We start from the raw sequence: 72,089 nt of genomic DNA on the forward strand, positions 1-72,089 counted from the left end.
TAAACTTCTATTTCTAAGCAAGGATTTGAACATAGTATAAACCTGAAAATTGGTGAGGATGCTTGAGAAATATCCCCAAACCAGATTTCATCACCAAAACTCGTTCCAATTGCTCAAATGGTTGAAATAATTGAATTTCTGTTAGATATCATTGAATTCCTTAGGAAATTGCATACATTTAGGCGTTTTCCGCATAATTCATGAAATTTTACTATTCGTTATTTATATAAATATTGCATTGCTAAGAATTTTACAAGCATATTCGGATCCAGGGAGCTCAAATTTATCATGTAGAGTTGTTTTGAAAACTAACAATAATGACATTGATAAGTGATCAATTTCACCCCGAAATGAGATTCCCTGACTTTTTATTTTAGAGATATTTGTTAACACTAAAATGACATTTGTTAGAAATTTCGGTATATGAGTCGATGAGGTACACCTTCGTACTTGTTTTCCTGCATTTAATTGTTTGGCATTGTGAACATTTTAGAAAACAGACTAGAAAAACCGTGAAAAATTTGATAGAACTGAGCCGTGTAACACACCAAAATTTTCAGAATACCATAAATAAATCATCAGAGATAATTTCAACCTAAAGCAACATTGGCCTTCTAGTGGTTCCGTAATAGGTTCCGAGATTCCCGTATAAGCACCAAATTCTAGAAATTTGGTAATGCTGAGCTGTGCAATACATCAAAATTTTTTTGAATTCCATACAGAATTCATCAGAGATCCCTTCAAGTATCAAACGCAACATCGGCCACCTGGTGGTTCCGCAACAGGTTCCGGGATTCCCGGATAAGTAGTCAATTAGTTAACTTGATGGAACCATATCATGAAACTCATCAATCTTTTCAGAAATTCGAACAGAACCCATCAGAGATGTATTCAGTAATTTAAAATAATAGTGGACAACCCGGATATTCTGTAGCAGGTTCCATGTTTCCTGAATAAGTGGCCAATTCATTAATTTGATAGAACTGAGCCGTGTGGCACATAAGCAGTTACAGGCTTCCACGAAAAATTCATCAGAGATATCTTCAGTAACATTGGCAACTTAGCAGTTCCATAACAGGTTCCGGGATTCCCGGAAATGTGGCTAATTCAAACGTTTGATAGAACAGCATAAATACTCAGAATTTTATACAAAATCGATAAAATAAATTTTCAGTTATGTAAAGTTCTGAGAGTTCCGAAAAAATGGCCAATTCCAATAGTTGATGGAACTGAGCCTCGTGGCACAACATTTCTTTTAATTTTTCTTGAGCACCCATTATAAATGTCTGCAGTTATCTCAAATAAAATTGTAAACCAAGTGGCATCGTAACCATTTCCAGGAGTCGTGAATGAATAATCAACTCAAATATTTGATGGGACTGAGTGTGGCTCATCAATATTTGTAATTTCATAGACCATTTATCAAGGATGTCTTCAGTTATCTAAAATAACATTGGTCACTCAGTGGTGTATAAAGTCAAAATTTTGTAGAGAATTAATCAGAGATGTCCACAGTTAGCTATGGTAACATTAGTCACTTAGTGTTTTAGAGAGTATTGGATAAATGACCACTTTTGATGGAACCTAACCGTACGGCTCATAAAACCTTCAAGAATTTTATATAATAAGAAAGATGTGCTGAGTAATCACGAGTAAATTTTGGCTACCTTGTGGTTCCGTAACAGGTTCTAGAAGTTACGGACTAGTGGTCAATTTAAATAAATTCAACACATCAACACTCATTGAATTTCATAAATAATTTATCGCAGACATTTCGAAATGCAAAGCATAAATTGATGGTGTACTAATCTGCTCAGATAACCGCAGAACAATATCTATTTTGCTGTAAAATTCTTCGATGTATTACAATTTTAGAGATTACTCTCCGTTTTATGGTTAAAAAGAAAACTACAACAGCTGTTTTACATGGTGTCACACACTGGGGCAGATTGCTGTTTTCGACGGCCAATACCTCTAGTACTCTAGATATGCACCCTAAAGGTTTGGTGTCTTTGACAAAGTATTTTGGAAGAACTTGTACTGCATTTTGACACATTCAGATTTGATCTAGATAACTGATCTAGATCAGTTTTATCTTTTGATAGGAGCGTCCTAGCAAAAAACTTTCTTCTGCAAAGTTGTTCATTGAGGCATTTTTTGACATTTCTTCCTAAGACACTTACACTCTATCACTGATTACGATATATTTAGTAAAAATAGTCAAAAAATCGATTTTGAGCATTTTTTATACAGAAAAAATGTTAAAAAATATTTTGTCATCAAGTATGAGAAGCTTAACTATAACAAAGTAAATATACATCATTTACTAGCAAAATTTTCAGATTTATTTAAATTTTTGGTAAAAACAGTCTAAAATAGTGTTTTACAAATTCCAGGATAACTCCTAAAGCGGCAGATGGCGGCAGCTAATTTTTTGTACACGACTAGTCAAGAACATAAGTTTCATTGTTCCGAAGAAAGAAAAGTGGGCCACGTGGGGCTTTTTTGTTATGGTGGTTTGAAAATTTCATGAAAATATGTTGAAAAATGTTTATTTTTGATGAACTTTTCATGAATTTATATTTTTTTAAATGTATTTCTAAACCATTATGCATGTTGACGAAGTGCTGTGAAAAAGTCATCACCAAACTGGTATCGTATAATATGGCTTTCATTAAACACAATACTATTACTCTAATAAAAATCAAAGGATATATAGATAGGTTGATATACATATGGGCTAAATTATCTTGAATTCCGTTTAAAAGTTTATCGGAACACTAGTTTAGAGATGACTTCTTCAAAACACTTCGTCAAAATGGTAGAATAATTCGCAAGCCTGCGGTAGAACTCTGCCGCTACCGTAAGAAAGAAAGTTCACAAAATATCCGCAATATGATAGTCTTTATGGCTTGGCTTATAATAGAATTTTTCAGATGATTTCACTTATTTATTATCCGCTTATTTCTCCATAAAATTATGTAAGATTTTATGGTTATGATGGCTTTGTTCTGTCAAAAGTATAAAAATTGATCGCATTTTTATTTGCGTTTATTTCACGTGCTTTCAAATCGACAACAACTTTTCAAAAGGGCGTAACTGCTTTGGAAACTTTTCATCAAAACTGGCGATCGCATTTGATGGGAGCAGTCAAGTATTGCTAGTTTTCCGAATTTCTGCAAACAGTTCATGGAACACCAGGTAACCAATATTCCTTCAGACAAGTTAGCTGATGTATTTTCTGATCAGTCATGTTCATTTTGATATTGACCTTAGCACATACACCAAATGTTGTATGAGACAACGGCAGATATTTATGATAGCACCTCAAAATAAATCCAACGACTATTTGTATTGACATTTTTGGTCAATGATACCCAAGATAACTGTAGATACTTCTGATAAATTCTAAATTGAATTTTAACAATTTTGATAATCCGCACTGCCCAGCTCTATGAAGTATTTGGATTGATCACTTTTTCGGGAACTCCGCAACCTGTTATGGAACAATTAGGTGGCCAATGTTTAAATAACTGCACATTTTTCAGATAAATTAAAATAGTTTTAGCACTTATCCGGGAATCCTGTAGCCTGTTTCGAATGTACTAGGCCAATGTTTCTTTAAAAAACTGAGGATATATCTGATGAATTCTGTATGGAATTCTGAAAAATTTGATGTATCGCAAGATATGGTTCCTTCAAAAATTTGAGTCAGTCACTTATTCCATACACTCTTAAAAATAATGAAAATTACTCTGGACGTAATTCTGGTTATGACTGAATGACACATGATGTAATTGATGAAACGACACAAAAACGCGTCTATGAAGATTAATTGAACAAAAAATGTAATTTTACATGTTAAAGGACACGAAAACGGTGGAACTGTGATCGTCATTTCCCGAATCAGACACTAACGTATATGAAATTCGATACAAATTTACGTCATTCGGTCCGCTTCTTTTATGTGCATCTCAAAAGACGTAAATCACATTATTTTTTGGTACTGTGTACAATTATTGGAATGGCTGGCGTTAAAATATAGTCTCACCAATCGAGCTGAAATTTCGCACAGTTATTATAGGAGAATCTAAATTTTATCCCACACTAGTGTACAGGTCTGCCACCTTTTCTGCCAGCAACGTCTATTCGTGGATTCGTGGATGATACGAAGTAAACAAATTGACTGGATCTTTTGAAAATCATACCGCAGCTGTTAAGACTGCACTACTAAAAATAATTAATTTTACATGTGATGTAAGCTTAGATTTGCATAAATATTTGATGACGCAAACACAAATTGCATCCATTATTACATCTTATTTGATGCTTTCGCGTTCATATATTAAAAGTAAAATCCTCATGTAATTTTATGTGTGAAACGTCGTAAAATGTTGACGTTCAACAGTTATGTGTTCTTAAGCTTGTAAACTTACACGCTTATTCGTTTATTTACCTATGCCGATTTCAATCATCCATTTGTTGTCACTGTTTTTAGTTTCGCGCTTACGTTCGATCGCAAAATTCTTACAAAATACGCTAAAAGTGTACAGCTTATGCTTTTGAATTCGAATGATAGTATAATAAAGTCTCAGGAAGTGAAAAATATTCGATTGGATGCATTGAAAATCAGGCCGGCCGGCCGGCCGAGTGTTGCACATTTCTGTTCCAAACGGTAGGTGACTTGGAAGAAGTTCTAGTGAGCCGCAGAAAGTGGATGAATATGCGCAATGTAATTAGTGATGGAAAAAATCTAGGATATCAAATACTGGTCGATATACTCACAGTCCTATAGCTTAAGAGTAAAATTGAACTTTATTAGCTGAAGTGGTGCTGGAGTGGAACACAGAGATCTATAAGAAAATGTTAGTTCAGGTGACATACATTATAAGCAAGAATATTGTGAAGTGCGTGGCTGGCAGGACCGAAAATTTAGACCAACGACAATCAATAGAAAATAGATAGAGGTTATGTTGCATTTGTTATGTGTTATGTGCATTTGTTAATACTGATGAGCAGATTGAAAGCTTAAACTAATCGTCATGATGTAAATAAGTGAAATCGTTCTAAACTGAGGATTGAAATATCTGAATGCCCTTGCTCCAGATTCACTGGAATAAAAAAAGTCGGCCATGTAAGTACACTATTGTGTATCTACTCTAAACATGATGTGAAATGAAGCACTGGGCAAAAAAAACATATAAACCATTAAACGTCGTGACGTAAAAATAATTCGTTGAGAGCTTATATTTACGTCACGGCGTCTTTTTTTGGGTTTTTGTAATCATGTAATTTTAAGAACGAACTTAATTTCATGTTTATTTTCTCGCTTCTTTCATAGTTCTACGTGGTCAATGCTATCATATTTCTCCTCGAAATCGATGAAAAGGTGATGCGTTGGGAACTGGTATTCAAGATCTGTTTCGTTGTCGATCGATCGTCAACGATAACTTCCCACGAACTGGTTTACTACAGGTGACAGACGACAGAAGATAATTTGGGATACCACTTTATAGGCTGCATTTAGGATGCTGATCGCTCGGAAGTTCTCACAATCTAACAATCTTCTTGTAGAAGGGGAACATTATCCCTTCCTTCAACTCCTCTGGTAGCTGTTTTCGAGATTGTGCCTATCAGTCGGTGCAGACAAATGACCAACCCCTCCGGATCCATATTTATAAGTTCAGCTGCCATACCATCCTTACCAGCGCTTAATTGTCCTTGAATTGGTGAATGGCACCCTCACTCTTCCTCAATGTTGGGGCTGGTTGGTTTCCACCGTCCGCAGTACCTACTGATGAAGGCATTTCCTCCGTTGTCTCGACCTCCTGTGCTCTCAGCGTTATTCAGATGTTCGTCGAAGTGCTGCTTCCACCTTTCGATCTCCTCACGTTCGTCTGTCAAGATGCTCCCATCCTTATCCCTGCACATTTTGGCTCGCGGCACGAATCCATTGCTAGCCATTCCGTCTTCTCTGGGCGTCGTTTTTCCTCCCAAAGAGCGGGTCTGCTGTTGCCGTTTCGGTTTATAGCGTTCTACGTTCTGCCGGGTCCCTTACTGCAGTGTGGTTGCACGCGCTGATTTCTTCTTCTCCAGAATCTGCCTGCATTCCTCGTCAAACCAATAGTTCCATCGAATTCGTCCCACCTACTGCAGCCCTCAAGAGGGGCTTCATTCAGCTCTTCCGATTATGTAGCATCGAGGTGCCAAAACAACATTGGCTGCGTAAAATTTGCATAAGAGGCTGATTTCAACTAGATTGCAGTTTGATTCGTACTTCTGCCACTACATAGCGGAAGTGTGCTGTGGAATTAAGTATTTTGTGTTGTTCCGAATATTTATTAGATTTGAAAGTTGGAAATTATCATACATAATTTTGCCGCTACACGACGGAATACAATACAAAATAATACTTTTTAATTGTTTTACTTCAAAAAATATAGCAAAAAAATTCCGCCTCATAAACTCTATAAGGTCATATGAACAAACTTCTTAAACAATACGGTTCTGCACAGCAAAAAATTCTCAAATTTACATGGCACGTATTTTTTATGATAATCATGTAAAAGGAGTTGCAACTGAACATTCAACGATAATTAATGTAAACTGTCTCATTGTATTCGAAAATGCTTGCAATCTTGAGTGAAACTGAAACATTTCATGATCTTACATCCAACATCCGCCAATATTGCATGCTTTCTTGCATCTTGAAGGTGAAATTGCAAGCAAGAATGCGCGGTTTATAGCGTTGGGTGATTTTAAATCGATGTTCTAAAAATCGATGTTTTCATTCCGATTAATCGATTTTTTGAATCGATGCTTGAGGCGTCTTAAATCGGGTGAATCGATTATTTTCATTCGATTTTTTATTCGGTTCATTTTGTTGAACTTGATGAATATTTCTTAACGAGTTGATGGAAAAGATATCAACTTTTAAACTAGTCATGCTGTAGTAAATCTTTTCTATGGAATTTCAAAACTGATTAAATTAAGGTGATTATATAACGAAGCCACACCTCAAATTTTCAAGAGCACAAGACTTGAGAACCAAACAACGCTTCGCATTGAAAATCTATCCCATTGGTTACCACCAGCAAGCAATCAAGTTGATTGGGTTTTCAACGCGAACTGTTGTCAGATACTCTCGTCTTGTGCACTTGAAAATTCAAAGTTTGGCTTCCTTTTATAATCACCTTAAAGGATGTTAAAATCGAATGCAAATGCATTTGGTCTCATTTTTAACTTCATAATCTAGCTATATAAATAAAAATGGAATGGTGTTTGTATGTCACGAAATGGCTTACGAACGGGTCAGCGGCTTTGGATAATTCTTTCTCCATTTTGTTCGTCAAGGGTTCCGACGTGTTTGTGTGTATAAAAGTTGCAGGATATTCACCGGGAAAGTCGGAATAACGAGAGTGAACGGAACTGTCATTTTGTATGGGACGATTCGTACTGGTTTTCAACAGCCTACTTGATGGCAAGACGAAGTTTGCCGGGACCACTAGTTTTCAATATGAATTCAATTTGAATCGATTCAAAAACACCGATTCAAAGGATTTGATTTAATCGGTGAATCGATTCAGCAGTTCAATTGTGAATCGATTCAGTAACATCGATGTCATAGACAAATTTACCCAACGCTAGCGGTTTACATGATTCTACGCTGAATATTTTGACAGAAATAATGCACATGGATGGATCGACGGCTTGTCATGTCATGTGCATTATGTATGATTGAATTTTAAGCGTGAGAATCATGTAAACCGAGCCGTCTTGCATGCAACATTCTTCGAGAGAATACGTTTCACGTTCAATATTAAGGATTTTGATAACTTTGTGGTTTGCTTTCGACTGTAATTCACCAGTATTTCAACGGTTTTCGGCTCTTTCAGTCTAGATAAGCAGCAAAAACGCCTTTTTTATCTACTTTCCTACGTTTCGGTGTATATTTCACCCTCTTCTGGGATTAAGAGGTTACGTTTTGTTGTTGTGTATGTGTGTGTCTTGTCCGACATGCTGTTTACAGATTTTGATAATGGCGTCCCACTACGGTACATGCGTTTCGTTTTTGTTGGTCTTCACTGTTACTATAAAACTTTTTGTTGGTAGGGTAGAAGCTCCGGTTTTGGCCAGTTGTAGCCATAGTAGGTTATACACCGTTTTACATAGCCAATCGGCATGAAACCTTTTGTGTTCAGTGGATCACATTCACATGATAGAGCTACATTCATTTCCAAATTGATTCAAAACATAAGAAAAATAATTCATTTTCCTTATAATTTTAACTCCCATACACCTAATTTGGCCAGAGCACTCCTAATTTGGCCACTCTCAAGAGAAATCAATGCGATTGGCCAATTTAGGAACCGAAGTTAAATCTCTGGCCGAAACTGGTTCCGTTGGCCTATATTGACCAACGGAATTTTCAAAGGGAAAAAATGGTTATATCTCAGTTTTGATATTTTACACACATAATACGGATTGAAAGCTGGCATTTGACATATTTGAAGTATAGATACGGCTTCACATTTAATTTTTATTGACATTTTCTCTTATGCTGGCCAAAACTGGTGCTTTTACCCTATAAAAGCTCGCACGGAAACGCCGAAAACCGTTAAAATACTGATTTTGGTAACAATGATGTGTATAATAGATGTGTTTATAGGTTTTATCATTGAAAAATACATGAGAAATGGCTTTGCATGATTGATGCTTAAATTACGTTACGTGTAAATCTAAGATTTTTTTAGTGTGTGGATTATGAGATAAATCATGCTCAGATTAGGTCAATTGTACATGTACATAAGAACCACGTAATTGCTGTTTCCATCAGTGTTGTGAAAAACTCAATTTCTCACAACTCACGCTTGAGTTTGTTCATGCGTGAGTTGTCAATCATGCAACTCAGCAGTCAAAAAATCATGGATGAGTTGGCTCACCTTTTTAACTCTTTGTCTCGTATTTCCACGGTTTACACACACGGCAATAATTTCTTGTTAGTCTGGTAAAATTATGTTAATCCTTTCTAACGTAAACAACAGCATTGGGGTTTCACAAGTTTTTGCCGGGTTTTGCGACTGAATCATTTTTTACGGTTTGAGTTGATTGAGTTGATTTTGCATCAAAATCTCAAGCGTGAGATTTGCGAAACAGATCTCTAAAGAGTTTGCTCTCACGGGAGAGCGTAGAGTAAAGTGGGGCAAAAGTTCGAGTGGGGTGAGAGTTTCTTTTTAAGATTTCTAGCTCAATTCTAAACAAATCTTATAAATGTCATTGTGGTTCGAATGCTATTCAAGTAAGAGACTTTTACTCCAAATATCATAAAAATCGATTGAGATTTGGAAAAGTTATGGCTATTTGTTGTTTTTCGACGTGAATATTGTAAGTTTTGGTCAAACTTTAGTTGCATGGAACCAATTGAAGATAAAATCTTTTTCAATATTTTATGTAAGGGCGTTTCTAGGCCTATCATAAGGTTGCTTTGACGTGTATTAGATTTTGCATAAATGCTTGAAAACAATTTTTGGCCCATAGTGGGGCAAAAGTTCGAATCAGCGGGGCAAAAGTTCGACCCATGTATAAAATCACGGAAAAATTTGCAAGTTGCCTAAAATCCACATATTATCTTCAAATTTAGTTAAATTTGTCTGATCGTGTGAAAACTGTCACCAAAATTTTACATTTTCACTTAGTTTTGCGAAAAACTGCTATTTTTGAGTATATTACAATTAACCCGGTTTTGGGCAATTTTTTGATGGAAATTTAGTGTGTATTTTTCGGCAAACTTAAGTTTACGGCTGGTGTAAAGTATGCCTGTCATAAAAGGATCGATATTTAGTGTTTTAGCCAGCGAACTTTTGCCCCACACTAGATTCGAACTCTTGCCCCACCGGTGGGGCAAAAGTTCGAATAAGACAATCAATTTTGAAACTGTTATAACTAAAAATGGGTAAATACCGTTTTGATTCATATTACGGACACTTAAGGACTCAGGGAAATATAACCCAGCCTAGAGCATACAAAGTAAATCATTCTGTATGATTCCTTAGCGCTATCGAGCGTCGGAAGCCCTTTACTTTCGAACGGTGGGTGAAGAATACGCTTCTGCAACTTCAATAATTTTAAATAAATGAAAATGTGTGGCCTCTTCATGATTCTTATTCCGGACGCTTCCTCACTTTTGCCTCATATTCCGGACACTTTGAATCGAATTCCGGACAGCTCATGATAATCATTAATGGAACAGTCAAATCATCAATCGAAATCGTTAAACCACCAAAGAGACATCTAAGGTAGTTGGGCATTATACATTTTCAAAGATATTTATGGAAACAGTTTACTAAAACGAGCCTTGAAATTGAGAACTTTTGAACAGCAAAAATTGAAACATTTCGCGTGAAATGTTTCCCATGCAAAGTAGAGTGTCCGGAATTTGAAGATGTTCGTAATATGAATCAAAACGGTATTTGGACACAAGTTTGTTCAGCAAAATTATAGCCAATATGTTGAAGGTTCACTGTATGGTATTTGTTTTGTTTAAACTGCTATTGTTTTTCTGGAAACTTTGATTATACCACTAAGGTCGAACTTTTGCCCCACCTTACTCTATTGATTGAGATTTTGAGTGTGAGTCTATCAACACTGGTTTCCATACCCACTAGCACCACATAGCCGCATAATTTAGAATTGATAATTTAGAGAGGTGCTCTGAACTGCTTTGTTTTCTAGAAACGTTGCTTCAGACACGATCTTTCTATTTTGACGAGATCACACGAGCAAGAGCTTGCTTAAATGTATTTAATTTGACAGTTCCACGCAGTAGGAGCACTGCGAAGCAAATAAAGCCATATCCGATTGCTTTTAGTTTTTTGAACAAGCTAGCTAGTTCTTTGAGCTCATATACTCAAATATGCATATGACAAAAAGTCTAAAGACCGAAAAGACGAAAAGATATGGGTAGAAAGACAAAAGGTCCGAAGGATAATTGTTCAAAGAACAAAAAACAAGACACAAAAGATCGAAAATCTTTTTCCAAAGAAGCAAAAATTCTCAATAAGCAAATCACTTTCGACCGTTTGTTCTTTCAACGTTTTGTCTTTCGATCTTTTGTCCTTTCGTCGTTTTGTGTTTCAACCTTTTATAAACCTAATTTTCTTCGAACAATGGAGGTTAGATGGATTACACACATACACATATTAATGAAAAAATCACCTGAATACAAACCTGTTTGGAGAAATAACTAGAAAAATCGCCTGAAAAAAACTACTGGACTAAACTGCTGGAGTTCTCTTTGTTTGAATGCATGGAAAGATCCCTGGAGAAAAATCCTGAGAATACTTAGCTGGAGGAATTCGCAATGGTTATGTTGTGCGATTTTCTTTGAAAATCTTTGACGCAGCTTTTGTTTTATTTTATGCAGGAATATTTATATGAATACATGAATTATATTAACTGAAGGAATGTTTAAGAGAATTTCCGTAAAAATATTAAAGAAATCAAATATTTTTGCGCCTCGTAAACCTCAAAAACGGTAACGAAATTCAACATACAGTCAACGCTCCATAACTCGACATCGAAGGGACCATCGAGCTGGGAAGGTATCGAAATACAGAACGCAAAATGGTCACGCGATCCAAGGGACCATCGAGTTTGCCATGAAAACAAACTTTTACTATGGTTCTCTAACTAACGGAATATCGAGTAAGGGAGAGTTGACTGGAACTGGAACCATTAAAATGTACTTCACAATTAAAATAAGTTTCTACACCAAAGAGTAAAACACTTTCCATCTCAATCGAAAATTTTATTCCAAAATGATTTATGATCATAAATGTTGTACTTTTGTGAAAACATCTTAAACTATATATTGTTTATTGCAGTGTACTATACAGTACAGTATGGATAACATCGATTATTACGATATATTTTGGTTTACTTTGGTATGTTCCCCAAATACAGGGTATGTTATTTCTTCATAAAATAAAGCGTTTTAAAGAGAAAACTTAATAACAGAAGAATGTCTGTGATAGACGATTAGAAAAACACAACGTTGTGTTGGCTACATGTAGATTAAAGCTCCATGTCGTAACAAGAATAAGGATGTATTTTTATTCAAAATATGTACTCTACAACTTGCCTAGCCATGGCTACTCGATTGGAATCAATACAGAAAAGTTGTTACTATTTCACTGAAACCCATGTAACCAATTACTCGAAATTTTCTCCAAATTGTAGATAAAGCATCATAATTGTAAAGGTGAAGATGAAAAGAAGCCAAACTTCAAATTTTCAAGAGCACAAATCTGGGAAACCGAATACCCATTTGATCTGAAAACTTAATCGATTAGTCACTAGCTGGTGGTGACCAATCGATTAGGTTTTCAGCCCAAACGGGTGTGCGGTTCTCCAGATTTGTGCTCTTGAAAATTTGAGGTTTGTCTTTGATTCATCTTCACCTTAATATCAATTCATCGTATATTGCTAACATTGTTTTTGATGTTACTCCATTCGACTTTGTAACCTTCGTCATACTTATAAGGCACACAATTTTCAACAAGAATCCATTTTCAGAAGTTTGGAATGCCATCTAGCAGTGAGAATGTGAGATTAAAGTCTTTCTCGATATTGTAAATACTACTTGGATTCGCTCTAAAAAAAACTTAATGGAACCATTTTTTTTTAATTTTAACCAAAAGTCTAAATTTGTTCAAAGAAATTTGCTTTTTTGATTGATCCTTGTTACTTTTTGAGATTTAACAGAGATTGAAAATTTACTAAGTTATTCACTTATACTGTAAAAATTACAAAAAGTTTTACCCACATTTGGAAATCTTGAGTATAAAAGTAGTTGAGATTAATTAAAACTTGCTTGTCTTGCTCTTGATTTTGTTTGAGATGCTGCTGGCTATATCAAAAATGTATTCGAATATGAATACCTTAGTGGTTCATGTACCTGATCTACTGGACATAAAAGGATCACATTGTTTAAGTGAATTAAGTAGAAGTAAAGCTTACATATCAACAATAATCAATACTAACGGCAGCAGCTTATTTGCCAACTGCCTTTTTAGTAATGAGGGAAATGAAGAACGTTCCCAACGACAATGGTAGCAAATCCTGCCAGGACACCTAAAAATTAATGACAATACATTAGAAAAAATAATTTATTACCATTTCATTATCATACCTGAAAAGCGTGCATCCAACCGCCGGTCGTATGGGAAGTCTTCCCGAGCGTGAAAACTCCAAAACTGGCAAGCGAATCCGACGTCGTAATCGAGATGTACCACGGAACGTCACCTTCGAACTTCTTGATCATGTTGGTGTGCACCATTCCGGGAGTCACCACCTGACACTCGACGCCACTCCCACGCAGTTCATGGTTCAAGGCCAAGCTGAAGTTGGTGACGAAGGCCTTGGCCGATGCGTACATGTTCAAGTAAGCAGCTGGCCGATAACAGGATGTGGAAGAAATGTTAACGATGATTCCTCGTTTACGATACTTCATTCCAGGAAGCACAATTCGCGACATCATGGATGTGCTCAAGATGTTGATGTTGATCGTTGAGATAATTTCGTCGTCAGAGTTGAGGTCAAAGGTTCGCACGGTGGGGTAATATCCCACGTTGTTCACTGTGGAAGAAGAAACGTTAATGGTTATTGCAGTTCTTGAAAAATTACAACTGAAATTCATACCAAGAATACCAATGTCCAGCCCTTCGATTTGTTCCTTGATCATCTTGTAGATTTCTGGTCCCCTGGAGAAGTCCACTGCAACCCATCTGGTTTGAACGTTGTAGCGCTCGTAAATCTCGTTTGCCACTTTCATCAGTTTTGGTTCACTGCGTGAAATCAGCACAATGTTCATGCCCTTGCTCGCCAAAATTTCGCCATACCGCTTGCCGATGCCATCCGTTGCGCCGGTGATAACTAAGAAGACGAAATAAACAATTATATTCAATATTTGTTCAAATTCACAAATAACATCTTGAAAGCTTCGATCTGAGTGAAAGAGTGGTAATAGCTTGAGCTAGAGTAACTTCTCAACAGGAACAATCCCTACTTTAATTCGTCCAAATATAAGATTGCCTTAAATTGAACTTAGAGCTGTAATCCGGGGGCAAATTGATCATGTCAGGTACTGAATCTGTCGAAATTAATTTGACAATATTTGGTCCAGTATTTACCAGTACCAGTGATTACTATCAGTTTATGTAATCTTTTTTATTATTATTATTAAATGGTCGGTGTTCAGGCAGACCGGACTAGATTATATTTTGGCGTGCAAAGACACGCTAAGAACTTCATTAATTCAGATTTTTCTATTGCAGATTGTAATAGATTTTGATGCACATGTATCATCACATAGATAAGTTCCATTATTACAGCAAATAATGCCAACATTTAGATATTTCGAATGCTTGGGGTACGTTCTTCTGAAACTATTGAAAAACACTTGGTCCAGTCTGTCTGAATACCGACCGAATGACATTGAACATTTTATAAAATTATCTCGATATCTCTCCCTATGTCGATGATTTTCTCGGTCTCTTCATTCTGCATACATTTTCGCTCTCCATATCTCAATACCCTTCTTATCTAGATATCGCCCTATCTTGGTGTGATTTTCATTCCCAATTTTCTCTCCGTTTGTCACTATGCCCATAATCAAAGTTTACTAGACTTGATTTAAGAGAGTTAAAACAATATGCAAAAACGAAATGACATCAGTTTGTTTTATCATTTTCCAGGTAACTTGGTGATTTTCAATCTAGTATTCATCAAACATTTGTTCTATGTCTCGATCTCTCCCATCGAGAGTCCCTTCGATATCGAGATGTGGAGAGTCGACTGTAGTTTTAATGTCAACAACTGAAAATGGCACACTGGGGCGAATTGTTAATTGTTGTGTAGGTTCAAGTATAAAATAAATCTCTATGTACTAAATTTGGGTCTTCTGAATTCATAAATGATGTCATACATTTAAATTATGATTCGTGGTTTACGGCTAATCAGCCGAGTGGAAGTTTAACGACTGAACGGTGAGAATCGAACTTACGACTCCTTGTTCACTAGATAGGGCGCGTTACCTACCTATTCCACGAGAGGACTCATGGACGCAGAAGTTAACCTGAATAATCACGTGGTCCTATTTCGCAAAGCGCACCTCTTTCGGAAGAATTAGATGCCCCTTCAAACACAACGCTTTCTATTGTATATGCAATGCCTAGCCGAGAGAACATTCTATATTAGGTATTGAAAGACCATACACTACTCGCCAACGACGTGCTGGATGAGATTTGTATAGTGCGAGCTCTGCACCGTTGCTTGCGTATAGCAAAAAACCGATTGACACAGTGAAAAATTACGTTGAAAAAGCTTGCTGTTTCTCCGTTGTGAAAAAAAAGCTAAAATTTGTGGTTATTAGAACTATGAAATTATTTTCATGATACGGTTCGAGGGACCGAAGTAAGTCTGTCCTGCAGCAGGACTAATAAGTTGTTACTGTTACTGTCAAAAGCTGACTACAAACACAATGCAAAAACTTCTGCTGGCAGCTATTACCGCAAGCAGAGAAGTGAATGATTGCTTACATTTAGAATGTTCTTCTTTCAGCCAGTGTTGATAGACTCAATCTCAAAATCTCAATCAATACGCTCTCCCGTGAGAACAAACTCATTAGAGATCTGCTTCGCAAATCTCACGCTTTAGATTTTGATGCAAAATCAACTCAAACCGTAAAAAATGATTCAGTCGCCAAACCCGTGAACCCGAATGTTGTTGTTTACGTTAGAAAGGATTAACATAATTTTACCAGACTAACAACAAATTATTGCCGTGTGTGAGTAAACTGTGGAAATACGAGACAATGATTTAGAAAGGCGAGCCAACTCATCCATGATTTTTTGACTGCTGAGTTGCATGATTGACAACTCACGCTTGAAAAATCTCAAGCGTGAGGTGTGAGAAATTGAGTTTTTCACAGGGATGCCAGTACATTTTGGAAAATGTCTGGCGAATGCAAAATAAAAAGTCTTGTAAAATCTGGCGGACTGTGTAGGAATGCTACTAGATCTAAATTTCAACGGTAACGAAAGAATACTATGACAATGAAAAAATGATCTAAATTCGCTTCAATCGAAATTTCAGTAAAATAAACTAAAACTTAAGCTTGGCACTTTGAAATGCATCCGCATATATTGGAAAGCATTCTAGTATTTCAGTTGTGGTATTTATCATGTTAGTCTTTTATGGTTGATTTGGATCCTGACACTTGAATTCTTTTATTGTGAAATTTTATAGTCAAAAAGATAAACTCGTCAGTTTTCAAAAATCTGTATCAGCTTTATGAACAAGAACTGAAATCTACTTCAATTTATCTGGAAAATTTTGTAAATAAGTCAAAGTTTTAGAAAAAAAAACAAACTCTAAACTATCTTTATAAAGTAATGAGCAAGAGCATGAGCATCATTGACCGCCCGCAATTGGTACTCACCCAACTATCTTCGTATAGTAATGAGACACAAAGTTAAACAAAAAAAAGTCTTATCAAATATTGATATTAATTCTGCAATACGAATATTCTCCTCTGCTGGTTTCTCCGCCTCTGTATGTGTTTTACTAGGCGCCGCAATAATGCTCTTAGAAAATCCTTAAACATTTTACTTATTGTTGTAAAGTCTGACTGGAATTGGAGAAGTCTTGCAAAATGACCAGTTTGTCTTTTTGCCTTTTTCCCAATAAAATGTCTGGCAGTGCCAGATTAATCTGGCATAATGGCAACCCTGGTTTTTCACAACACTGCTTTCAGCACTGACGATTTTGTTGAACAAACATCAAAGAGCCAATTATGTGTATATCAACTTCTTTAAGAATAAGCTGAATAAGTTCTTTGAAATTCAGCTTCGAAACTCATTACAATTGCATGCCAACTGTAATGCACTATTATTTCCTATTTTGGCCAAACGGCATTCGGCCAAATGGCATTCGACCAAATGACCCTTTCGGCCAAATGGCGTTCGACCAAACGGCTTTCGGCCATATGAACCGGAACCATTTCCATCAATATGGTATTGTTAACAATTGGGCATGCATATTCGGATTCAGGGTGCCCATATTAACCCCTCTACCGGCAGCTTCATTTTTTACCACTTACAAAACATTCAAATTGCGATAACTTTTTCGTTTATCGATATTTTTGTACCATTTTTTCACAAGCCCTTAAAAAACTCTTCTTGTTTAAGAATATGTATCGAAATTGATAATTGGTCATCTGGATCCGGAGATATTCCAAAATTCATTGGGGAACCGACGCGTAGCCATAACTTACTTAAATATCTCAGGCTACAGAATTTTTATCGTATTCGGATGTTCACTCCACGGAATGATACATTAATGCGAGTATGTTGGGAAAAAATGAAGCATATTTGTGCAGCCGTTTTTGAGTAATAAGAATTTATGTTTTTGATACCGCGTCTTGAAAACTCTATAAAACCTCATTTCGTAACTTTCAGATTTGTATGATTTTTTCAGGGTAACTCCTTATTACCTGTCGTTGTACAGTATACATTTTATTTTTTTAATAAATTGACCAAAAACAAAATGGCCGCAAAAGACATTTGATATGGAATGTTGGTCCCCCAAGGAACATCGGAATATTTTCAAAACTAGATTAGCAATGATTAATATGGACACGGATTCTTAAACAAGAAGAGTTTTTTGAGATCTTGTGAAAAATGGTGCAAAACTATCGAGATACAAAAAAGTTATCGTGATTTGAATATTTTCTTAGCGGTAAAAAATGAAGCTGCCGGTAAAGGGGTTAAGTAAGTATTGTGTTGATTTTAAAACTAATAATAATCGCATTGACTGAAATGGGTTCCTCTAATTTCCAATTTTAGAGATAGTTTTTTGCACTAAAATAACATTTCTTGGAATATTTTGGAACATTAGCCAATGAGACTAACTATCGCATCAATTGTTAGTTTGTGGAGATCGGATAGGTGCGGTCCCCCAATAAATATTCTAAATATCTCTTGCATCAGATGGCTAATGATCGAAAGCGACACAAATTCTAAGAACATAAGAGCTTCAGTAACAAGAAAAGCCATCGCGATTCAAAAAATGGTTTAGTGGTAACAAAATATTGCTACTGGTAGAGAGGTTAATATTTTGAGACATAGGGGAAGGGGTGGTAATATGAACACCTTAAGGATATCATCCTATTGCTGATAGAAAAACGAGGAAGTTGTATAGTTCTATCGCACAACACCAAATAGGGTAGAAGCACCGGTTTTGGCCATACGCCAGTTGTAGCCATAGTGGATTATACACCGTTTTACATGGCCAATCAGCATAAAACCTTTTGTGTTTAGTGGATCACATTCATATGATAGAACTACATTCATTTACTCATCCAAATTGATTCAAAACATGAGAAAAACAATTATTTTTCCTTATAATTTTAACTCCCATACACCTAATTTGGCCAGGGCACTCCTAAGTTGGCCACTCTCGTTAGAAATCAATGCAATTGGCCAATTTAAGAACCGAAGTTAACTCTCTGACCGAAACTGGTTCCGTTGGCCTATATTGACCAACGGGATTTTCAAAGCGAAAAAATGGTTTAAGCTCAGTTTTGATTTTTACACACATAATATGGATTGAAAGCTTGCATTTGACATATTTGTAGTATAAATACCACTTCCCATTTAATTTATATTGACATTTTCTCTTAGACTGGCCAAAACCGGTGCTTTTACCCTATAAGGATGTTATCTATAGCAGCAACACGAATTCAGACTGAAATAGTTAAATTTCCACGTATTATTATCGCTAGCAAAAAAAAAACGATGCAAATGTTCATTTTACCTGCACTATGTGGATAAAATGAACAGCAATTGGTGGTAAAATGAACATCATGCAAAAAACTTGAGCAAAACAAATATTTTTGAAAATTTTCATTGCATTCCCGATAACATATCCCTTAATGATTGTAACCCAATCAGAAAAAAATCTAAAGGTATCAGATTTGGCATCATATCATAACGATGTTGACCTCACTGAAAAAACTTCAAGACTCCTGAGCTAAAAGTTACGTCAGTTCTAATTTTCAAACGAGGTTTTTGAAACCTTAGTTTTCGTTGACATTTTCACTTCAATTGACCTCCGTATTAACCTAAACACTCCGGTTTATGCCCTAAATCGTCCGTGCGTGATAAAAATCTAATCAAATTTGTTTTTTCTCGGTAAAAGGCACGGTGTTCATTTTACCACCCATGTTCATTTTGCCACCACTTCCCATACAGAAATATTCTATCGCATATTGAATACCACCACTTATGCGTTTCAATAGTTCCTTGTTTCTTATGGTAAAACATTGACGAATCAATGTCAAGGTTGGTAATGCATTTCCGCCTTGCCTTAACCGACTTGAAGCCTCTTCGACGCGGAAAATGGAAAGCACGCCGGATGCCGCAACTCTCTAGTCGAGAACAATGCGATTGGCCGGCAGCAATATGCATAACATTCTACAGTACACGCCTATATGTGAGCAGCCCGGTAGAAAACCCGGCAACGTTATGTAGGTCAAGGCCATCATTGTGCTATCGATGTTTTGAAAAGCGGATCTAGCTTGATTGGCGACAAGCTGATGCTGTTCGAATTGAAGAATATGGATTGTGTTCACGAAAAGAGCGATATGTGAGGTAAGGAGAGGTATTGAGAAAAAAACTAGATAGGTATTGTTAAAGGTATAAAAATCATTGATGAATAATTTTACATGAAACGATTCTCAATCCTATCAGTTTATCCTCATAAGTTAAATTAAACAAGCAGCAAATCAAAGTCAAACCAGCCTCTGGCTCTGATTCTTCGATTCAAGTAGAGTAGCAAAAGGTGCCGTCAATCGTGGCCAGTATTTACGAATTTGAAGGATTTTGGCAGGAGACCTAACTATCCATTTCGGGACCGTCACTTTAGGCTAGAAATCCTTGAAGATTGTGAATAACCTCTCCAATGTCTTGGAGATAAGAGACATACATGTTTCACTCATGACGACAAAACTGAACGTTTGTTCAAGATAAAATCTGTTCCGCTTACAATTTGGCCTCACAAAATGAATGATTTCTCCAAGTGGAAAAAAGTACACAAATCTAAGCGCATCATTGTGTAACTATTTTATTTAGCTTCATGGAAAAATATTTCTGAGCTGTTCAGTAGAGTTTTAGAGCTTTTTTTTCGAATTCCACCCGTAAAATCTTGCACAGTACCATTGATCAACTCATGTGTCATTTTTGTTTTTCAAGAAAATGTCAACACCAAACAGTATTTCTATTATTTTGACTTACTTCTTAGATTTACGCTTGGTTGTTGCCCAATTGGTTTTCTATCTGTCGGATAGGGAGCCGGATCCTATTCTTGGCCCTTTTGATTAACTTCGGCAGTGGGGTTACAGTGCTCATATTCGGCCACAATATGCGTCGTACTAGAGCGCTTCTAATAACAAAGTTTTAAACAATTCGGGCGAGAAAAACCCCCCATGCCAAAGTGAATCATGAGAGTGCCCAAGTGGTTCTGCACCCTATATATACGGAATTTGAAAATGTAAGCTGGTAACGTTGAGTTTCAACGTAATTCTGCAGAATTCTCCCATAACTTCGATAACTTATGCAAATATGTAGGGTAGATGTACCAATAGTGGATGTACTAAGCACGATTGAACTTCATTTAACCGCCTAAATTCAAGAAGCGTAAGTAACGACCATTGACTTAATGAGAAAAATGATATCATCGCAGTAATACACGGCATGTCAATGAAAAATAATACCTCCACTATTGGTACAGTGTTCCTTTAGTTGCGGTATATTTTTAATTTGTGTTCCTATAGTTGCGGTATCCGTTGTTTTCTTATGGGATCCTCCACTATAGGAACATTTTACCGCAACTATTGGTACAAGTAAGTGAAGTTTTAGCAATTTTAGTGATATTTCATCAATGTTAAAGCAATTTGAGCGGTCTTTTCAACTATTCCGTGTATCAAGAAGCCAATCCGTCGATTGGCATTGTCGGTTCTGTGGCTAGTGTAATAAAATCAGTGAAAACGGCACTACCGCAACTATAGGAACACCCACAACTAAGGGAACACTTACCCTATGAAACTTCATGAAATTTTCGCCACTGGATAAACGACTCTTCCGGATCATTAGGCTGTGATAAATTTCTCGCTTTTACTGCTCCTTTAGGCTCCCCCAAATCAACGGTTTTTTTTTTCACGGTGACAAACAATCACCGTGATTTTGTTGCTGTTTCGCTGCATGTAGAATTTTCTGAGCGTGTCTAAACCACAGCGACGCGATTTCGCAGCGATTTTCGTCGCGTCGATCTAGATGAGTGCTTGCAGCGACACAACAACGAAATCGCGGCGATTTTTCGTTGCCGTCGCAGAACAAAATCGCGTTGATTTGGGGGAACCTTTCAATTAAAAAGAAGCGGTCAATAAATCACATGAAGAGATCCAAAGTAAAGTAATTTAGAGTAAAAGCACTGGTTTTGGCAGACCTAAAAATATATGGGGAGCAGTCTTCCCAAACGAACATCAAGCACGTTGGGTACTGGTGTTTTCGTAAACGCTTCGAACCCTGTCCTCGTGTTCAAACCGAAACCATGAAGCAGCTCACAAATAACTCAAAAAAGTTGCGTAATGAGAAAGCGTTGCGAAATGAATAATTACAGCACTGGTTTCAGCTGCGTAATGACTATTCCTGCATTGCATACTTCAGTGCAGGAAAGTAAGCCGTTTCATGACAGGTTGCCGTGATGAAAAACAGCCTATTACGATGAGAAAATGCAAAAATAGTTTTATAGCTGCTCATTTCCCTTTTGAATGCTCTGGGCAGCAAGTTTATTTGTTAATAAGTTTGGATCTATTTGTTATATGGAGACTTTATTGCCAAACTTCGTAATAAGAACAATTCTAAAAGCAATTGCAACGTTAGTGTTAAATTTAAAGAGTGCTCTTTAGCATGTTTCTTAATTCAATACCCTGATAGCAGTAGGTAATTGTCTTTTTTCTATTCTATAAAACTCTTCTAAACTTAGTTTGGTCTTAATCGACTCTTGTCAGCTTTGTAATCAGTTGATTGCTCATGCTGATTTTAATCTAATTTATACACCCAAAATAATTCGGATGGCGGATTTCCCTCCTAGCGTATTAGGTGCTAAATCCACCTATTGATGGTAAGATTCGCCTCCTAAGCGTAGACGGGCAAACCCGTCAATTGAAATCGAGCACATTGGACTTGAAAATTCGAGCAATCTAAATGTTTACGCCCGACCCACACAATTGCACAACCAATCCGAAGCCGAATGATGGCATCGGAAACGCACACTTAGGCAAATGGTCACGTGGCAAATGGATGGTGGACATGTCAGAGGAATGGAATGAATATTGCAATATAAAACGCTTTATATATTGCTTTTGTCACTTCTCCCAGCAAGCCGTCGATAAGTTCGTAGAGTTAGTACTGGTTTATGAATCGGGAGGTCCTTGGTTCGATTCCGAATAAGCGCAAGTATATATTTTGTTTTTATTTTTTGGTTCTTCAGGCAAATTTATGAAATTCAACCCGATTTCTTGTGGCGAATTATCATAATAGATTCCGGTCCCTGTATTTAGATAATCATTTTGCTTGAGTGACTATCGAAATAAGGTACCGTGTGACAAATGGGTAAAGGAAATCGTATAGAGAGGGTTCTTAAAAAAAATAAAATGAATAAGATCTACTATATTTTTCAGATTGTTTCCTACTAAATCTATGCTATATTTAAATTTAATGTTTGTGCCAAAGTTCAAGGTAAATATTGAAAATTTTGGAAACTAGTGGGACAAGTGAAAATATTGTCGTTTTAAATGACTGAACTGAAACTAAAAAAATAACAGTCAGATCTGTGATTTCAAATGGCCTCATTTGTTAGTGTATGAATACACAAAAAATCACACATAAATAATAAACATTTTGTTCTTTTTAAAACAATTTTCTTGAGTAAAGTTATTTATTTAGCAACAATGTTACTTTTATTGAAAGTAATAACATCATCGAAAATCAAACACCATTCTATTTTACCGATTTTCTACTACTCATTTTATATAAAGTTAAGTTATCTCTTTTCTAAGTAATGTATTTATTGCCTTTATCGAGCGGATTTAACCCGGTCAAAAGTGTCAACATTCTTGTACCTACTGAATAAGTCATTATTTGAACCTAGTATCCAAATTCATGCGTCATCCGTCGAAGCCATTCAGAACATTACGATGTACATGTTTTTTTTTAATTTCTTTATTAGTATCATTCCAAACATTACATTCATTTCTTATATCTAGGTGATCTGTGTTAGACAACACTATCATCCTAATTTGGTAAAACAAATTTAAGATTTTATTAACATTTTGTTAACAACATACAGGGGATAGGCAAAATGATTGAGATAGGCAAAATTTTGCCCAAATTCAAATGCTTATAACTTTATGAAAAATGAATGAAATTGGATGCATCTGGAAGCAGTCGACGGCAAATTTGGTCCAGTTTTAGAAAATTCCTTGGCCATGCATATTGGTCACTGGACACCGGAGATGTTCCGGATTTTCTGAGGTCATGTCCAAATGTCATTTTTTCTGTCGCTTGTATTTTTGTGTGGTGTAAAGTTAGATAGATGTTTGCAATTTTCCTAGAAACTAGAACTAATAGGAAGTTGAATGCCACCGGACGCATTAAGATTGGTTGGAAATCTTCAGAAATATGACCATTTCCGTAAAACTGGTTCCGGAAAGCATGGTCAGTCATGTTTGTATTTCCAATCATGTAAATATTATCCGGAGCTATATCCAAGCGGACACCAACCTTAAAAATGATGTTTCCTGCAGCGTATTCAGAACCATTAGATGCACAGACCACTCTATAGAACGTTCCAGGTGCCCTGGGGGAAGTGGTCAATTAGGAACATATCCGGAACCATATCAATATGGGCATCAAACTTCATTATTTTCAAAGGTTATGCTTTCCGAAGCATTTTCAGCATTCCCCCGTGACTTGGAAAATGGCGAGCATTTTCAGAACCACAAGATATAATAATCACTCTATAGTATATTCCAGGGGCTCCTAGAGATGTGGCCAACTCGAAACATGACCTCATCCCCCAGGGCCCATGGAACCTACTATACTGTGGTCATATAAATAAGTTGCGCTGTAAATACTTCTATTAGCATCACCTTCAAAAATCTTGATGTTTTTGCCCATATTGATGTGTTATCGGGCATGTTTTGAATTGGCCACATCCCCGGGGCACCTGGAATCTACTATAAAGTGGTCATGGCAGCCGGTGGTGCTGGAAATGCTTCGGAAAGCATAACCTTTGAAAATCATGAAGTTTGATGCCCATATTGATATGGTTCCAGATATGTTCCTAATTGACCACTTCCCCCAGGGCACCTGGAACGTTCTATAGAGTGGTCTGTGCATCTAATGGTTCTGAATACGCTGCAGGAAACATCATTTTTAAGGTTGATGTCCACTTGGATATAGCTCCGGATAATATTTACATGATTGGAAATACAAACATGACTGACCATGCTTTCCGGAACCAGTTTTACGGAAATGGTCATATTTCTGAAGATTTCCAACCAATTTTAATGCGTCCGGTGGCATTCAACTTCCTATTAGTTCTAGTTTCAAGGAAAATTGCAAACATCTATCTAACTTTACACCGCACAAAAATACAAGCGACAGAAAAAATGACGTTTGGACATGACCTTAGAAAATCCGGAACATCTCCGGTGTCCAGTGGCCAATATGCATGGCCAAGGAAGTTCCTAAAACTGGACCAAATTTGCCGTCGACTGCTTCCAGATGCATCCAATTTCATCCATTTTTCATAAAGTTATAAGCATTTGAATTTGGCCAAATTTTGCCTATCTCAATCATTTTGCCTATCCCCTGTACTACAGTTAACTCTCCCTTACTCGATATTCCGTATCTCGATATCGAGTTAGAGAACCATAGTAAAATTTGGTTTTCATGGCTAACTCGATGGTCCCTTGGAATGCAGATGCACTGCTTTTGTGTTCTGTAACTCGATACCTCCCTAACTCGATGGTCCCTTCAATATCGAGTAAGGGAGAGATGACTGTACATCTCGCTGGCTCTTCACCCGAAAGGCTTTGGGGTTTCACATATTTCGACATGTTGAATCCAACAAAAATAGTCCGGTTGAAAACCCCGTGTAACACATCGTGACCTTCCCTTGTTAGCTACCCCATAAGCCACAAGAAATTTGCCTTAGACACCAAAATATGAAAAACAAAAAAATAATATCAGTATCTGGATTCGAAACCGCAGCCTTCGGATCCATAAACATAAACCCACACTACTCGCCTATCACAAATTCTCATGTTTGGAGTTTCCTACATCACACAACATGGAACCATCTTGTCACGGAGGACAACCTGCAAGAGGAGCAAAATACAACACCCGTTGGACAGCCAAGTGCGAGAAGGGGTGAGATGATATGTTCTATAAATATATTTAAAGTACCAACGCGGTGCTGCGGGAATTTCTTACTTATACCAGAGTCAAAATCTATAAGTTTGTATATCTTTATTATCGGCAATGACTTATACATTTGCAGTGGAAATAGAATTTCATGTCGTGCGTGTTGGATTGGGTAATATATTAGGGAGAAACAAATAAACACACTTGACTATAACAGTCGGGCGCTTTATAAGCAGAATTTTATCGTTGACGTTTGCTGATTGATTTACTTTTCATTTATTTACATTTTGGTCTCCTATTAGTCGCATGGTTGGGGACGGTATGAGACTCCTCGAAGTAGGAAACCCAGGGTTTGTGGGATTCGATTCATTTGACGATGTAATATTGTAATCACACATCTAAGTGTGCATACAGCAAACTGGATTACCGTAATTCTTTTAACAATTATTTATCAAAATAGAGGCCGTTGATAAACTATGTTATCATTTAGCGGGGAGGGGGTATCTAGCCAAAGACCACGGTCCACCCATTTGTGTTTCAAAGAAAATTCCACCATCAACTAAACCTGAAAGGTTTCATTAGCAGTCGGATGGTTCAAAATTAAAAAAAAAAGTTTTAAAATTCAATATTTCATATCTTCTTTACCAACAACGATTAGAAGACGATTAAGATTTCTATGGAAATTACTATGACAAAATTTGAAAAAAAAAATGTTCCCCACATGTTAGTACTGTAATGTTAATACAAAATTATCTCTAAGTGAAAACTAATTCCTCAAACAATAATAAGGAACACTGCAGTAGAAACAAATCTTTTTGAGCTAATTTTGTTAGGGATTTTTGCAGAAGTTTGTCACACTATAATCTCACATTTCGCTTAGTAATAGCAAACCAATTCATAAATATCTCTTCTCCCATTTTTCAAATTTCTGTTTCATTCATGAACAAATGAAACACATGATCATTGGGCGAGCGGGGGGTTATTCGTCAAAACCACACAAAAGCACGAGGGGGGAGGAAGTGACTGAAAAGTCAGGAAAAATGTTCACGTGGTTTATGGACGACCCCTAAGAAAGATATGGGGATTGGAATTTCAAACTTTTTTTTAATTTAAAACCGCTATTATTAGCAGTCATTTACATTTACCGTTAATTTTTTTTTTTGTAAAGAAGATGCAATAGTACCTAACTGGAATTTACAGAAATTACAATAAGGTTTAATTATCGCACTCAACATTTTACACCACAGCCAGATTTTCCATATTTTTGGAATTGATATACATAAATAATAATTCTCAAAAAACTTATGTGCACAACATAATCGCAAAATAATGGTGAACGCGTGGATTTTTTGGTGTTGGTGTTCGTTCAGAGGTTTGCCAAGCCGCATAACTATATAAAACTCGTGAAGATCTTTTCCGAACAATTTTTTTTCTACATCCCAGAAAATTTACTTATAATAATAATGCTCAACATATTGTCGATTTAAAGTCATGCTTTAGAGCATTCATGATGTCAAAACTATGTATCATTGCTTGACAGTTATCGAATGAATGCAATAAAACTTATTTTAATCTGCATTTTATTATGCATATAAAAATAAACACACATTGTTTGAAAATGTATTGGAAAATATGAAGTTGGTGCAGTCCCATATTGAAAAATAAAGGCATACCAGTCTCCATATGAACTTTTAATTTAAATTTCAGCTGCAAACGTGAATTGTGTTCAAGTTTATTATTTTTTGCTGATCATTAGAAGCAAAATTAGTAAGCTATGCGGTTGTGTTAAATATGTCAGGAAGAAATGTAAGGGGTCATCCATAAATGACGTAGCTATTTAGGGGGCAGGGGGATCTTTACGGGGCCCATATAGCCGTAGCGGTAAACGCGGAGCTATTCAGCATGATCAAGCTGAGGGTCGTGGGTTCGAATCCCACCGGTCGAGGATCTTTTCGGGTTGGAAATTTTCTCGACTTCCCAGAGCATAGAGTATCTTCGTTCCTGCCACACGAAATACGCAAGCAAAAATGGTCATTGGTACAGTAAGCTTTCAGTTAATAACTGTGGAAGTGCTCATAAGAACACTGAGATGCAGGCTCTGTCCTCTGTTTTGTTTGACTTATAAACTTGGTTTATAAAATGATGATTCAGCTTCAAAACATTCATCAAGATTGAAAAGAAATCTGAGAAATTTTAGATTTTCTTGATAAATGCAATCAAACAGATTTTTCAAAGCTTTAAATGGTTATGTAAATATTATATTATATTCGTGTCTTAATTGATAAATTTATAAATAAGCAAAATCAAAGTTTAATAAATAAATTAAAAATCAATGCTTTAACTACTTGGAGTACATTGTTTTCTCATTTGTTAACAAGTCATAAAGTCAGCCGTTTTCAAGACAATAAAATACGCTCTTTTCGGCAAATATTACATGAAACAAGATATTTATGCCGTGTATTATGCATTCAATGTTGCAGGAGATCTCACTCAATCAACTCATCGATTTGTTTTGATGTATCAATGCTCTTGATGGAATAGCCTGAATATTAATGAGGACAACAGATTCGAGTGATATCGAAATTTCCCTATCATTCAATTTTATTGATAACTTGGTAATTTGATAATTTTTTATTATTTAACTGTTTCATTATAGGTTGTGTAGGTTTATTTTATTATGAAGAAAGATAATGAAGTTCAGCTGAAATATTAATAGAGATAAATAATTTGTATAATAATTGCTAAAATTTTCAAAACATTCCAAATATATCAAGTGTTATCTTTTCTATATCTGGCCACTGATTGCCAAATGGATTTGAATTTGGATAATAATTCATTTCGAATTAATATATTGTATTGTTCATTTTCATTGAAATCTATTTCCTAACAAAGAATCATTTAAAAAAAAAAACAATCCTTTAATAACGAAATTTTTGTTCTAACTAAAAATAAACTAAAAATATATTGTACCCTAACTCAACAATAACGAGCTTCATCAATCCAATCAATTTTTTATTTCACATTTTCTATAGTAAACTTGTTTGGCTTGGTGACAACAGCAAAAGTAATACAATTTAGCCTAGGGCTCATTCACAAATTTCATAACGCTAGGGTGGGTGTCCTCGCGATGTTACGACCCATACAAAAATTTAATAATATTCATACAAAAAGCGTTACAAGAGGGTGGGTGGGTGTCCAAAATGGCCAATTTCAGCGTTATGAAATAAATGAATGAGCCCCTATATGAAACTAGATACCAAAATTATGTAACAGGAACTGTGTTTATTTGAAACTGTTTTCCAAATTACTTACGAGGGGGCCTTCCTTAGCCGAGTGGTTAGAGTCCGCGGCTACAAAGCAAAGCCATGCTGAAGGTGTCTGGGTTCGATTCCCGGTCGGTCCAGGATCTTTCGGGTTGGAAATTTTCTCGACTTCCCTGGGCATAGAGTATCATCGTATCTGCCACACGATATACGAATGCGAAAATGGCAACTTTGGCATAGAAAGCTCTCAGTTAATAACTGTGGGAGTGCTCATAAGAACACTAAGCTGAGAAGCAGGCTCTGTCCCAGTGAGGACGTCAATGCCAAGAAGAAGAAGAAGAAGAAGAAGGGGGGGTGCTTGATATGCTACGTATTTTCCAAGGGGAAGTATCAGCATTTGTGACGAAACGGTACGAGAGGGAAGGGGGGAGTAAAAAATCAGTGAAAAATGCTACGTTATTTATGGACGGCCCCTAATAGAAAATTATAAACATTTGTATGAAAGAAAAACTTCAAAGTTTGAGCGCTATTTTCTCAGTGCCTACTTTTTTCAATATGGGCCTTTATGGACAGCATAAGTTGTTCTTAGAAAAACTTTCTTATCGAAAATGTCTCTGAAATTTTGTCCTGAACAACTAATTCTTATCACAATTCATAGATAGTCAAAATTAAAAATGATAAAAAAAAGATTATTGCGTTATATAAAAATGAAATTTTGTTTTCATATTTTTCATGATAAAAAAAATCAGTATATATGTTCTCTTGACTTCTCCAAACGGTTTACTACAATCTCCCCACTGAACGTTCTGTTCTAAAATCAACATATCGGTGCAATAATTCTTAAAATAAATTGCTTGCAAAAACTAATAGCCAATTTGCAGAAGTTGTTCTTGAGTCAAAATGATCGATTCATCTATAGAAAACTCTTTTACTATTATACTAAAACCATGGTTAAAATTTAATCCCATATATGGGGCACGGTTTCTTATAATCGGCTCATTCTGGGTAGCATTCATCAGCATTGGATCGATATTTTTTTATCAATGTGAAAGTAGAACCGTGATCTTGTTTTCTTTGAATAGCATCAGCAAAAGATTCCACAGAGTTTTCATGTTTTAAAGACTATTCATTTTATAAAGAGGACACCTTGTTTATGCTATATCTTTTTTATCATGTATATAAAATCCCAGAGTTTTCTGTCTGTCAGTAACGCTTTGAAAGGTTTCATTGAGCAGCATACAACAGCAATTTAAGAGCACTGCAAAAGTCCATTTGAATGTAACAACATTACAATAGGGTCCTAAAGCCCTGTCCCAATTTTAGTGCCAAACGCTTACGTTCAGGCCAAAAACACATGTTTACTCAATTTTTTAATGTTTTTCATTTGTTTAAGTACAAAAAACATTTTTTCATGTTTTTATAGATTTTGTCACACTCCTTGATTTGAATTCAAATTTCGGGTGTATTTTGTTTTCCGTGTCCCTTCCGAAATGTCAGATAGCAACAACCCCAGTGTTAAAACTAAAACCCCTGTGATATTTTTGTCGACTAAGCGAACGTCAAACATGAAAATTGTGGAGCACTATAACAGCTATTGTACAGGGTGTTCTAGAGTTTTCCGGAGCTTTGTCCTTCCTAATTCGTATAAAAGTCACGATCTTTTTATCATTGTAGTTTTCCGGTTTTATGAACTTGGACGGTAATCAAAATGTAAACAAACCAACTTTATGCTGTTCGACCGCACTTAAATTCCGATGCAAGTTGAAAATGTGATTCATTACGGGTTTCGTCATTTCAATATAAGATTCAAAAACAAATAAGATATTTGCAAAGGAAAGATAAACATGATTGTGGGCCGAATATTCTAGTTTTTTTTTATTTACACAACCTTCTTGAGTCGATGTTCCATAGTTCGATATCGACTTATGAAGGCAAAATAAAAATATTTTTTTATGGTAACTATACTGCCCATAACTGCAAAACAGTCACATTCGACATTTTTGACAAAATGGAGTTAATACCTTGGAGAGTCATCAAATGATAAATACTTTCGATCAACTTACTGAAATCTGTGAGATTGTTTTAGAAAATCCGAAAAAAATACCAAGTTGTTTTGTCACATTGGTAATTATAACTGCATAACAGTCACATTGAGATTATAAATGGGCCTCGTAAAGTGATAGCAATGAAATTTCTATCAGAATTATTTTCTGACAATTCACCTAGTATGCGATATGAGTTGTACAAAATATCAGCCTCAAATAAGCACTTTTGAGTTCCTGGTAATTTTTTAGAAATTTTAGTGTCCTCCCATACTGCCATAAAATGCACACTTGGTACTCCATTTACTCAATGCCTACTTTTGTCGAATGTTACAAATATGCAGTTATGGGCAGTATAATGGTCCCCTAAAAGAGCTTTCCAAAGCATTCCTGTTCGATGACTCGATATATTCATTAGTCGATAGTCCCCTAATTACAATTCGATTCGTTGTATATCGTTGACGATCGCCATCGCAGCACAAAGATCTATACAGAAATTGTAGCACTGGTTAATCGGGATTCAATAGAATATTCTACAATTTTCAGTCAGATTCTTCTCTCTAATTTATAGAAGCTTCTGGAACTTTTGAAATATTTCACAACAGCATTTAAGGCTGTAATTATTTCAGATCAGAATAACGGCACTATAACAATGGAGTATGGTTAGTGCATAAATTTGGGCGATTTTGCGTTCATAAATATCATGCGTGTCTCAGCTTATTATTCATACACCAATGGCATATTAATCAACAGAGAAATTGCTCTGTCCATGTTATCATTTTGCAATTGAACATAAACATTATTAATCTTTGAAAGAGGTTTTTGCTTGAAAATTCTTATGGAACGTGACTAGCCACGCTGGGTTAGCTAGTTTATCAATGAAATCATAATCGGTTTTCTGTGCATCGTAATACTATTATTTTCCTCTTATATGGAAATATAAGATCTTACAAAGAAGAACAAAGAAGTTTCGACAAAAACTTCCTAGAAAAGATGCTCTTCAAACTTAAACAATATTTTTCACATACCAAAAATCCGAATTTTTATGAACGAATTGTGTTTTGGTATACTCAACTATTATACTTGGCTCCAGACCTACCAATCTTTGACCATTCTAAACATTGTTCCTTATTCGTGTGAATTATAATTATTTTGATGGCTTTTTTGTTATAACACCATCGTGCAATAATATAATAGTCTAACGATACTGTATACAGAAAACCGATTACGATTCTATTGATATATTATAAAGATATAGCATGTACAAGGTGTCCACTTTATAAAATGAACAGTCCTTAAGTAAGTTCTACAATAGAGAATGTGGCTACTCTGGTAGGTGATAAATTATTATGAATATACATTAAACTTGTTCAACATACGATGATTAACGCTTTAAAGGAGACTTGACTGTATATCTTTATTTTGCTGGGTATAACACATGTTCACATGTTTATCAACAGCATGAGCAATCATGCATATGAAACGTAAAACCACATCGACTTTGGTTACTCTTCATTTCAGTAATTAGTTTGCAGCAGTAGATATACAGTGTGCTAGTCAATCCGATGATTATGGTTTGAATCCGGTTTGCACCCTCTCGGTTTTTTGCGTATCTCCATACTTCCAATACATGCACTTAAAAGAGGCATATGTGTGGAAGTTTTATATTTTAATACATGTGTTGGTGATGCACGCACATGAAAAAAAAATACACATGCGACATCAACCAGGATCGATCCATGGTCATGAGCGTGAAAACCAAATACTATACCACAGCACTAAACCTGCTTGTTGGTATGGGTGGTGGAAAAAGCATATCAAGTTGTACTTCCCCATTTGTACCGTAAAAACTGCTCGACTCAATGACCGGATTATCTGCCTATCAATAGACGCTCAAAAACGTCATGTCGCTCAGAAGAACACTTTTCCGCCATCAATAGACGCAGAAAACGCCTATAATGACGGTTTCAACTTTTGGGTGTAAGTAGAAGCCATTGAAATTCAAAAATACCGCCGTGCGGGGTAACATTGGGCCTAGGGGGTGACTTTGACCGCCCTTTTCGATGCATCTCATGGCCAATATGGGTGTCAAAAAACTAATCCATGGCTATCCAGTGACTATTCATAACGTATTCTTGAAACTTGCCACATTGTTTTCATGATTCTGGTTTTAGTTTGCTGTAGAAAATGTGGCCCAATGTCACCCCGCACGACGGTATCAATTTTGATTTGAATCTATTATTATAGGAGACGATATTGAACTGCTGATCCGTGTTGAAAACGTGAGGTGAAGTCATTTTCAATGTTCTCGTGACCTGCTGTGAAAATTATATGGGAGGATCTGCACAAATAAACTACAAAAAGTTTTTCTGAATTCAGGACAAAAGTTTTGAAAAAAAAGCTGACAATTAGACCTAATGGATTTTTTTTTTTATTTATTTTTTTAATTGTCTAAAAGCTGATTCCACCATTACCCTTCCAGTCGTCGCGCGGTTTGCAACCGTCAGAACCACACCGCTACTGTTGTGAACGAAAAGCGAGGTTTTTTCAACAGTGTTAAACAAAATACAACAGCGTGACGACTGAAGTGTTAAGAGAGAAAAACAAAATATTGTGGATTTATTTTATAATTTCACTAATAATTTATCCATTTTTACAACGCGTAATGATAAAATATTATTAACTTATAGCGAGAAAGCTAAACCAACTTAGATAGTATGCAGCGTTGCTCAGAATTTCGAAATCATTCTCAATCATAGGAACGTTTTTGACTATTTGGAATAAATGAATAACAAATTTTAAAGCCTCATGCGATGATGGAGCTTTGGACTTATCGTTCTTGGTTGACATATTCAACAAGGTTGTACCAATTGTAAACCCGGACAAAAATCTTTCCGATACCGCTAACTATCGTCCAATCCGATTGCTTTTTTCTATAAGTGAATATTTTTAAAAACTTAACACCTTTATTCATAAACTTTTACGTGTAACGTGCAGCTCGTGCTTATTGTCAGAACTCCTTATCTGATACACTTCTTGTATGCATTGGTGTTCTTCGTTTAATATTGTACAGTACCTGACTTTTCTGAGTTACCTCAGAGATAACACAAATTTTTGTTTACAAAAGACACAGGGTTCTTCGCAAAATAACAAAGCGTCGTCTGTAGAAGATTTTTAAGAGTTTGGAAACGAAAGACTCCTCCTAATGTTTTCAAACTTTAACTTATAATATTGCCACATAAAGCAAAGCACTATATTTGAAGCCCTTTATTAACTATATTATCTCGATAAAAGCTACACAAGGAAATTATTCAGTTGAAGTCAAGTATCTATGTAGGACTCATGCTAGATAAACAATTTTCCATTTAAAAAAATCACATATCGAAGTTGCTGTGGTGAATGAAATATAAAAAGTTTTCATATGATGTCCTCCCATAGTTTAGTGGTAACATCCGCTTTGGCGTCTGGCAAAGCCAAGCTGAAGGTCTAAGAAATTTCCTTGACTTTCCTAAGCCTGCTGACGTTCCACACTATATAATGCTAGAAACTAGGCAAAGAAATTTGTTAGTAAAACCTGTGGAAGTGTTCATTGAACATTAAGCTGAAGAGCAGATTCTGTCTCAGTGGGAACCTTGGATTTTTCTTTCATCATTCATTTAATTATATGCACACCTCATTAAAACAACTACTTTAAACATTACTTTAACTCCACATTTATCAATTAAACAGTTTCCTTGAAACTTTCGAAGAATTGCATTACAGATGAGTATCACAGTAACTAATACAGTACGTCCAATAAATAATAATTAAGCTCATCCGCTGTTCAAAAGTGAACGAACTCGTCGTTGCAAAAACTTATACAAGATTTTACCCGTAAAACCTGTATAAGCGAGATAAACAAAACTTCATGTGTTCAACAGTAGTAGTAGATTCATCTCATTTTCCAATTGCTTTCTTGGTAACGAAAGAGATGATAGCCATGCCGAGCGTGTAAGGAACCAAGTCCTGCCAACAAACCTGAAAAATTAACGTGGATCTTCTTAAGCAGTTCTTTCATAAATACATTCTCATTGATACCTGTAGGGTGTGCTTCCAACCACCTGTCGTATGAGCTGTCTTTCCAAGGGAAAATACACCAAACTTGGCCAATGCATCCGAGGTCGTGACCCCGACATACCACGGTATATCTTTCTCCAAATGCTTGATCATGTTGGTGTGCGTCATGCCGGGGACTACCGCTTGACACTTGACACCCTTTCCCAGGAGTTCATGGTTCAACGCCAAGCTGAAGTTGGTTACGAAGGCCTTCGCAGAGGCGTACATGTTCAGGAAAGCCGCCGGTCGATAGCAACCAATAGAGGATATGTTGACGATAATACCGCGCCTTCGCTGCTTCATTCCAGGAAGCACCATTCGCGACATCATTGTAGTGCTCAAAATATTGATGTTGATCGTTGAGACAATTTCTTCTTCAGTGTTGCGATCGAAACTCCGAACTTCAGGGTAGTATCCCACGTTGTTCACTAGTAAATGGAGCACATCGATTATAATTCAAATCTTGAAGTCATTGTGGCGGTACTCACCAAGAATGCCAATATCCAGTCCTTCGACCTGTTCTCTGATCATCTGGTAGATTTCAGGACCCTTGGAAAAATCAACCGCAACCCATCTGGTTTGAACATTGTAACTTTCGTTGATTTCGTGGGCTACTTTCATCAGTTTGGGTTCACTTCGTGAAAGTAGCATAATGTTCATGCCTTTGCTAGCCAGAATTTCTGCGTACCTCTTGCCGATACCATCGGTTGCTCCAGTGATAACTGGGTGAACAAAATACACACATGTTCTAATTCTTACACTTTTATCATTATACTAACATATATTCACACGGTTTGATGCTTCAATGAATAAGCAGGATGATGAAATGAACGTGCCAAAGCCCATGGATCTGAACGATTTAGATGAAAAACGATTATCTCAATTAAATACTAACCTTATGGGACAGATGTATTTTGAACAGTGAATGAAAGATGTAATTACAGTTGAATTTATGAAGTGACAAGGTTCTCACTAATAATAATTTCACTGTGCAGATTACCAAAGTGCAGATCCTGTTATCTGATACTCACCACTATACTAGTTTACAGTTATCCAGCATCAGTTGAAGCTACCGCTCATCAAGACAGATAATCTTTGAGTATGATTTTAAGCGAAATTGGGGGTTGGTGGTCCAATGGCTACCACTTGCTTTATCAGAAGAAGGTCGTGAATTCAATCCCAGGCCCGTCCCTTTCCTCGTATAGTTGTATCTTTCACTCTTAATATATCACAGTTGATCTATGATAGTTCATATCATTTGCTAGAACTAGAGGCAATAAGAAACGTTTCCCTAAGCTTCTATTCTTCCACCATTATAGCACGCCTTTCCTTACGCCTGATACCAACCAAACAGCAAGTATCTCTGCCATAAATTTACCACCCCTACATCTTCCCGTATGAACTGGCGTAGATGCAGGGGTATATCCAGTCAGCTGTGGCAGCCAGACTAATGCACCACCAATGTCTCCCCATTTCCCTCATTGGTCAGCAATCTGATAAGGCAGGCGCCATTATTGCCTAAAAATAGACGATCACCAGCGCTTATACACTGAGGGTGTCGGTTAATCCCAAGCAGTCATCTGGTTGGATTTTTGTATAAGTGTAGCTGATCTGGTAATACTAGACTACCAACCACGGGCGGCCAATCAAGCTCAAGCTCATTAAGGAGTGCCGCCAATAGTGGTCAGTTGATCCAAATTTGGAAGATTCAGTCAGCAGATCTTAAACTCCATTAGGGGAATCAAGATTTTTTACCAAATCGCAAATAGAAGAGACTGTCGCGTTATGCCAGAAACTCTCGCAGATCGCGAACTTCTTCTCAAACATCTTGAAAAGAAAAAGCCCGTTTGTTTACTCATCACGACAAAACGTCTGCTCATAGTCGTCTTGAAAGGTCTCTCAAGTGACCTTAAGTCACCTGAATTGGAATAAATTATTTACGTGGATTTTTACCAGTCTAAGTAATCATTATGAAAGGAGAGCCCAATCTGGCATTCATCGAAAAAGACTTTCTCAGGAATATTATCAAATTCAATTTAAAAAAGATCTAAATAATATTAAAGCTTTAGAAAAAGCTAGACTTATGTTCGATGTCCGTGTGAAATGGGAACGTTCCCAGAAACCTAAAGAAAATTTGCAGAACATCACTCAATGCAGTCGGTGCCAAAAGTGGGTTCATGGTACTAAACATTGCCGCATGGATGCTGAATGCATGATTTGCGAAGGTTCTTCTTACGCTAATGACGTTTGTCATGTAAAGTAAGATACCAAAATATGTGTATGCGCAAATTGCGGGGACAACCATAGGTCTAACTATTGGGATTGCCCTTCATGCTAGTCAATCTTTGAGGCTCGTACCAGGCAAATGAGCGGCAACTTTTTTCGTAGTCGAAATTCCCCAGACAGAATCATTACAACAATTCTCATTTCTCAGTTAACGATCGTTAACTTAATAATCATACCATCAAGTAAATTATAATCATGCTCGTTCACAAACTATTTTTTTTCGTCAGGTAACCGTACGATTTTTTAATTTGTAGGGAAATTCCCGAATAACTTCTATACGAAAGTTGTTTCAGGTTACTTCAGTACCTCCCCTTTTCTTCCTACGGTTAACCGTTCCAATTGCTTATGCCGACGCAGGTAACTTTTACCAACCGAAAATCCCAACGTAATATTATCAGAAGATGTAGCAACTTCCAGTAATATGTCTCCCTCAGATTTTGATTTTTTTAACTGTACAATTGAATCTAATGATTGATGCAATGTTCAAAACCACCAGTGGCTGGAGCAGTAGGGTGGGGATTATTTCCCAAAATCTTCCGTAGCCAAAATTTACAAAGTGGAAAATGATCATCGATCTCAAAATAATATCCTGTGAAAAAATTAGAATTTTTGGTGAAGGTTTAGAGGTGGCACATAGGGCGTAAGTGTAGTTTCCTCGATGACTCGTGACTCAGAAAAAAAATGATATGCTTTTCAACTTGTTTTGATGATTTTAGGACCCATAAAGGCAAAAAATTACCTCACAATTGCGATATCTCCACTCATTTAGGTGATATTTGATGATACATCTTATACAAATGCGATTTTTGGCCCTTGGATAGGTAACGCTGATTGACTTGTGTTAACCCGAATGAGTATATGAAGAGGACTATCATGTCTGTAGAATGGGACAAAGAGCAAACAAAAACGAGAGACAGAAGAAATAACACAGAAGGTGGGGCGGGTTAAATAGGTGGGAGGGCGATACTAGTATTGTATTAGAACAAACTGAGGTACCGTGAAAATACCTCAATTTCACGTATGGGGTGTGATCATATTATTTGAAGTAAAATCAAAACAAGCAAGTCGAATACAAATTAAATTTTATAGCATTCAATCGAATTTCCTCCATCAATTTCGCTTTTAGTGTTATTGACAAAAAAAAATGTGTCATAGTTGTGAAACAAGTTTTATCTTTATAAGGCAGGTACATCCATAACAAAAAAAATCACGATTTCTATAAATTCTGCAATTAATATACGTTTAACATAGCTTCGGAAGAAGTGCGATAGAAATAGTGTATTCGACTTTAACTTTTTGCCTTTCGAATGCGGCTTAGAGAGTTTCAATTGGACGCGTAATCACAGAGATATGGACAGAATACGTTTGCATGTTTTTAAGGGGGTGAATCCAAACTTTTGCACGGGAGTGTATAAAAACAGTTAAAATTGGTTTAAAGTGATGAAGGGCCCCAGTAGAGTTTGAAGTTGTAGGTTGGAAGTTAATGTTCGACATTTATGAGATTCTTTCTAACTTTGCTAACAGTAATTCTAGTTTTTTACGCACTGTTTAAATGCAACTGCTGCTTGAGCAGCATGGTAACTTGGGTAGTCATTGTATATATGCGTTTATGTATGGACGTGCATTAGTATATATCTACCAGGAGAATAATAATGAAACTTATTTTTGAAGTGTTGAATAACATTTGCTCAAAATATTCCTAAAGGATATTGGACGCAAAACAATTAATATAATAATAATTTTCTGCAGGAACTTATTTTACCACGAGTAAAACCCAGATGTTGTAAAGTTTCTTCATTTAAACTTATTATAATACCAGATACGCCCTCCCTCAACCATCCCCACATTACATTATTTTATGTTATTTCATCTTACTCTCTCTCTCTTTTTGGCTCTATATATAATTCTACGAACATGTGAGTCCTCTTAAACTATTCAATTCGAGTTAACACTAGTCAGTCAGCGTTACCTATCCAAGGTCCAAAAGTCGCATTCGTAGAAAATGTATCATCAAATATCTCCTACAGAAGTGGATATATCGCAATTTTGTGGTAATTTTTTTTCCTTTAGGACCCAATCATCAAAACAAGCTGAAAAGCATATACATTTTATGTTGAGTCACTAAAATCGAGGAAACTGCATTTACGCCCTTTGCGTCACCTTTAAACCTTCACCAAAAATTCTCATTTTATTGTAGCATGCTATTTTGGAGACCGATGATCATTGTCCACTTTGTAAATTTTGACTACGGAAGATTTTGGGAAACAGGCCCCACCCTACTGGAGCAGTCCAAGTTGGTGTAGGTTTACTAATAAAATTGTTATTGGATTACGTTTCTCTAATGGATTCACTTTTTTTCGTCATTAAAAACTTTGAAGTCATTTGTCATTTGAAGTTTTGAATCTTTGGGTGTTTCAAATATACTTTCGTAGCTACCAATTTGCCTTTTCAATGCTAATTTGCTAATTTGCCATTTTTTTTCTCTGAACTGACTAGCAAAAATTGATTCGCTATAAGTCAAAAAAATTTGTTCATGGTGACTTTAATACCAAACATCGCTCATGAAATATTTCACAAAATAATTTCAACGGCAGAATCTTATTTGATGAGCACTACTTGTTTTTCCTCTTTTAGAAATCCTTCTACGATTGATTTGGTCTCAATCGACTCTAGTCATCTTTGTAGCCAACTGGTTACTCTCGCTGATTTTGATTTTGATCATATCACTGTTACATTTCAAATATCCCATGAAGCGATTCTCAATCCTAACAGCTCTAAATTTTATAATTTACATATGAAAAATAAATCAATAGTTATTTTGATGTTAACATTTCATTGATAAAATGAAAAGATATAGCATGCAAATGGTATCCACTAGACTGATGCAAATTTTGAAATTTTTGCTCCCCTATGCTTAAACGTTGCAAATTATTATGAAAATCATTCTCCCAAAATTTGAAGTGATTTAGAAGAAATTTGGTTGTGCTGACGCCATTTGAAGTTTATATGGAAATGACTGTGGAAAAAGGAAATCTTTTGTATTCAGTCCTTTAATTCTCCGTAATAAAAATGTATGGAAAAGTGAACAAACTCTACTCATGTGAAATCTTCCCAGCTGCAACTTTGCCGAAGACCACATTTTGATGGAACTTAAGGATAATTTGTTATTGTTGATAACAAAGTCTAAATCATGCTGATATGATCATTCAAATACCTTCTGAGCAACACTGTTCTTTTGCTTTAGAACATAGTAGCCTGGATTACTTTGATCTATTCTACCCGCCAGGAGCACCACTGTTGCCTGCCGAGCAGTTGGTTAAGCATGCAAAATGCAAACCCAGATTATGATTATGAATAGAAATTTATCTTGACGTCCAATCAAAATGCGGTCTTCAGTAAAGTTGTATCTGAAGGGATTTTACACAAGTAGAGTGTGTTCATTTTTCCATAAAATATTATGGCGAAGAGATAGAGGGCTGAACACAAAACGTTGGCGTTTTTCATAGTAATCTTCATATAACTTTAAATGGTTTGTGCACAGTCAAATTTCTTCTGAATCATTTCAAACTTCGGGAGCCAAAACTTCAAAATTTGCATCACTCTAGTATGTTGCAAAATTTGCATCACTTTAGATATGTTTTCACGGTGAGATATGTCTTCAAAATCTTCAAACAAATTTTCAAGTATTTTGTAGGAACATAGATACTCTTATTCTAATTACAATTGTTATTTACTCGTGGATCGAATAGACAAATTGAGTTTATTATTTAATGGAAACGTGAATATGAAACATGAGCACCCTCTCATTTGCAGTTCAGATGAGAATGATTTTTTTTTTGTCAAAAAATGTGCTCTAATCAATGAATTGAAGTTCATCTTGAAAATGGTAATTAATTACAGATATGATTAACCCTTTCCCCTGTTGGTTGTAACAATATGGTTGTATTAATTTGAATATGAGAATTCAACATTCTTATTTTTGCACTCACAAAACACCATCGCCAATACACACGCACACATTCAAATGATTTATCGCAAACAGGAAAACATTATCACCCGAATGATGGATCGATTTATGTCAACATTTATACAATTAAGAGATCTTTACATACCTGCCCACGGTCCATATTTCTCGGTCAGTGGTTTATTACTGAACCACCCTTTTATGGTTCCCCACACGATGCCCAACAATGACTCCAGGAACGTATTGTATGCCCAAAGGAACGTGGCATACACGCCAAATCCCATCAAAAACATCTGCAGGTAGAACATCGTTTCTGGCTTCAACACAACACTTCACCAAAGAACAGAACTCGAGCCTTCTCGCACTTGTTAGAACAATTCTTCGTGGTCTGTATGCTTTAACAGCTGGATTGCTAATACGATTAAATCGACTCTTGCATAAGGATATTACAGTGGAAATTGTTTTCACAACGGAGCAAAGGAAAGCGTAAACTTCTTCGCTGGGTTGTTACACCCAAAGCCGCCGTAGGTGTGCATCCATTTGAAATCTAAAGTAAACTGGACCAGTGCAGCCTTGGTTTGGCTTTGTTTAGTTCACTGCCAAATTGCTATCAACTGATAGCCCGTCCACACTCTGCGAAACTCAAGTACGAGTTTTCACCGAGCAGTGCGCCGGCGCCAACGCGGTGTGATATCGAACTTGAGCCCATTTGCTTCTGGAGTAAGGGTATGCGATGTTTGGAATGGTTCTGTCGAATACGGCTTGAACGGAAATTCTGTATAATTTTCTTCTAAGATTTCCTCTAAGAAAAACGTTCAACTTTGCATCTACTAAAAACACGGTCCACAGAGTTTGCTACGTGCTGGTATGAATAAGAACCTTTCGGACATATAGTATACTATGTTGCTTGTTTGTTTTCCGTCTTTGCCACCGCCTGTGTTTAACGAACTTTGAGGTACCTTCTGTGGGGATCTTGAGATTATTACAACCATAGCCATCATATAATTACTAGACTAGGATTCTTGATTCACGAGTTTCCAGTATGATGATTTCTAATGATGAGTATATATTATATCCCATATGGGTTCGGTTGGTTTCGGTGAAACTATTGGTATTCAAACTTAGACCCCAAGTCAAATTAGTGGAGTAAGATTGCTAGGAAGCGTTTGGAAAAGATTTTAAAGATATTTATGCGTATCCTAGCAGATGTCAGCCAATCATACTAGAATCTTTGAGTGGTAGATCAATTCGACCTCAGTGGAATATTCAATACTTCCAGTAAAGCTTTCACACTTAAAATAAATCGCAGTATCCTGTGAAATAAATCACCGTAATTGAACCGGAAAAAATCCGTGAAACAAACAATTTTACTGTAACCCTGTGAAATACTAACGAACAGTTCGGTAAAAGCATTATTTTCACCGAACTTCTGTGAAATCGTGTGACAATCGGTCTGGCAGGCATGAGCTTCCTTTTATTTCAGTTTTTTCACACCACTAACATGCAGTGAAAGCTGGCTTAGTGGTAGCCTGAGAGAGACTCGCCCAGATTCCCCTCTCACGAAACGTCAAATGCAGCCCACCGTTTTTATGGCTGAAAAAGTGAAAAGTATTGTGTTCAAAGTAAACTGTTATTAAAAACCTCAGTCGGAGGAGCAGTTTTTTCCAAAGTTGCTGATAAATCTAAGCAGAAGATTAATTATTTCTAATGTCTGCTACGTTTGCTGGCATGAAATTTCACTCAAATGGCTATTTATGATTCGATGTGATGCAAACTTAATCATTTTTTGCTGAGAGGTTCATGTGAGGATTTGAACAGCATGCGCATAATTGGTATGCGCATGCGCATAATTGGTACGCGCATGCGCATAATTGGTATGCACAAAGTGGAATAAGAAAAAAACTCAGCAATCACAGAAAAAGAAGACCGTCTTCGCGAGTCTCGTCTCAGGTGGTAGCAAGCCTACTTCCTGATCAGTAGGTCGGGAGTTCGATGCCCGGTCTGAGCCATTTTCTTGTTTTTCTTTATGATTTCGTTCAAAGATTTTACAAATTGTTCGGTGATTTTTCACCGAAGCTTCAGCTGTTGAGATTACGGTGAAATTTCACCGCAATCCGTATTTTTTTTAAGTGTGTTGATTGTTCAAAAGCAATAAATACCACACAGTGAACTTTCAACATATTGGTTACAATTTTTCTGAACAAACTTGTGTGAAAATATTAACCCATTTTGAGTTATAACATTTTAATTGGATTGTCTTAAGTGAATTAATTACTGTGACTTCCGATTTGACTATTTGACCACAACTGGGACAAAGCCTGATTCTCAGATTGAAGTTCTTATAAGCACTTCCACAGTTATTAACAGAAAGCTTACTCTGCCGAATGACCATTAGCATGTGTAAATCGTGTGGCAGATGCAATGGTACTGGGAATTCTATAAAATTTCCAACCCGGAACGATCCTCTACCGGTGGGATTCAAACCCACAACTCTCTTCAGCAAATCTTGCTGAATAGCAGCGCGTTTACCGTTACGGCTATCTTGGCCCTATGTAAGTTTGATAAGTTTGAAAAATCGAACTGAAACCAGTTTTTCTGCAAATAGACACTTTTATGTCTAAACTATTTTCTGGTACTCTAAGATGAACCTATGTTCGTTCCATATGTTCTTTAGGTCATTTGACTTTTACTGTGCGCCTTGTGTAAGTGCTATCTTGCTCTATGTTTTTTTGGACTTATACCAACAAAAATCTTTTAAAAATTGAGTAAACATATGTTTTGTATGTATGTATGAAATTTGTATGATGTGTTTTTGGCCTAAACTCAAGTCTTTGGTACTAAAATTGGGACAGGGCTTTAGGACCCTATTCGTTCTCAATGGAAGCAAAGGAAGAAAAACATCCTATATGTGGTGGTCCACGATTAGCAATGTACCGGTATCTCAAGTAACAAGTTTGATAGATAAGAGCAGCGAACGAGATCTACAAAGAGAGAGCGATGATAGAATCTATTTTTCTCGCTTAATTCTCATTGGGCTAGGTGTTTTATTTTACTAGCACGATAAACAATCCCCAAAAATCCTATAACAATAGTGTCACCCAGGTTTGGAGTTTGTTTCGATGGGATTTATCATGCACTGCTATCCCCCTGATCTAATCAGAGCTGTAGCAATATACTATAAACATGCACTTATGGTGTGCTGCAAATCATGATTGTTACAGAGAGCGATTAGTGAGAGGTTCTCTCATTTTTTTCAGGATTCAATCCCTGGTCCCTGGTTCCTGATATTACAATGTGGATTCTGGGATTTCAGTGTAAGTCCTCGTGTTCCATTGTAAAACCTGGAACTCTATTGTGGATTTTGGGATTTTAATATGGACTCTTAGATTCCAGTGTAAATGCTGGGACTTCAATGTGGATCCTTGGATTCCAGTGTGGATACTGTTATTCGAGTGTGGATCCTAGGATTTAAGCATAGATCCTGGGTATCTAGTGTGGATTCTGAGATTCCAGTGTGAAATCTGCACTCTTAAAAATAATGAGTTTTACACGTGACGTAAACGTTATTATCCTGAATTATTATGTGACACAAATACAAATATTACTGTTTCTGATGACGTATTTTAGAATCCACAGGTTTAATAACCTATTTTTACATTGGCATAGAAATTAAACAATGTGGTTCCAAATATCTATACTTCTAGTCATGAAAGTTGAACGCAAAACTTATTTTTACGTTTATTAAGGCGTAAAATAGCTTGTCTCTTGACCGCACTGACAGCGCATTGAAAAAAATCAAGTTTGTTTTCAATTGTAGACTGTGTTATTTGCAAAAAACGAGTAATTTATTACGTATACCTCGATATATTGCCGTTTTCCACAGCATCACATGCAGCTTTAATCATCTCATTGGGTTGGGTCGTGCGGCTGGCAATGAATTGATCCAAAAAGTGTGTGAATAATTCTATTAGAAATTCCATAACAAACGAAACCCTTAGATTTCGTGTTAGTTAATGAAAATGTTACAAGGTGGTGGTGATCACAAGAAATGAATGTGTAGTGTGTTCCCTTTTCCCATCGTCAGTTCATGATAAAATAAACTGCATAATTTAGTGAGAGTGCTCTATCAAGATCAAGGATTTACATGATCTAAAGGAGAAGTATTTGGTGGGGTAGATCTATTTTCCAGAACCAACACGAATCGAGAGTGGGAAATTTCGCAACTAGATGGTAAGTGAACAAAAGTTCTATAACGTTTCGCCTCATAGCCAGCGCTGATGATCGTACATTCAATTCGCTCAACCATTAGGTATTGCTTGACACAAGCCAACACACGGCATGGCGCGGAAGAAGATCTCTTTTGACTCACTCTAACGTCATGTCCTATTTTTTTTTTGTTTAGTTGAGGTCATGTAACTTTCAGAATGGACTCAAATTTGCGTTAAAAGATTCGTTTCTTTTATGTGCATCTAAGAAGATTGAATTTTACAAGAAATTTTCGAAGAGTGTGGAAAATCAATTTAGAAGCTGGGATTTCAGTGTGCATCCTGGGATTTCAGTATGGATCCTGGCACTGTAACGATTCTGGTATTCCAATATAAATCCTAAGATTGTAGCATTGATGTTAGAATTCCAGTGTTGATCATCGGATTCTAGTGTGTGTCCTAAACTTCTAGTATCCATCCTTTTATTCCAGAGTGGGTTCTGGGATTCCAGTGCACTATGGTCCAGGAATCAGTTTTACGCGGGAAGATGCATTTTGAGCTTTAGAATGAAACATTAGACGAAAACGGTCTTGTACAAAGTTGTTTGTATTAGTAAGGTCCTTGTTCGGAGTTATTGAAAATTAGGGTGAACCACATTTTCATAGAAATTGTGTAACTAACTTTCTTATTTGTAGAAATTATATTATACATGCTTCAGCAAAGTTGTAGACCTTTCAGTTTCATGCAACTTTGCCAAACAAAGTTTATTGTATCTCTTAATTTGACCGATTTAGAGCTATTTTTCTACGGTGACATAGAGTAGTCCAAACAAAACTGGTTTTCTGGCTCTACAGTTTTCAATTCAAATTTCTCATCAAAGTAGTCTATGAAACATTTTTAGAGCCTTGAAAATGCGTAATTTGGTGAGTGAAGAAACTCGCTATCTCCTTCCGTTTGGGAGTAATTGTTCTTTTTCTCAAAATAGTTTTACCTTTCTAATTTCAGATTTCTCGTCAAAGGGGTCTATGAACGACTTTTAGAACTTAACAAAACGCAAATTTCATGCAAAAATATTGATGATATCTATTTTAGTTCAAAAGTTATTGAAGTTTTTCTGCTTCAAATCCTTTGTTTCTCAGAGCATTTTATTAAAGTTACAACAAAAACACTTCTGTATTTTTTTTTTTTTTTTGTTTTGATATAATATACAATATTATTTTGTCTTTTGAATGCCGTTTAAAGATATTTTTTATGTTTGCCTCAATCTCAGATATTCTTAATCAAAGTAGACATGCTTTTGAGAGCAAAACAACAAAAACTCGCAAACGGAAGGAGATGGCGCGTTTCTTCACTCACCAAATTACGCATTTTTCAAAGCTCTAAAAGTGTTCCATATACTACTTTGATGAGAAATTTGAATTGAAAAATGTAGAGCTAGAAAACTAGTTTTGTTCGGACGAGGAAAATAGCTCTAAATCGGTCAAATTAAGAGATACAATAAACTGTGTTTGGCAAAGTTGCTGAAAATTGAAAGGTCTACAACTTTACTGAAGCATGTATAATATAATTTCTACAAATAAGAAAGTTACACATTTTCTATGAAAATGTGGTCCACCCTAATTTTCAATAACACCAAACAAAGGACCTTACTAATACAAACAACTTTGTAGAAGACCGTTTTCGTCTAATGTTTCATTCTGAAGCTCAAAATACATCTTTCCGCGTAAAACTGATTCCTGGACCACTGTGCAGTGTAAATCCTCGTGTTTCAGTGTGAATTCAGTATTGATCCTGCGATTTCACTGTGGATGTTGGAATTCCAGTTTGGATGCTGGGATTACTGTGTGGAACTTAAGTTTTCAGTGTGGATTCTCAGATTCCAAAATGGATCCAGAGATTTCAGTTTGGACCCTAGAATTTCAGTATGGATCCTAGCAAGCGCATGCTGCGTTTTCAATGTGGATTCAATGGCTCCAATGTAGATTCTTGTGTTACAGTATGGGTTCTGTGATTCCAGTGTGGATTTTAAGATTGTAGCGTAGATCATAGGTTTCCAGTGGTGATCCTGGGGTTCATGTGTTTATCTTAGGATTGCAATATGGGTCCTGGGCATCTAGTGTGGGTCTTGGGATTTCAGTGTGGATCTTTGGATTCCAGTGTGGATCCTGGGATTTCAGCATGGGAATCCAGTATGAACTTTGAGATTCCTTCTAGAATTAACGGCTTTTCAGTCTTACGGAGAACTCCAAACGCTATTTTTTTTCAAATCCGACGTTTCGGCCATTGAACTTGGACTTGGATTAAAAAAAAACGTAGCGTTTTGATTTCTCCATAAAACTGAAAAGCCTTTAGTTCTAGAAGTTGAACAACAGTCGTATTCTAATTAATACTTTGAGATTCCAGTGCTGGGAATCCAGTATGGTCCAGGGATGACAATGTGGATCCTGTTGTTTCTGTCTGGATCCTAGGGTATCAGTGTGGATCGTTGGATTCTAGTGTGGACTGTGTTGGTTCATTGTGGATGCTAGGCTGCTCATATGGATATTGGGATTCCAGTGTGTTTTGTTGTATTTCAGCGTGGATGCTGGGAATGCAGTGTGCATCGTAGAGTGTCTGTGCGGATCTTTGGATTCCAGTGTGCAACCTAGGATTATTGAGTGAATCCTGGTATTCTGCCAATATTGTCATAATCGCAGGTATATAGGAAATATCATAGATCATGTGACTGTTATGCTAATATAGACAGTATTCTAGTTTAGATACTGGTATAATGACTCGGAATTCTAGTGTAGAACCTGAGTTTTCAGTGAAGATCTTAAGATGCCAGTTTAATACCTGAGATTTCAATGAGGATCTTGAGATTCCAGTGTGAGTAAGGGGGAGGTTGGAGCTTACGATTTCAGTATGGATCCTTGGAGTATAAAGCGTGCAAGTATGATGCTAACTTTCATGCAATACGAAGTCGGTTTCTTTCGACACGTTCAACCAGCCGATTTGAACAGGCTTAGGAAGGCGGTAAAAGCTCAAGAAGAATGTATTATCAATGAAATTAGCGCATTTATTTTTTCTTTTTAGATTGTTCCAATTTCCATTTTTTTAATAATCTTTTATCTAGAGATGATTCCTAATGTGTTGTCTCTATAAATTATTGTGGGATTTATGTTGTTTTTAAAGAAGGATTAACCTTTCTAATGGAATTGTTTGATCGCCAACGAAACGGACGACGTACAAATTATTCGCGATGTGCTCTTACGCTACATAAAATAAAAAACGCTACATAAAATTTTTGCGACGCTTATTTTAAATCCACATCCAGCGGCGGTGGTAACGTGCAGATATGCGCGCAATTTAAACACAAGGTCAGAATTCAAGAAGGTTTGATTTTTTTCGTTTTTAAGGACGCGAATGTTTCAAATTACCCAAATCTGAAACATTTGGTGGCTTTTATTATCTCTGCGACGGTATGTCGACATTTTAGTTAAACGTATTCCGTGGATTTTTCTTGCAGAGCACAATACACACATATTCACATATTAGTAGCAATGTCTGGGGACCGAGGAAATTATTTTAAGAAAAAGTGTTCTTTTTTCTAAATTTCATTTCATCTAAATTAATATGCAGCTGAAAACATTCCCAAGTCAATGAAATTTAAAAATAAATGAATCACTACAGTTGTCTTACTAAATGCAAGAATACATAATTGCACATTGATACATTTTGTTATTTCTGTAGCTGAAACGTGCAAAATCCGGTTAATCACCAATTTACTGTTTACATGGGCGTTATTAACCAAATTAAAACGAATATATATATTTCTTGTTGCACAGGTGATTAGTATGGGCACGCGACGCCTCTGGAGCAAATGGTTTGCAAATACATTGGAGATCTTTCTGGAATGCTGGGATGCTTGTGAATGTCCCGTAGAAATCCTCTGGAAGTTTTAAGAGGACCCGGTGTAAGTTCGGAGGGAATCCTATTAGTGTTGTATGCCAAACAGTTAGAATTCCTGGGAGAATCATGGGAAAATTCTTTACACGTAAGAATCCCCGGTGTATATTATTTTAGAATCCTTCAGAAATACTGTGGTGATCCTATTGAATTCCTATTGGAATTATGTGGGAAATCTTCAAGAGTTCTGTGAGAGTAATGTGGGAATCCCTTGGGAATTTGTGGAAATTCTATAAGTATGTACCCCGGAACCTTTTTATATTAACGAGCCAAAGGTGGACCAAGGGTTCACACATGGATGTGTAAAAACCTTGATCCACCTGTACACAAAAATGGGTGAAAAACTGTGGGCGATAAATGGATGGAAATATATAGGTAAGTAGCTCTAACATACTATTGTGTAACTTTAATACATGCTCTGTGTAAACAATTTTAAGAGTGTACTTCCTCTTCGTCTTCAATTCCACATAGCCAAACGTACATGCGGTACATGGTTGGCAGAATGCGAAACTAATTAAAAAAAATGTTAGAAAACCATCACATCTAAATGCATGGATATCAATGTATATCGCCGCTGCTGATTCTCTCCTGATAAATAAAGATTAGGCTCCAATAGTGTCCTCTCTCTTTCGTTTTACGAAATCATGAACACACTGAAGTTTTTAATCCAGTTTACAATGTGTACTGTGCAAAGTACGAATAAGTATGAGTGAATTATCGTAGTCAATCGGACATCGTCCCGTAGATGGGCTAGATCGAGCTCAAAGCCGGTCAACTAGAAAGGTAAATTTAAACCCTTTTTTAATATTTTTTAAGAACAATTTGTGTTATATCCAGTCTCGTGTCACGTTCTGTGAGTGCACATGACGTTCTTACGTTAGCAAAAACCCCCGAAAAAAGTGTAACAGACAAATTCCAGAAGAAATTCAAAGCCAGCTTGTGCTGTAGGAAGATATAATAATATTATGAAATAATAATATATATTTTTTCCACTAATTTGATGTAACACTTATTTATTTGCCACGAACATATTATTCGCATAATGAAAAAGATACAGTGGAAAAATGAAAAAAAAAATCAAAAATACCGAAATATACCTCTCTGAAATTTTGACAACCGTTTCATCAAGTATTCTTATATGTTGCCCTATAATTTGAGCTTGCGATATTTGGGCTTATAAAGATATTAAGGTTCCATAATTGCTCTATTTTTCAAGTTTTTCCATTATTTCTCAAGTTTATGCCTTTATGTCAGTAGATGGTCCTCATTGTTACAAAAAACTTTGAAGACACCAAATGCCGGAAACGCTTCGTCACCGAGTTATTAATTTTGTCCCGCCAGATTGCGTCCCTGGCCCATAGTGCAATGAATTATTTTAACACTTTTGGAAGAGTGCAATTCATTCTGGAGCGTTACTACTTAGCAAGGTAAAATATGATTATAAAAGTGAAACATCATCCTTCCCGGAAAGGTTATCACATACCCTTATTCAAAAAAGCCGAGCCTCCAACACCCCGAACAACCGAACAGAATCGATGCTAGCTGAGCACGATGCGCGATGTCGCATTTCACTAAGCATAATTTGGCGCTGATAACACGAAGTCCAACATCGCGATACGGAATCGATCGTTTTTCCGCGCAACCAACGAAATGGTATCAAGGTGGCGGCGAGCTCGTGCTCGCGCAAACCGGTGGCTGCTAATGTTGGCTTACCGGTTGGATGCACTTACACAGCCCGGAGGAGCTGGCAGCAGCAACCAGCAACGAAGCTAACGACGCCGACGGAAAGTGCGTGGCTTTGTTGTTAACTTATGATTATGCATTTTTTCCGCGATCCACTGCCTCGAGTTGGAGGCCGGGCATTCCGAAGCGCCGCACAGTGGTACGTCCATGAATAGACCTAAATTAGAAAAAAATACAAAGAAAATCCATTATTTTCTCATAAATCCCTTCAGTCTGCATACATTTTCACTCTCCATATCTCGATATCCTCCATATCTCGATGTGTTTCTGTTGATTTTTCGTTCTCAATTTTCTCTCCGTATGTCGATATGACCAATATCGAAGGTCACTAGACCAAAGTTTTGGGATTCAAAACAAATTAGGAGCGCAAACTGACGTTTGTTTGTGTATTAATTTCTTGGCAATGGAGAGTTTTTCAATCTAGTATTCTTTAAAAAATTGTTCTTTGTCTCGATCTCTCCCTATCTCGATGGTCCCTTCGATATCGAGATGTGGAGAGACCACTGTAATAAGTCTTTAATTCCATAAAATATATTGCAAGTTCAAAATTATTAGTATGACAAATAATGTTGAACAAAGAATCTCATTATATTTTACATTACTAATTCTACTATATCTGATTTTTGACCGCTTCTTAGAACAAATGGAATTACTGTGCGCCATACACCCTATCCATCCATTGATTGGGACTTTGATTAGCATTTGCGTGACAGATGTAGGTATCGGACAATTACCAGCTGTATGCTGAATGTAGGAAACTAGCCAGTACCTAGTTTCTGTGCCAACACTGTTCGTTACGTCGACTTTCAACACTTCAGCACGACAGCACTCTATTGATACGGAAAGCGGTAGCCAATAATAAAACCATTTAGATGTTTTCTAGTCCAATATTTACATGCACGTGTGCAAGTGAAACGGCTCTCTACGGTATTCTTTTGCACCTACGGTTACGCTTATTGGGAAGCGATTTTCAACGCGAAAATGCATTAACAGTATTGTCTAGACCTGCTTAGAGTTTGGTCTTGCATTTGGCAATCAGTAAAAATTATACAGGAAACAAGTACTATAGCAAGCCTAGATAACCCAGAAATAAGAATTAGTTATTATATCGGCGTTATGTCAGAGAGGACCAAGTGAAATTTAACATATTAACAAAAAACATTTTAAAGCTTGACATTTTGCAATTTTTGAACTTTTGAAAACTTTTGTTCAATAATTCCCAGTTCTTCGTACTGCTGTCAAACAATATAGCGTGAAAAGAAAATGAAGAAAAAGAACATTACTTGAACATCTAATAGAACAATAGTTACAGAGCAGACTAAGTGCTCACTGTCTATCAAATAATTATTATTTGATAGACAGTGAGCACTTAGTCTGCTGTGACTAAACTAAAATTATAACTCGTTTTACATGATTATCAACGTGCCACGTACATAATAATAACACCTAACACAGAATACTTAGATAAAATAAATAATTGTCATGTTTAAAATGATAATAATGAAGGAATTATAAGAAATCATTCTGAAATGAAAATACTTCGAAAGAAACCTAACAATAAAAACCGTTATCTATTTGTGAATAAAAACATATAGTTGACCACGAACTGTATTTGTATATCTTTTAATTTTCTTTAGTATTTGCTGAGTGCCTTAATCTTAACCTATAAAATAGTTTTGAAAATTAGAAGAGGACTTTTAACCTATTTCCACAATAAAAATCATGTGTCAAAAAATACCCATGTTTTGCAGTTCAAAGCACATACTCTTCAATCAGTAAATGGACTGTGAAATTTCATTAAATGGCTTATCTTGAAGGTGGGTTTATTTTTACCCATTAAATAGTAATTTGAAAAAAGGGTTAAATTTTGCAAATGATTCTTGAGCTGCCTCCCTGGTGTAGTACTACTGCATTACATAGAATATTTTATGTTTGAAACATTGTAGCAAATGTTGACTAATGTTAAGCAAAATCCAAATTCAAACCTAAACATGTCCTGCGGATAGGTATGGTAACTATCCATATGTCCTTACGCTTTTACGATGTGAACCCAAGACCGATATCATCGAGTCAAGTTCAGGTCAAAGGATTCGTTCTTATCTCCTCTCAGGCCTCACTCAGTAGCGGTGCATTGCATTTGTTCCGTCCGACCCGGACAGAAGTGGCGATAGATGTCGCCGGTCACGCCAATCACGTTTGCTGTGAGCACAAATATCTATCTCTACACACCAACGACGGGCCAGTACCACAATTGCGATACTAATGATGGTTCCGAGAGCCCCGGTTGGCGGAAATGGTACACGGCTAGTCTCTGTGCAATCTTAAGACTGTAGTGCAGCTTTCGTCCGCAACTGTTGTATGGCCGGTATATTCGTGTGATAAGCACTCCTCCGGCGGACCTTGATTTATTCGCACCCAGTCTCTGCTGTCGTGGTGGCGGAACTGGCGCATCGGTGATTCGTCCAGAATGGACGATAGGGTGTCCCAATATTTCACTTTGTCGGAAAACTTGAGTGCTTAACCTCCAAATGTTAATTAGGGATGTCACAATCGAACTTTTGTAGAGGGGATACTCTAATAAATGATTTAAAGGCTGCCCAGTTGAGATGTTTGATAAAATGTTAAAATTTTGTGACTAATATAGAAAAAATATTTCTAGTTCAGCTGAATTCCTCGATAGCCATATTTTTTACTATCCGCTAAACCATCGGAGACCAAACTATCTGGAAAAATCATTGTCTATATGTTTTGCATTAAAATATTAAATACCGATCAAAAGAATATTTGAAAACTATGCTTCTTTCAGTACATTTTTGTGTCAAATCATCAAAAATGGGTATAAAAAATAACGCTAGTATAATCCTTTAACTATAAAAAGAACTTTTCCGAACACCTCATACCTTCTATTTAATGCATTTTGGAGCAGTGTTTGGATTTTGATCCGAATAAGCCGATCGAACCATATTTAGAGAGTGTAACAGTTCGTGAACCATAACAGTTCGTGGCACATCGCAATCGGAGAGCCCTTTGAATGTAAACATTCACTCTCTCGTTTGCTACGTGGCGTTTGGTCGTGGCAACACATATTAGAGTTTAAAGGTATTTGCTCGCCTTACAAGTGATTTTAGTATTTTATTTTTTTGCAAAAGAGAAGTATTCAAGTTCAATTTGTAGTTTTAATGGGTTTAGTATAAAAAATAGCTGTTGAATAAAAATTGAAAATAAATCAAAATTTCACCAATGGAATATTTTAAAACCTTCCGATTAAGAAAATATAACCTAGATAATGATCTAATATAGTAATAATAATATTCTGGTTCAGAGCTACTCTGCCAGGTTATTCGGGAAGGTGTAGCGATGGTCATTTTATAGAGGAGAGGTTTGCTTTTTGATTAGCAGGCTGTCTATGTATTGGGCGTAAGGAAAAGCGTGCTCTAATGATGGAAGAATGGAAGTGGATGCTGGGAACAAATAGATCAAGTGTGACAGATTGAGAGCGTTAAGACAAATTAGGAGCAAGTGAAAGATACAACTACAAAGTACAAGCAGCGTTGCGAAAATCTCAATTTCTCTTTTCTCATGCTTGAGATTTTTCACGCTTGAGTTGTAACTCACACAGCAGCCAAAAAATCATGCATAAGTTGGCTAATTCGTTTGACTCAATGGCTTGTATTTCCGCAGTTTTTGCACGCAAAGCACATATTCTTTGTTTTTCTGCTAGAAATATAACAAAACTAAACAATAACATTAGGCTTTGACAGATTTTCGATGAGTTTTAAGGTTGAATTATTTTTAACGGTATGAGCGTGAGTGAATGCTTTTGCATCAAAATTCCATGCGTGAGTTTTGCGATGCAGATCTCAAAATAAATTACTCTCTCGGGAGAACTGAATGATTGAGATTTGAGTGTGATTATACCAACACTGAGTATGAGGAAAGAGAAGGGCTTGGGATTGAACCCGTGGCCTTCTTCTTACAAAACAGAACCGGTAGCCATAAAACTAGCAACGCCGTATTACGAACCAATTGAATCCAATTGAAAACAAAGCTATTATAGACAAAAATGCTCGCTTAGACTAACAGATTCTTTTAATATACACTCTTCTTAAAAAGGGAAAGGTATTGAAAAGCAGATAAAAGCATTAACGTATAGAATTAAATCTGAATATGATTACGAATATTTTTAAAGATGAAACAAATATTTTAATCACGCAAACATGATCGAATACAATCATAATTTGAAAGTATGATTGTATTTTGTACAATATTTGAACGAAATGTGGACAAACTACAATTTTAGTTTGCTATCTACTGTACCCTAGTTTTGATCAACTTGATTTGTTACATGATATCTTTGTAAATTTTGCACAAGTGATGAGACACTAGCACAGTAGGCGACATGTTTTCGTTGATTTTCGACAGCCTTTGCCTCCAGCATTCACAACACGAGCGATCAAACGACCGTACGAAAGAAAAATGTCAATTGAATAATGCTGACCACGGTGGCGTCACCAACAAACGGTTCGGTTTTATTAATTTCTATAACTTTTCGTAATAAGAACTGCTTTCATCATGTGTGTGTCACATTCGAAATTAAACTATTCTTGTTGTCTGTAATCGCAAAATTCATGATTTATGAAAATATCATAGTGTCAGACGACATTCACTTCACAGTTTTTGTTGCTTCGATGTTAATGTTACCGCTTGTATTGTATGTGGAAACGATCGTCGCGAAAAATGTCGAATGTTGACAGCACTGCTCAAAAATTCATTCATTTTTTTTTTTTTCAAAGACACCGACACATTTTTCATGGGTTATTTGATACTGGTACCAGACACGCAATATCAATAAGTGAAATGAACGTTTAGAACAATACTGCTGTTTGTCATAGTTGTTTTGCGATCCTTAAGGTTTACATAGAACATGGGACAAGTAGGCGTAGAAGGGCAGAAACAAAAGAGGGCATTTTTCATCATATATGAAGAGGTTTCTGGATGGACGTTTTTCAGGTTGAGAAGAACTGGAATTATTCATGTGAATGTTACAATGTTCACCTTAACTTATTTCTGTAGATAACAAATGATGGACTTATATACTACAAATCGTTATTTGTTAAAATATTTCTCATTCTTGAAGATTGGACTCGGAAAATATGCGACACTTTGTTTTGGGTGTAACTTTTTATCGCGTGGGTTAAAATCTTGGGGGTGCGGACTCGATGATTTAGGTTGTTCAAATTGAACACAATCTTTTCCACGAGTGCTAACCGTTGTTGGTTTGCTTGTCTCGTAGGAAACCACATTCCAAATGCACACTTAAAATACTTCACACAAAGCTCCATCAGTTTAATGCAGGAAATGAACCCAATGAATAGACTTAATCAGAAAGTATCTGGCCGTACGTTAGTTTGAAACATATTTTGAGCAGTAAAATAAGACTTATGCATAATTTGGACCAAGCACAACAATTCTTTAACAGTTGGCGGCAGGCTTTCCAAATGTACAGCCTCGACACGACAGTAGCCGAAAACACCGAACCGACAGTCGCTGTGTATTTTCACTGCCTCTTGCTGCTGTACGTTTCGCATCAAACATGGAAAGTAATGGCAACCAGACGATTCTACCCCATTACCCCGAATGCCATTTCCCCGAATCCCATCATCCCGAATTCCATTACCCCGAATGCACCATAACCCCGAATTCCATCACCCCGAATGCTATTTCCCCGAATTCACAATTATCTTCACATGATGATATTGATGACATTTCCCAATGATTTTGAAATTCGGGGTAATGTCATTCGGGGTGATGGGTCGTTCGGGGTTTTGGAATTCGGGGTAATGGCGTTCGGGTTAATGGCATTCGGGGTAATGGGATTCGGGGTAATGGGGTAGAATCCAACCAGACACACGCATGAATGTTGGCTGTATAGGAACAGTCGTTGTCTAACGATCTCAGCTGACAGCATTCGTGATCATGCCGTAGCGAGCCGAACGAACTGTTTCACATTACAGCCACCCAATGGCTGTGACAGTCTTCGGCTACTTGATGCAGCTGTCGTGAGAATGCTGTCGTGGGCTGTCATGAAACTTGAGATTCACGCTTAACATTTTGCACATAAGATTACAATATTGTACAAAAGTGTGAATATGAACGTAATTTGAGTAGATTGATTTGAAAATCATTAATAATATGATTATGTTTAAAACTATGTTTATCTTGTGAGTGCATAGTCTAGTGAACGCAGAGCAAACGATTTGAAGATTCAAAAAATACGTGTAAAAAAGTTTAAGCTTGACGTATGACATTGCTCGAAATACAGAACGCGAGAGGCCCCGACTGCATATTCATTTTGCCAGTACGACGCTTGAGTGTAAAAGACATGTTATGAATGAACAACCGCGCTTATCGGCAAACGAACGCAGTACAGGCAATGTGATTGAACTGCTGTGTGCTGTACAAGACAGCATCGTTGCATGTCACATGACCACCTCATGGTAGGCTGTCATGGATAGTTCATTCAAAAGGCTGTCGTGGGAAGAAGTTGATGACAGCCGTCGAAATACTGTCGTGAGGCGGTACATTTGGTACGCCTGGTTGGCGGTCTTCATGTTATATAAATTGTTCAACAATTTTAAGCGTGTCGAAATCACAATCGTAATTTCTAAGCGTACTCTGATAATTTTTATGAAAAAAAAAATAGTTTGACAGCAGCCTGGCTTGTTGATTTGCAATTCGCATCCCCCAGGTTAAAATTAATATAATTTTTAGTGATACTAGTTTAGAGTGTTATGTTTATGTGTGCAAAATTTTATCACGATCTGCTAGGTAGGTTTCAAGATGTATTCGAAACAAGAAGATCTACGCCAGCAAATCTTGGGCACGGTGATCGATAATCCTGGTCAGTCGCATAGATGGATCGGCAAAAGGCTTGGAATCCACCATTCCACCGTGTCCCGCGTTGTGAAGATGTTTCAGGAGACGAAGACCATAGAGCGGCGCGCTGGAAGCGGCCGAAAACCAAAAACGGAGTATCCAGAGAAGGCGCGGAAGATAAGGCAGTACTTTAGGAATAATCCGAACCTTTCCAAACCGAGATGTGGCCAAAAAGGTCAATTCGTCGAAGTGGTTCGTCTAGCAGAGCTACGCGTTTTTAAGGTCAGAAAGGCGTCAAACCGGACTGACGAGCAAAACACGGTGGCCAAATTGCGTGCGCGGTAACTGTACCGCTGGTCAAGCCAGGCTGTCTCGTTATGGACGACGAGACATACATCAAGGCGGACACAAATACCCGGCCTCGAGTTTTTTGTCGGTACGTCAAAAAAATGTTCCGGAAAACAGATGGACAGATTCACGAAGAAGTACCTGTTGTGGCAGGCGATCTACGAGTGCGGACGATACAGTAAGCCGTTCGATACAACCGGCACTATAAACGGGCAGATTTATCGAGACGAATGCTTGCAAAAGCGCTTGCTGCCCTTTCTTCGCTCTCACCGTAGTTTCAAGCTGCTCTGGTCGGATCTCGCTTCGTTCCATTACGCCAAGCCTGGTATGGATTGGTACGAAGCGAAGGGCGTTAATGTGGTCCCGAAGGAGGCGAACTCGCCAAATACACCAGAACTTAGTCCGATCGAAAAGTTTTCGGCGACATCGAAGAAGAAGTTGAAAGAAAGCGGAAAAACATTCAAAACCAATGAAGCTCTGAAGAAATCCTGGTAAAACTGTATAAGAAAGATGGACAAAGTCTCGCCCAAGATCTCATGAGCAGTGTTAAGGGAAATGTACGAGCATCTCATATACTTATCCCTGAAAATTTGAGAAGTATTTAATTTGAAATTAATATTTGATGATCATTTTTGTATGTCTTACTTTTTCTGAGTCTAGGCTTACACTCCCGTGCATAAGTTTGGGTTCACCCCCTAAAAAACATGCAAAAGTGTTCAGTCCATATCTCTGTGATTACACGTCCAATTCAAACTCTTTAAGCCGCATTCCAAAGGCAAAGAGTTATTGTTACTTCGTATGTATTTTTCCAAAAACATTCTTTGAACTTTGTATACTAAATATGTACTTAAAATTGTGACATTTTTCAAAAAACACACTGAAAAAACGTTACTAATTTCCTCAGCATTGGGTCGACCAAAATTTTAAAACAAGGTGTCTTTAGAATCACAATCTTATATTCTTTGAAGAGCACTCATGAAATTTTTGCGGAAAAATCTGAAAAGTATTCAAAATTAATGAAACAGTCAGTCAAGTCATCGTGCAAAAGTTTGGGTTCACCCCTCAGTATAGTGTATCGTGCAAAAGTTTGGGTTCACCTGAACTTAAGGTACCGCGGGGCAAGTGGGAACGAAAAAAACGATAGTTCAAACAAATTGTTCAATCAAATTTTCAAATGTCAATATTTTTCATATCCAACAACACAATCACGTTTTGGCAACATATTTGCTGGTGTGTGCATGAAACTAATCGAATAATTTCGAAATTGTGAAAACCTTGGAAGAAAGTTTTAGAATGAGCCAATGGTCCCACTTGCCTCGCTAAGCGGGGCAAGTGGGACACATCCAGTTTCATGCGTCAATCCACATCAGTAAGTCAACCATTACAATAATAGGATTGATAAGTCATAGATTTTTAATTTTAAGTACATATTTGATGTACATAAGGGATCAACCATAAAATACGTTACGTTTTAGGAAGAAACCCTTTATTTAATAGTATGTCACCTCACATTTAATATTAACTGAAAATTCCTCAATAAAAGCGTAAAGAGGTATTAAACATGTTCAAAATATATCATTTATAAGTTGTTAATTAAAATGTAGAACATAAACAATCAATAATTGACGAAATTATAAATATGTTTTGTTATTATTTATATGCATGGCAGAAAACCACCTTATGGGGTGGAATTGTTTTCCATCTCTACTTAATTTGGTAGAAATAACAAATAAAGTTCAAATAAAATAGAAAAGTAATCGTTCTCATGATGCATTTCAAATTTCAGCTGTGTGTTTGTTCAATTTTGAAGTCGTATTTCAAATATAAAAAATAAATTTAAAAATAAAGAATAATAACACTTTTCTTCTCTCTCCTATGCAATTACGTAATTTGAGGTTGATCTTTTTTGATAAAAATCATTTGTTTGAATGTTTTAGTGCTACTCTCTAGGAGAATGTATGAAACGTGTACGAAAAGTTTTGATTCTGGTTTTTGTTTTGATAGGTCCCACTTACCCCAGGTACAAATATATTCTGGGGTAAGATAGACCATCGAAAACTTCATATGAAATGAAAAAAAAATACTGGTTTATCGTTAGCAGCTTGTAATAATACTCAAAATTATAGCATACTGATGGAAATTCGATTTAAAACACATTTATTTTTTGCGAGTCAATGCTAGACGTGGAACGTGTCACAATTTGTCATGCAAGTTGAAAATGACGCTGAACTGACAACTGTTACATGAACCACATGGTAATAAAAATAACAATATGTTTAGTACTAAATACATTCCTTGTCATTGTATCTTCAACTTTCTAGAAGAATACCCCCATGAAAAACTTTTCCTAGTTGAGCTATGACGAAACGCCCCACTTACCCCGTATTCTCACTTGCCCCGCGTTACCTTACTTAAATCTGTGAAATCTCAAACCAATCATGTACGCGCCATTATTTGCGCTCAAAAAAGCTTTAAACTATTAAAATCGGTTGAAAAATGGCAGAGATATTGACAAAAATGATGTGCGTGTGGCTCAGATGAACCCAAACTTTTGCACGATTTGCATCATACTGAGGGGTGAACCCAAACTTTTGCACGATGACTTGACTGACTGTTTCATTGATTTTGAATACTTTTCAGATTTTTCCGCCAAAATTTCGTGGTGTCTCATCAAAGAATATAAGATTACGATTCTAATGACACTTTAATTTAAAATTTTGGTCGACCCAATGCGAATAAAGATGATATTTATTTTTACAATTGACTATATTGGTGAGTTGGATATTTCCATTGTAATCTTGAACTTTAACATTGAACTCAAAATCCATTCGAATATCTGGATTAATTCATGATTTTTCTTAAAAACGAATTCAGATTTTTTTTATTATACTTTAGATTGAGCTGTCGGAAAAAAACCGAAACTCGATCATCCGAAGGGGTGAGGTGTTGTAGCATACTTGATTTTATATAAATAAGTTTTCTGTGTGACATCAAATGACAGCTCTTAAAATGCACTTCATATAACTTGTATATTTGCACTCACACACGTGAACATAAACAACCATAAAAGGTGATCTGAGAATAGAGAGCCCAATTCAGTCTGGTTTCAACTTACAACGAGTAAAGTGCGATTAAACTTCACCCCAACTCCGAAAGTGTCATATTCCTCATACTCAACAGATTATTTCCTGCGAAAAGTTAATTGCGAACTTTTGCCCCGCATTACTCTACAAAAGTTTGATAGTAACAGCCTTAACCTCGTTTGGAGGTTGAGCCCCCAAGTTTTCCAACGAAGTGAAATTTTGGGACAACCTAATGGGTATGTTGTTCGGCACGGATTGCTCGGTGGCGATAGTTGTTGCACACTGCTGATTTGCTGGCTGTGTGACTTGCTGTAATAGAAGATGACGCCGCAAGGTTGACTGTGTCGGAACAAATTACATTTACCGGTATCTTGGTCTCAATCAGGGAGCTAACTAGGTCCTTTCGGTCCTGTCGACTGACGAAACGTTCTTGCCGGCAAGTTATGAATCAAAACCGTATGCAAGACACGAGACCCGGTCCAGAGATGGTTGAATGCAAATGAACCGATTTGAATGCTCTCAGGGTGCTTTTATTCATCGTGTTCCCGGAATTGTTTGCCTTTGTCGAGCCAGAGTGCTGAGGGAATTGATAAAGCACACGTTGCAACAACGTAACAATATTCGTGTAGTTGCAGGCCAGCCCAGAGTTCAGCACAATAGTTGTAACAAGTGGAGAAAATGTATTGTTCGGCGAATTGATTGCAGTAATAACACTTCTGCCAGTCCAGTATGTGCACCTGATGTTGATTGCTGTTTTATTGATAAATAAACATGCTGTAAAAACGATCATTCAATTGGACAGAAAATTGAAAAGCGCTGCTATTTGCATTTGGATACCTAACTACAATAAATGCACTTGTAATCTTGCTACAGACTATGGTCATTATTAATATTACTTCCCTGTATCACCGTTTACTTATACAATTTTTACCTAATTGGTATATTTTATTAGCAACAGTAAATTTCTATCAATGAAAAGAGAAATGATAGAAAATTCCGATGAGCAACTTCTGGAGAAATTGCTTCGCTCTGTTTCGTAAATTACTCAAATAGAATTAAAACCTTGTTTTCATTTCAGTTTTGTTTAAAATGATGAGCTTTACAAAAGACGTATTTGAACGCTTTAGCCTACCATTATTTATAATTTCATTAGTTGATTATGTTTGAAATAAATAATTTAAAACAAGAAATAATCGACTAGAAATTATCAATTCAAAATTCCAAAATAGCATTTAAGAATATATTTGATGCCAAAAATCGCAACAGAATAGCAATAAAAAATCTAACATCAGCATAAAAAACTAGATATTTTCCAAGAAATGATTGATAATAAGCACTACAACATTAGAAATTTTCTAAAGAAAAATCGAAAATAGAACTTTTAACCTCAAAATTAGCAATATCAACTTTCTAGTCTTTTTCCCGCACCATATTTTTTTTTTGAATTTGTATGTATTTTTATGAAAAGTTAGAAACGTATGTTGTAAGAAAAGGCCTAATACATATACATACATCCACTTCCTTTAACAAATGGTTCATCATACTCGGCTTTGATGTTAGATAATATAAGGTAATCGATCCCCCTCTATTGAGTGTCCCTCTATGCTGATGACTCAAATTGGATGCCTATACTGCAAAATCAAAATCAAGTGTTCTATAATCGTCACTCTCTTCTGACAGACTTAAAGCCTAGGCCTTAGTCATCTATCGTGGATGTGATTGGCAAGTGCTGACAAAAGTCGTTCTAAAGGTGACATCATCGGGTTGATGATGCCCCATCGATGGGACGTTTGTCGTACGTATCCCCCCAAGAAACGAAACATGAAACAGAGAAGATATTCTAATTTGACCTTAATTACAGTATCTATCACTTTCCGTCATATGAAGTTTGATGCAATTGCAGGGGAGTGTCGTTCGATAAATGAATGACAGTTGAGAGTTGATTCCTTTGTCAGTTGATTCCTTTCATCCATGGTTCCCTCCATACTTATGGGTCCTGTGACAAGCAGTCGCTTTTGTAATTGTAGTAGATTTCAAACAAATAGTGGAACTCGATTTACCAAGAAATGAATGAGGCACTTATCATGATCCTGCTGTTCTATGGTAGCTATTATTGCTTCCATCACAATTTTACTCAAAGGCATCTACAGCTAAGAGATCGTACACTCATATCAACAACCATGCCGATATCACATTGTGCAAGGTTGGTTGGTTCGTTTTGCTTTGGTGCTACATATTGGCAACATTTCCGTTAGATTTCCGTTAGCCAGCAGTGGTTTGTTTTGTTCATTAGTATTCCTCTCGAGTAGCTGGTAGATTTTTATTCTACTTTGAGTTTTGATTGGAAAAGACTACGAGTATTTCCTGGGATAGTGTTGTCGTTCGAGTACGTAGAAGTATATACACACTCTTAAAAATAATGAAAATTACTCTGGACGTAATTCTGGTTATGACTGAATGATACATGATGTAAGTGATGGAACGACACAAAAACGTGTCCTTGAAGATGTATTGAACAAAAAATGTAATTTTACATGTTAAAGGACACGAAAACGATGGAACTGTGATCGTCATTTCCCGAATCAGACACTAACGTATTTGAAATTGGACACCAATTTACGTCATTCGGCTCGCTTCTTTTATGTGCATCCCAAAAGACGTAAATCGCATTATTTTTTGGTACTGTGCATAAAATAAAAATTGGCTCTCAATAAATGATTTCTCTCACAGGAAAATCAGTTTCCTTTGCACACCAGTGTGATAGAAATCTTGAATTTTTATTTTTATTTTTAGACGGTGAATGATGTGATAGTTGGCACTGATTAGGTTTTATTTATGTCTAGAAATGGAGGAATTTTTGACAAATTTGATTCTGAAACAAGCACCTATATCAATGATGTATATCTAGAGCATATTGAAGAATTCGATTTAAAGTCTTGCAACTAAATCAAATCTCATGGGATGGAATGAATTCAAACTCAGAGCTATTATTTAAACTTTGCGGGTCACATAAGTACCTTTAATTCTTGATTCTTGTTTTATTGATAGTGGGGATTATTGCGGTAAAGTTGGCAATTATTAAATTTACCGCTCGTCTAATAATTTTTCAATATTAGAGGGAATCTCACATCTAATTGCATCATGCAAAATAAAAATGGTGTAGAAAATTACCCGTTGGGCATTTTTTATGCAATTTTGGTTAAAAATAGTTTAGAGTGTACTGTATACACAGTATATAAATATTTATAACTGTCCGTTTTTCGATTGTTTTTTAAATAGCGTCATCCGAAAAGCAAAGTCGAGAAATACTTTACTCTTTCATCGGGACATTGGAAAACAACTCGGAAGAGAAATTCGTTCATAATGGATATTCTTTTTTTAATTTCTTTATTAGTAAAATTCCAAACATTACATTCATTATTTCCTAAATCTAGGTGTTTTGTGTTAATAGACAACACTATCATCCTAATTTGGTAACACAAATCTAAGATTTTATTAACATTTTGTTAACAACATATTACATTTCATTTGCCGCAGCAGTTCAGATTTTTTACAGGTGAGTTGATTTCTCCTGTTTATAAGAGAAAAAAATAACGTTTTTAATTTACTCAACCTAACTTAACCTAAACATATAACGCATTAATCGTGGCAATAGAAGATTGTAACGATTTTTGCCTGAAATTATTAATGATTTTATTTGACATTTGTTCCAATGTTTCAACATTGGATATTCTATGTAACTCATTCGTACTATACCAGGAAGTAAGCCTCAGAATCATTTTCATAACTTTATTCTGAATTCTCTGCAGAGCTTTCTTCTTGGTATTACAACAGCTAGTCCATATTGGTCCAGCATACAACATGGCTGGCCTTATTTGTTTGATTGAATATCAAAAGCTTGTTCTTAAGACAAAGTTTTGATTTTCTATTCATAAGGGGATAGAGACATTTTACATATTTATTACATTTGGCTTGAATGCCCTCAATGTGATTTTTGAAAGTTAAATTCTTATCTAGCATAATCCCTAGATACTTAACTTCATCTGACCAATTTATTGGAACCCCTCTCATCGTGACAACATGTCTACTTGAAGGTTTCAAATAAAGAGCTTTTGGTTTATGTGGGAATGTTTTTAGTTGAGTTTTGAAAGCATTAGGAGAAATCTTCCATTTTAGCAAGTATGAAGAAAACATATCCAAACTGTTTTGCAATCGACTACAGATGACAATAATAGTTCTCACTTCTCCCAAATCAGTCTCCCAGGCATTTTCGAAAACGTTCTCTTGATTGAGAATATTTTCTAAGTCCTGAGTAACTTGATTTTCAATTGGACTAATAAGTCCTAAATTAAAATTGTGCGCACTTTCAAACTGCATAGCAAGTTTTTGAGCTTTTTCGCAATTAGTTAGTAATAATTTGTTTTCCTCTTTCAATGCCGGTATTGGCTTCTGAGGTTTTTTCAAGATATTAGATAATTTCCAAAAGGGCTCAGAGCCAGGGTCCAATTAAGAAATCTTATTTTGAAAATTTTTGTTTCTTAATTGTGCAAAACGTGTTCTGATTTCTTTCTGCAAATCCTGCCAAATAATTTTCATAGCAGGATCGCGAGTGCGTTGAAATTGCCTTCTCCTCACGTTTTTAAGACGGATCAAGAGTTTAAGATCATCGTCTATAATTACGGATTCAAATTTTACTTCACATTTTGGAATTGCAATGCTCCTGGCTTCAACAATGGAATTTGATAAAGTTTCAAGAGCATTGTCAATATCAAGTTTAGTTTGTAAAGAAATATTAACATCAAGATTAGAGTCAATAAACGTTTCATATATATTCCAGTCGGCTCGAAAATAATTGAAGGTGGAGCTGATAGCATTGAAAATCGCTTCATGGGATATTTGAAATGTAACAGGGACATGATCAGACTAGAGTCGGTTAAGACCAAAGAAGATGAAAAACGTGTAGGGCTATCAGGGTATTGAATTGAGAAATATCCTAACGAGCACTCATCAAATAAAATTCTGCCGTTGAAATTAATTTGAGAATTATTCCATGACCGATGTTTGACATTAATGTCACCAATGGCAATAAAAATTGACTTATTGCGAGTCAATTTTCGCAAATCAGTTTGGAGTAAACTAGCTTGCTGTCCAGAGCATTGAAAAGGCAAATAGGCAGCTATGAAAGTATATTTACCAAGCTGTGTTTCAACAGAAACTCTAAAGTTTCAAATACTTTAGTTTCAAATGACGAAAACAGTTGATGTTTTATACGCCTATGAATGATGATTGCAACTCCCCCACATGCTCCATCAAGTCGATCATTACGATAAACAAAAAAGTTTGGATATCTTTTGAGTTTAGATCCAGTTTCAAATACGTTTCAGTAATAACTGCTATATGCACGTTATTAGCTGTAAGAAAATTAAACAGCTCGTCCTTTTTACCATTTAGAGAACGAGCATTCCAATTTAAAATATTTAAATTATTACTAAATGCAGTACTAGAATTGGGTACCACATCTGAGCCCGAGTGTGACGCACCTGATTACACGTCCAAATGAAACTCTCTATAACGCACTCGAAAGCCAATGAGTTATTCTTACTTCCTAAAGTTGTGACATTTTTCAAAAAACAAATTGAAAAATATGATCAATTTCCTCAGCATAGAATCATTGTAATCTCATGTTCCTTTAAGAGCGCTCACGAAAGTTTTGGTGAAAAAATCTGAAAACTATTCAAAATCAATGAACAGTCATTGAAATTTTCATGCAAAAGTTTGGATTCACCCAATGCTGAGGAATCAGCCATGTTTTTTTCAGTGCGTTTTTTGAAAAATGTCATAACTTTAAGTATATATGTAGTAAACGAAATAACGAAAATGTTTTTGGAAAAACACATACGAAGTAAGAATAACTCATTGCCTTTCAAATGCGCCATAGAGAGTATCAACTAGACATGTAATCACAGAGATATGGACAAAACAGTTTTGTTCGATGTTTAGGGGGTGAACCCTAACTTTTGCACGGGAGTGTATTTTCCAAATTTCTCTACTATCAAAATTGAGAAGATACAGTCGAGTGTCCTATTAGACACTACCACCCACTTAACTCCCAACGCTATTGTAAATATCGTTTTGCATCGAATTGCCGGACGCTACGAAAGCCGGACACTGGCCTTTCTAATGGAGTTTTTGGACCAAACTTCGATTTTTTCCACTTAGAATCCATTATTAAGATGTCTTCTACATTCTCCATGCATATTAGTAGCCGAAAAAATAATTTTTGGGTAATTTAAGGCCGGTGTCCGGGGTTCGAAGCATCCGGACACTTCGAATCATCACGGTATTTAAAATACTACGCGACGTTGACGAAGTTCAAAACAAACTTTTTTCAATTCAGTTGAATATCAGCCTACTTTTTATTTAGAGAATGACTGACATAACGGCCTTCTTTTCATACCGAAAGCAACCATGCTGAAAAGTGCTAGTTAAGGCGAAGTAGACCATCATTGAAATTTTTACGCGGCCTTGATGATTGTTGCTAAATTATGTCACAATTTCGAAATAATTAAAATCTGTTGGTGTTGCACTGATGTAGATGAAAAAGTATCAGCATACCTTCTGCATATAAAGGCAAGTAGCGATAAATTTCGCGCTGTAATGTCAACATGACCGCCAAAACGAATGACGGGCTACGGTGAGGAATATTCAATTAAAATAGGATCGATTTGCTGACGTAAAATTTATGAGTTCACTATCAAAATAATAAATCAAATTTGTGATATCCATTTTCTGAGTAAAAAATGTACTTTTTTGTGTGCGAGTTGCTAATTTCAAAGAAAATTGCATACCTTTAGGCGTTTAATGTGGTGTGTTCTGTAATTTCCAACATTCAAATTAAAAATTGACCGATATAACATTAAGTTGTAAGCTTTTTGAGGATTGATCCAGATTCAGTGACCCCAAATTTAGTGAATAGCATATCTCTTTTTTTAGGAAACTTATCGCAATAATTGATAAACTTCACCCCGGAATCAAAAACTTCACTTTTTGATTTAAAATAAATGATGTTGTTAATAAGTGAACATTTCGTCGAAATTTCGTTTGTATAATTTGATAGATATCCAACCAGTACATGTTTTAAAAATATTTGGATAATAATACATGCATTCTACTAGGAGTTACAGAACAGAATCGCTCGAAAATGATCAACTTTACCCCATTTTACGGTACATTAGATTTTTACAATCTGCAGATTCAGACAAGGCGTGCACTACTCTGTTTTTTTGTAATATACAGTATTTAACAATACATTTTTCGTTTCTTCATACAAATTATTTAGCTCAACATGATGGGATTTGATTAAAACTAAATTTCGTTGAAACTTTATTGTATTTTATTGTCTTGAAATCTTGAATTTCACTACTTTCAATATATCGATAGAGGTTTCATCGAAATTAGTGCCTCAGATGGTCAGATTTGGATCTAGAAAGTCGGGCTTCTTGTGTCAATCGTCGAACGAGTTTTAAATGTATAACCCAATGAACGGTGTATTGGCCTATTACTATCGGACTTGAAATATTACCGTAGGTGTCGCAACAAGTGCTCCCCCTGAATGTTTTTTTTTAATTTTGTATGAATTGTAACATCTGAAAGACACAATATGGTGGAACGCGCTAATTGTCACATTGAAGTACCTTCCTTCTAAATACCTTGGCTTCAGCAGTGTTCGCCGTGCTAACATACCGAACATCTTCTGGGACCTATTTCAATACTTAACTCAAGTAAACACAAGATTCATGCGAAATTGCCTCTTATCAAAGATTGCAGGGCTTATGTAACCACCTGTTCAACCGTACCGACAACATCTTCAATTTAATCTCATTAATTGAAACAGCCACCTCACCTTTTTCCCTCGCCAACATATGCGGGTGGACAACAAACGTGCTCGAGTGTCGTAGCTTTATCAAAACACACGCTGTGACAGTCTAAACAAACAAATTTTCCACAAGGGACACATGTAAGCAAACGGACATCACCACATTCATTGACATGTAATTTCCCATCAGAATCCTGCTCGGTTTCCGATCTCGGCTTGGCTGGCTCTCTACACTCAGCCGTTCGATTGCCTGCTTCTACGCCTACGCCAGCTACAGAGATATCGAATATTTATTCCTCATGCAAGGAAAATTGAGTGGCAGGATCCGGAAGACAAACACTTCAATTTGCCTACTGCCTGATATTTACAGATGTCCTTACAAGCAGCTCGTTCTTGGTTGCCGACATCGTCGTTGTGGGCGGGCGATGTCAGCTGTACCCTCTCGTCCATATCTACTGGCAAACTATGAAGTGCGGTTTTGCATTGCATTGATGCGTCTAGTGAAATGGTGAGGCCCACCGTCACAGTGGTCATAAATCAAAAAGTTCGACAAAATCATGGTGTTCGTTCATGGATATCTTGTAGCATACACAATTTAATAACTATTGTTGTTGGATGTTTGCCTTAACTGTTCGCTATGAATCATGTAAGTAAGATGAGATGAGCGGAGAAGTTATAAAAATTAAAATGAGATTATATGCCTTCATTATCCCACCAGAAACGTTCAGAAAAATTTACAAAAACTTTATCAATAACAATCAATATGATCGATTGGTCGATAGTTATCGAAAATAAAAACCAAAATTTGCAGGATTTTTCAGACAACTGAATAATTGATGTACTTCTTTTTGTTTTTCTATAAATTCGAAATTTATCAAATATACAACAAGCCGGAAAAATTTCTCCCGTACCAATCCTCTAGGGCAGTTTTCCATTGAAATTGCCTATACAGTTAAATATCTTCGTCGGACGTAAGTAGTTTATTTATTAAAATATACGAAAATAGCTTGATGAAATGCTTATTTTAGGTTGTCATAAGACATCGATTTTTTAGGAGAACTTACACATTTTAAAATTTTTATATTATTGTTTATTATATTCCTTGTTGCTGGTAAGTACTACCAAATTAAAATAAAAAATGGTTCTTCCGCTATGATCCTTCCACCAAATGTCACCCCTGGCTTACTGTTTGGTTAGCAGACTGCCTATGTATCAGGCATAAGGAAAGGCGTGCTATGAAAGAATGGAAGCGTAGAAAAACGGTTGTTTTTTCTGTCCGTCTCTGGTTCTAAGCAAATGCTATGAGCTGTGATAGATCAACTGTGATAGATTGAGAGTGGACTATTTATGTTGAAAAACTTCTTTTTGACTTACACTCTCGGGGATTTATCATAAAAATAATATGGACCCCTTCCCATTGAAAACTTTACGGTAATGAGCAGGCTGATTTATTGATTAAATTTGGTGTTGCTCGGCGTAACCGTAACATTTCTCTTTCACAATATAATCCCAAATTTAAAAAAATATTTCATTAGTAAATGGCAAATGTGTTGGAATTGAAGTGATAAAGGAAGATGGTGTTATTCAGTTTTCCCAAAGGTTTAAAAAAAAAAAAGACACCGACACGTTAATCCTTCTAGTGGGCATTTTGCCCTTTGAAGGAAGCACCACACTAGACAATGGACTATCATGCAACGCCCAGTGACAGTGTCGGGAAACATTCCCCACGAAAAGTTTTCCGGCCTGAAGCGAGAATCGAACCCACACTCCTTGCCATTATGCGGCTAAATGCCTGGTGACACTATCCGCACGACTACGATGCCCACATATTTCTATACTTAAACATTTATTTTTATTTTTTAATTGATGTTTCATGTATTGTTTGATACTCGCTTTGATGTATTTTTTATTTTAGATACTAGGATGGTGTTTGGATACTAAGATGATGTTTAGAAAACCCCCTCCCTCATCCCATTTTTTCAAGATATCATTGAACACTCAAGTCTGGATTATGTTGCAGTATATGGCTCTGTTATGGTTCTTTCTTTTTACCGTATGATCCTATCTTCTTCTTCTTGACATTAACGTCCCCACTGGGACAGAGCCGGCTTCTCAGCTTAGTGTTCTAGTGTTCTTATGAGCACTTCCACAGTTATTAACTGAGAGCTTTCTTTGCCTAAGTTGCCATTTTTGCATTTGTATATCGTATGGCAGGTACGATGATACACTATGCCCTGGGAAGTCAAGGAAATTTCCATTACGAAAAGATCCTGGACCGACCGGGATTCGAAACCAGACTCCTTCAGCATGGCTTTGCTTTGTAGCCGCGGACTCTAACCACTCGGCTAAGGAAGGCCCCATAGGAAAGTATGATCCTACACAGTTAAAAATTATGAAGATTACACGTCATGTAAACTTCATATATGCGATGTAAACATGACGTCATGTAAATTTAAGTCTGAAATCATGTTAAAATGTGTTATATGTCATGTAACCACAGAGGTTTCAGCTGGATTACATCACATATAATTGAAATTTACATGACATATCATGTAAATATCCATGATATTCCACGCTCCAATTATGTGCATTATATGTCTCAGAAATTTACACGTTTTGTTCGAACTGTGCATAGTTTAAGAGTGTTGTTTTGTAACGTGATTAGAAAAGATAAAGAGGTTTTGTGCCTTTTTGAGAAAGATTTCGAAACAAAATCACTCAAAGGGTCTATTCCCTCTTTCAAAATTATTAGTTCACATAAATAAATTTATTTAAAATCTAAGAAGTAACACAGGAGTTATATGATTTTTTTT

General features: G+C 36.3%; 1 protein-coding gene across 2 annotated transcripts; it reads right to left on the reverse strand.

The window, feature by feature from the left end:
• Window positions 1–12,419: 12,419 nt before the first annotated feature.
• LOC5566902 (inactive hydroxysteroid dehydrogenase-like protein 1) lies at window positions 12,420–41,863 on the reverse strand. Of its 2 annotated transcripts, none has more exons than XM_001651223.2 (4): window positions 41,346–41,863; window positions 13,699–13,932; window positions 13,190–13,635; window positions 12,420–13,131 (listed from the first exon to the last, which is right to left on the reverse strand). In XM_001651223.2, exons 1-4 carry the CDS (start codon window positions 41,503–41,505, stop codon window positions 13,051–13,053), a joined length of 921 nt encoding a protein of 306 aa, XP_001651273.2. In that variant the 5' UTR covers window positions 41,506–41,863; the 3' UTR covers window positions 12,420–13,050. The 2 variants fall into 2 exon arrangements, with proteins under 2 accessions (XP_001651273.2, XP_001651272.2); XM_001651222.2 differs by lacking the exons at window positions 12,420–13,131; window positions 13,190–13,635; window positions 13,699–13,932 and adding exons at window positions 34,550–34,869; window positions 34,930–35,375; window positions 35,436–35,669 and having other exon boundaries at window positions 41,346–41,854.
• Window positions 41,864–72,089: the final 30,226 nt, after the last annotated feature.

Source organism: Aedes aegypti, chromosome 3 (assembly GCF_002204515.2).
Source record: "Aedes aegypti strain LVP_AGWG chromosome 3, AaegL5.0 Primary Assembly, whole genome shotgun sequence".
In the NCBI taxonomy this organism is placed as follows: domain Eukaryota; kingdom Metazoa; phylum Arthropoda; class Insecta; order Diptera; family Culicidae; genus Aedes; species Aedes aegypti.

Bases quoted from the DNA above. Each gene is read 5' to 3' on its own strand.
- LOC5566902 (XM_001651223.2), bottom strand. From the start codon at position 41,505: ATGTTCTACCTGCAGATGTTTTTGATGGGATTTGGCGTGTATGCCACG. The intron at 13,636-13,698 runs GTATGAATTTCA...CTTCTTCCACAG, and splicing joins GCTGGACATTGGTATTCTTG to TGAACAACGTGGGATATTAC. The intron at 13,132-13,189 runs GTATGATAATGA...ATTAATTTTTAG, and splicing joins GTTGGATGCACGCTTTTCAG to GTGTCCTGGCAGGATTTGCT.